The following is a 72,089-nucleotide window of genomic DNA, read 5'->3' on the forward strand; positions in this document are numbered from 1 at the left end:
GCTCTCACATCAAACTGCAACTCTTTTTGGGTTGACGCCTTCTTCACAACAACCCCATTTTCATCACATAAATCTTTATCCATTACCTTCCCAGCAAACTGCTTCATCAAGAAATCCATCCTAACTTTGGAAGTGAACTTATTGGATTTCATCTCCGCATCTATCTTGTCTATGGGTATGCCAAGACCTTTGTGGAGGAGTATTTTTGTCTGTTCCAAGGTTAAATCAGTGTCCCCAGTCACTGCTTTGCTTCTGATCGGAACTCCTAAGAGTTGGGAAACATCGTCCAACGTGATTGTCATCTCGCCCCACGGCATATGAAACGTGTTGGTCTCTGGATGCCACCTCTCCACAAACGCAGAGACCAACACAGGATCCTGATGCTTGTATACACCTAAGACCAGAGCACATAAGCAGGTCCTCTGAAGCTCCACGTGAAAATTAGAACAGTATGAACACTCTCCGACGATATTCCATTGTACCAACTTGTTTAGGTGCCCATGGCACTTCAACACCCCTCGCTCCGCCTAAAACAACAAAAACTCAGTATTAATGTATGCACAAGGTTTCGTAATACAAAATTTAAATACTAATATACACTATATGATAATATTACCTGCCCCTCCCAAACATCGCGAGCCACGTGCACCGCATAGTCATACAACATATGTGGCACACGAGGGCCACCTCCATAAACACCTCTCTGGAACTCCAAGTCATTGTTGGACTTTCTCACAATATTCACTGGAGGTACAGGTACAGGGACTTCCTCGTCATCCTCCTCCTCCTCATCCTCCGCCTCCTCCTCCTCCTCCTCGTCATTCTCCTCTTCTGCATCATCAACACCCTCTTCGTCATCTTCTTCACTATCAGCATAACTTACAACTACACTCTTCCCACGATCCATATTTATGTCATCTACATCTACATCTAAATCGACATCTACATCTACATCTACATAACTCAGAACTGTCTCATTTCTTCTCTTTTGATTTCCTAACTCTACACCACTTATAATATTACTGGGATCATTCGCTTTCCGATCCCCTCTACGAACTGATGCCGAGGTGGTTGTTCCCCTTCCTCTCTTTTTCTCAGGCGGGTCACCGCGACCCGAACTACTACTCCCCCCACCTAACAACTTCTTAGCACCCGTGAAAACACTTTTTGCAACATTCTTCACATTCATTGTTCGAGGCATTGCTACAAAATAAATAGGAGTTAAAAATAAGACATTCAAGTAATTCAAATTGTTTATTAACAAGCAAATGCACAACTTCTAATACTAACAAGCAAATGACAATTTATAATACTAAGACATTCAACTTGTAAGTGTTTATTAACTTTGGAGTTCACTAACTAAAATCTAAAACATGCATATCCATAACACATTCAACTAATTCAAATTGAAAACAATTAGAACATATAGTAAGCTCAGGGACCTTAGAAAAAGTTGAGACGTCCAACTATAAAGCTTTCGAGAAAAAATATGGGCCCTTACAAAGGTGTTTTCAGTATGTATTCGCTGGAAGTTAACACTTAACAATTAACATAACTTGTTGAGTTCTATCCTAGTGTTCAACACCAATTCTTACTTCTATTGGCTTGATAAATGGAAATAAGTCCAGCAGACATTGAAATTCCCATGTCAAACACTACTATGATGAGATCCGACAATCATCTTCAATACCAGCTAGAATTTTGTGGATCCAATGATCCTTACTGTGATATGTAATAATGGAGAGAAATCCTAACAACTACATTGTTAACAACTTGTAGAACAAGAAAGGAGAATAGAACTTTACAAATAATATTAACCCTAACACGACATTATATAGGCTACAATAGTGAAACCTGATAGCAAAATGTCTATATTGCCCATGTGCCAATTCATACTATTTATCTACTCTATTTGTATACGAGAATGTACGAAGATAGGTAAGATATCACACTATAAAATTGGTATCAATCGCTTCGTAGCTGTACTATCAACATAATCAATAGAGCAAAGTTATTAGTAAGAGTTTATGAGAGTCCTTTAATCTCAATGTTTTAACTTTAACTTAATAACATTAAAGGAAATGAAGCTGAACTGGCAATTATGTCCAGATTTTTATTTATTATTATGTTACGACTTCAATGAAGCTTACCAACTATTCCACCTGTTTCAATACTCTAACACTCATTTTCCTACTTTTCACATACCCAAGTTATGGACAACCCATACCAGATGAACATATAAATGCTCAAACACCTTCATCACCTCCAAAGATTCCTAAGTTTAAGTTTCAGTTGCAAAGAATTGTTATTGGAGTTTTACTTGGTTGTGTAACTGAACTACTTGTTGCTATTCTCTTCGCCTTTGTAATCTGATTCGTTATTCGTTATTCGTTACATGAACAGAACTCCAATTCTTAAAGGCCCAGTAATTTTCTCACCAAAAATTGCATCAACAACACTACAATTAGCCCTTTCTAATCAAACACAATTACTTGGTTCTTACTACTTATATCATATGGTCTTACGGGAGCATTTTTATCATAATATGAATATGGACAAGGATTTCTATATCAGATTAATGCTTTGTTCAAATAAATGAATTCAACAAATTATCTGCAATGAGGTGTAGAAAGCCCAAAAAAAAGAAAAATACATTACATGGATCCCAACTTTAAAACCAATAGCAGTAATATATTCTCAAGTTAGGTGCATCACGATCGATGGCTGTGGCTATCTTCATACAAACAAAAAAAGTAGACAAAAATATTACATCTACATGTTTGATTGTATCTTTATAAAGAAGATAACCAACAATACAACACCACTGATCTTGACATACATAATTTGACAAATAATACAAAAAAAATTATCTGCCTATAGCCCCATACTGCTACATGCATAGGGAAGTTTAGAAAACCTTAAAACACTTCAACTATAAACTTAATTTTTTCATCTCATAAATATAATGCTCCCTATGAAAGCCATTTGGATCTTCATCCGGACTCACAAACATTATAAACACTCAAATAATGAATGATGCATTGAATAAGTTAATCCCCTCTAATCTCAAACAACCCCTAAGTAGAACAAAAGTATATATATATATATACCTGTAAGTGAAGAGTGTAGGCAAATTATTTAATGAGAAATCAATTATAATATTTATTTAATTAGTGATTAGACCACAAGAAAAACTTCCACCTAATATATCATCAATTAATGATTAACCCGATACAAATATTAACTCGATTCAATTAACGCCCAACAATACCGTACAAAGATATTAATAGAAACACAATCTATAACGTCAAATTAGTCTAGCAAATTACAAACAACAATGTCGCACAAAGATCACAACACTTCATACAAACTTAATACAATTTACGTATACTTCATACAAACTTAACATTTTACAAACTACAATGCATAAAAAAATTCACTTTGAAAGGAAAAAACTCACTTTGAAATTGGTGTTGAAGCGTGTTTACGTGTGAGGAACCAAATAGAAGAGCTTGAGGTGGTTTCAGATACTCACCGAACTCACTAGTGGTGATAATAAGTGGACAGTAAAACACTGTTTAGTTGATTGATGAATTGGGATCGAGATCGAGCAGTAATTGGGTGGGTTTGATCGAGATCGAGATAAAGAATCGAGAATTTGATGGAAACAAAGAATTGAAACAAAGAATCGAGATCGATAGTTTGATTTTGTGGGTTTTTGGTCGAGCAAAAATCGCGAAATCGAGGGTTTGAAAGACAAATGGTGGTTGCCAGTTTTTCGGGTATTTAGTTGGAGGGTGTATGATTCGAAGTTGCACCCAACACAATGGACTGACCCTGGCCCAACTCGGGATCTGCACAACACAATATGGGACACAATATGGGGTCTGGCAGTAACAGGACTCTTTATGTAATCATTCAATAGCAAATGCTGATACATGCGAAAATATACTGAGTTCCACATTTGACTGTTCTAAGAAAACCAAAAAAAAACAAAAAAGACGGAATGGAATAAGCATGCATCTGTCATAAATTTTTACTATTAATTTGCAAATAAACATAAACCTTGTCGTGAATCTTTTAGTCTCAAAGTTTTACTATTAATTTGCCTGAACATTACAAATAAACCTTTAAAAGGGCACAAGTAGGAGCCTATTCATTTCATTAGTGGTGACATTTCATTTCACGGTATATTGTAGTTAAAAATAAAAAAGAGTCCGGATTCAAGCAAATTTGTGTGGGTGCACCTAATAACATTAGATTTGACTTGGGATTGCGATTAGATAACGCGTGATTGACACCGTTTACTCTTATGTTACAAAACATATAGGGCTAGCCAAAATATAGTAGTGTCATGAATTTCACATTTGATTATGGAAAGAGCTTCAAGAACCTGACCAGGCTTGAAAAAAGTGATTGTATAAACTCAGTCCCTTTGAAGGAAAGTGAGTGAAGATGAAGAACTTTGAGACTTTGAGACGAGGCAGACTCAGTAAATCATGACGATTGAATAATGGAAGGAGCATATATTCATAAGAGTCATAATTCTTCTGATCATCGAATTTTTTCCTTAAGTTGTTCAAATTTATCAAAGATGTAGATGTGAAAAGAGACAGACAAAGTCCAAGTAACGAGTTCTTGAACATTACGACGTACAACAGTATAGACTAATTTAATGTATTTACAGCCTTTAAGTGGGGTTTTGATTCGAGTGTATCTTCTAACTAATTACCACAATTGAGACGAAAAATCGAAATTTTAGAGGATTCACCAAGGATGAATACCACTTTTACAAAACTCAAACTCATTGATGTGATTCTGGTGATATTGGATGTCATGCGGACAATAGGAGCTGTAGTCGAAGCTAAGAAACAGAAAAGAATTTCAGATCAGTTTCCATCTCTTTGAGAAGGCTTAATTCAATCACTTGTCTCGTGTCTAGGAAAATAGGATATGATTAAAAACTGGTTCCAGGAAGTCACTAATCCTTTCTTGTTTCCAATGATCTTCAATTCTTCATTATATGACGATTTCATTACTAGTCATTTGTTTGGAACTTTGGCACAAATTTCACTAAAAAATTGGTTTACTTTAAGGTCCAACGAAAGTCCACTAAAAAAAAAAAATGGGCCTTTTTAGTAAACTTATCCAACACCGTCACCGACAAAATATATAAAATAAAAAATCTTTACCAACTTTTTCACTGTTTTGTTTTTATTCTTTACCCAAAACAAAAACTCTCTTTTCCGTTTCCTGGATCTCCATTTCATTTTCTAGGGTTTACTCATTATTAATTGCTATTAAAACAATCGCTATAGCTATCATGAAACTCACTGTCAAAACACTGAAAGGCAGTCATTTCGAAATCCGGGTTCACCCCAATGACACGGTGAGCCTCTGTTTTTTTTTTTTTATGAATTATTTATGCCGTCATTGTTCAATTAGTATGGTTTTTGAAATGCTAATTTAATTAATCATTGTAGAAATAAATAAATGAAGACATTATTACGAAACTGCCCCTCTATGATGATGATGTGTTGTTTTTATAGATGATGGCTGTAAAGAAGAATATTGAAGATGTGCAAGGGAAAGACAACTATCCTTGTGGACAACAACTACTGATTCATAATGGGAAAGTTTTGAAAGATGAAACTACATTGGAAGAGAATAGTGTCAGTGAAGACGGCTTTCTTGTTGTAATGCTTAGCAAGGTATAACTATTCTCAACTTTTAATCTTATTTGGTATTAATGGTTCTTGACTGATTATGTATTTATGTAGAGCAAAAGCGTTGTTGGGTCATCTGGGGCATCTTCTGCTCAGGTATTCTTTTCCTTGCAATGAGATAAGCTAGTGTGCAGTGATGATTAACTTTTATGTTTCTTATGTCATCTCATGACTTTAAACAGCCTACGCCAACTACACAAGCAGCTGCTCCACCTACCTCTGCACCCGTAGCTGTTCCTCTTCCGTGAGTTGCCATGTGGTTCTAACTTATTGTACACTTGGTTTGTTGATTTCAAGTACTATACTCTAAGCTTTCGTAATTGAATTTGCCTGTTGCAGGGCCCCAGTAAGCACTGGATCTGATTCTGCCACAGGAACGAGCGAGTAAGGATTTTTGTCTTTTAATAATTTGTCTCTAATTTTGATAAATTATTCTCTTTTTGTACTTTCATGTTAAACACAATCTTTCATGTGATACATGAAGTTTTTGGTTCACTGATGAATCAGACTTTATGATGTCAACTGACACTGAAATTACTACCGAGACAGTAAAATGTTGGTTGTTAAAACTTATATGTGATGGTCATTGGCTCTGACTATGCAAGTAAATGTTTTGATACTGATATGAAAAATGCATCTGCTTTGACTTGACCGTATATTGAGCAAGTATTGCACTGAATTATTATGGAAGTCTTCCTTTTGTAGGACAAGCTTTAGTTAGTCTGCTGATGTTGTGTAAAAATTTAGAAACCACAACCTCTACTTACTCATTAGTGAGTATTATCTAGATCTCTAAATTGTTGAATGAAAGGGAACTATTAATTGAGCTGACAACCCAGCTTGTACTCATACAATCCAATAAAAATGTCACCAATTGGATTAATATTATTTAAAGCCAGTAAAGTGTAATCATATCTGATGTATTACTACACCACAATTTAGGTTCAGGACTTTTTGTTCACTGAATGCTGACTGACTACTGTACATGTTTAACAAAAGCAAAAATCCTTATTTCAGTAAGCATTGAAATATCAAGAATTGGAAGTGCTGCAAGTGACTAGCAATTCAAAGAAAGAATAGCATTACCTCATGTATGCTTGCATGAGAAACAAGTATAGTACACTTCCTAAATTATATGCATTTGGATGATGGCGTACCAAATGAAACAGGGTCCAAATTACTTGTCGGAAACAATTCTTTCTCCCTCTCTGTTTTTTTTTGTTTCTTGTATTTGTAGGAGATCTCATCCTTGTGTAATAGTTTTTTCTTTATATTAATATAGATCCCGATTTGACCGATAAAAAAAAAATGCAGGGTGTGAAGATTGTGTTTGTGCTTGTGCTTGTGTTTGTGTCATAGTTCATAAATATTGTGGATCTGAAATGTCTATTGCAGGGCACCTGCTGATACCTATGGACAAGCTGCATCGAATCTGGTCGCTGGTAGTAATCTTGAGCCAATTATTCAGCAGTTAATGGATATGGGTGGTGGTAGTTGGGACAAGGAGACTGTCACTCGTGCACTTCGGGCAGCATACAACAACCCAGAACGGGCTGTGGACTACTTATATTCTGTATGTTATAAGCTCTATGGTACTCCCAACTCTCGGACTCTTGTTGATGTCGTAATTGATGTGTTTATACTCTCAGGGTATTCCAGAAGCAGCTGAAGTTGCTGTTCAGGTTCCCAGTTATCCTACAAGTCAACAGTCTGTTGGGCCAAACCTCACTGCAGAAACAGGACTAGCAGGGGCTGCACCTGCCTCTGGAGTACCAAATTCAGCTCCTCTGAACTTATTTCCACAGGTCAGTCATTACTTTCTTGGAGATGTTCTGCACATATTTCCTTATCGGTGCATCTCCATCATCATTGTGAGTTTGTCTTTTTCTAGGAGGCAGTCAATGCTGGAGCTGGTGCTGGAGATGGAGCCCTTGACTTTCTCAGAAACAACCATCAGGTGTTCTCCTCATTCTATTTGGGTCTTTCTTTGGTTGGAAACTTCTGTGTTTTTTTTTCCTTGATATTGTTCGACTCTTCGGATTTTTTTCCCCTGCACCAGTTTTACCTTCCGAGTCCTTGATGAGAATATGAGAACCTAAATGTTTTCTGTCCATGAATTCTTCTGCGGAGTAGTAAAAATGACAAGAATTTATGAAAGTATTATGTTTAGTATATGAACATATCTGAAGCTGTAAATAAATTTAATAAGGGACTTGTTGAAAGCAAGAAATAGTTTTAATTCTTTCTTTTTTGGGTCATAAACAAATTCAAGTAGAGACCATTATATGAGGATTTAGTGGGAACCATTTATATGATACTCTGAATAGTTAGGGGGCTTTATGGAAAAGTTGGTGAATACCAAAGACGTTGTTTGGATGAGACTTCATATCTAAATACTGCAAAAGAAATATATTCATCACTTTTTAGTTATAAGGACAATATTGGGCGAGTTGGTGTATATGATTGCTTCAAGCTTACCTTAAATGCGAGAGTTCACATACAACATAGTAAGTAGTTTACAAGTGTTGGAAATACCCCACTAAGAAAAACAAGTATAATTATATATGAACATGACTACCATACACATGCAATGTTTGATGGACTTGACTAAAAGGCCAGCATATCACCTTTAGACTGGTCCTATGAGGCTTCTGGATTTTAGATTTTCTAATTCTTTATTTACTTCAGACAGACATCTATAATGCGTTATGCTTTATCCCTCTCATATTTAGAATTTTCTTTATAAGAAATATAATGTAAGAATCGTCTCATTTCGTTAAAACCAGTTGACATATCATACAATTCCTAGGAAATTCTATCACATAATAAATTTCCCCGTTATTTTTTTTCATTTTGAGGTTTTCAAAGTTGATACCTATGTATCAAATTAGTTGAGTGGAATGAGCCTAAGAGTTGTATCTTTTGTGTGTGGCTGCATGCCACATTGTTAGTGTAACCGATTCAGAGACCGCACGTCTACACTAGTCTGTCTGCAACTGTGCGGTCGTGCGGAACGGGTTTTGCATAATGAACTAAATAAGTGCCTTTTAAATATCGTTTGTGAATTTGATAATTAGAATTTTTTGCTTGTTGGGGGTCACTGATCGCACAAAAAATTTAGGCATTTTGATGTGGCAATTTATGTAGTTTTGAAGAATTCATGGTTAACTTTCCCCCCTCTCATTGATCCAAACTTTTTGAGTAGACTCCTCGCCAAATCATTACCAAGTCCTTACTTTGACTAAGGAAATGATCACAATACACTGATCGACTCATTCCTAATTCCATTGTTCTGGTTGTTACTATACATACTTCTTAAATCCTCATTTCTGCTATACCAAGAGTATGAATGTGGTGCTTTTACCTCTTGCTGGCTCCCAAAGCTAGTTGCTATGCTTATAGTTACGAGGACATTATTGTTATTATTGTTTCTCATTTTTTATGACAGTGCTTACTAGCTATTTTGCAGATGTTTTCATGCATTTGTCTTCTACAAAGTTTTATTCTTTTTAGATTAGATCACAATGTAACTTTTGCCAAATTCAATATAATTGTAAGCGCTCTCACTTTAGTCAACTTTTGCCATTAAGAACTTCGTATAGAAACAAAATTTTGCATAACATTGTAACTTTATGTGTGTTGGATACTTGGTTAGATATGATGTTCATAAAACTTGGTTCTAGTGGTGATATGGCCAAATATCATTTGTCATTTGAAGCAAACTTAACTAAAGTTGATTATAGGTTGTCTGAAGGAAATAATAAGTAATGAGTATTTCTCATTACTGTTCAGCTCTACTGTTCTTTGTTGAACTTCGTTAATATGTTATAATTAATGATTGTATTTCTAGCAGAAACTTACATGCTGAGACAGTACTTTTCGTACTTTATATGAATTATCATAATATTTTAACAAGTACTAACTTTTGCACTTGCAACTGTTTTGGTGTCTTCTAGTTCCAAACTTTACGTACAATGGTGCAAGCAAATCCACAAATCTTACAGGTGTGTGGCTTTGTCATTTGGGGAAACTTTGTATCTTGTATTTACTACATCTGACTTAAAAAAATCTGTTCATTTCAGCCAATGCTTCAGGAGCTAAGCAAGCAAAATCCCTACCTTCTCAGATTAATTCAAGAACACCATGCAGAGTTTCTTCGATTAGTAAATGAGCCTGTTGACGGCGCTGAAGAGTGAGCACTTCCCAGACAACTTATTATTATCAACTGCTAAACACCCTCCTAATGGAGTCGTAGATGTATCTGCTAGAGTTTTATATTCAAATACATTTGATGTGATTGCTTTCATGTTTTCAAACGTTTACCTTCAGTGAATGTTATGCTTATCAATTAAATAAGAGAAGAAGAGAAAAGGGAAAAGGGAAAAAGGAGTGTTTATCTACTCCAATGGGATTTCATACTTTCAAGGATGACATACCTGTAGTAGTCGGTTTAGCATGTTTTACTGTAATAGTGTAATGTGACTTCTGGACCACCATTCTCTTTGACTGCTGAGTTGAGGTGGCACTTGGAAGGGTTAGGAACTTCTAGTATGGACGAGCTTTTGGTGGTAAATACTGTTGTGAGGGAATTCATGTTGCCCTGACTATGATATATCCTTGTTGTTTTAAAGACTTAACTCTTAGAGTATGTCGTCTAGCTGGGGAGAACAGAGCTTGTAGGTTACCTTTTTAGGAGATAATGTTTTAATCACCTAAAATCTTCTAAGTTTTTGGGTTTGTACTGAATTACGACACGTAAAAGTGATACAAACTAAGCAAATTTGAGAACAGTACAGTTTCCTTTGTTTTTGTTGAACTTCGATACTTGACATTACATTCGATGTCTTTTCTCAGGGATATGTTTGAGCAGCCTGAGCAAGATATGCCACATGCCATTAGTGTAACCCCAGCAGAGCAGGAGGCTATTGGACGAGTATGACCATTTCCCTCCTCCCTTCTATAGATTTATGAGATTATTAAGTTCTTTTTTCCTGTACTTAATGTTAACGGAATTAATTATTATATTTCAGCTCGAGGCGATGGGATTTGATAGAGATCTTGTCATTGAAGCTTTCTTAGCATGTGACCGTAACGAGGAGTTGGCAGCAAACTACTTATTGGAGAATGGTGGTGATTATGAGGATTGAATGGTGCTTATTTCTTCATACCTTCACTCATCTCCACAATAGCTCTCATATTTGGTTGGGGTTAGATATATGTTTCATCTTTCCGAAAGACATGGTAGTTTTCAGTGCTTAATGAGGATGGTGCGTGTGGTGATTAGTTTAATCTTACATTGCTTTTGTTGATAGCAATTTTCAAACTGTGAAGAAAAAAGCCTGACACATGTACTTAAAAAAATGTTTTGTTATAGTATTTCTTTTACGTACTGAAAGGAAGTTGGTTTATGGGTCAAGTTGTTGGCCATTTCAGCACAAATGCAAAATTTATTGACAACAATTTGAGTTGTTAGCCGTAATATGATTTATGATCGAAGTATACTAATTGTTGCTTACCATTTTCAGTTCACAAAATATGGTATTTGTTGTTGCGTGGGTTTATTTGGATGTCTTGTTGAAAATCTAGTTGAAATTTTAAATTGATGATTGGCAGATATGAGGGTTTTAGTTTAGGTTTACCAAAACTGGTTAGGATGTAATTTCATACGGTAATCTTATTTAGTTAAATGGATTGTTGCACTGGGCTTGATTTGTGACGATTTATTTTATTTTATTTTATTTTGCTAACCGGGTTTGGTTTTTCTGGGCCAAAAAAATGTTTATGCCCTCGACTAAAATTTCAAATTGGGGCTCTGGTTGGAAATTTCATACGACCCGGATTGTTGCTTGATTCATTTTATTTTATTTTATTTTTGCTATAGTAAGACCCTGAGACATTGGAGTGTTTACCTATACTAGCATGATTGTCCTAAATTTACTTGAATTTTTAAATTTGGATTTGTGTAATTTAATTAACAGAGCAAAGACAAAATTAAAATTGTATATAAAAAAAAGTTGAAGAATTACATATAAACAAATAATAAACTACTATTGCGGGACTGTAGCTCGGACCCAGCAATCTTTAAAGTAGTTTAAGATTACAGTAGCGTTTTATTAATAGACAGATGAATTCCATAGAATGGTCACTGGTCACATTTTCATTGTTGTTAATGGTAAAGTATGGTGAACTTGTTAACATATCGATGCAAAGACGGCAGATAGTCGGATAGATGTTTATTTGAAAAAAATCGAAAAAAAACTTTGCTTCCCGCAAAACAAAAAAACAAGTACATCCACATCTGGCTCAGTATATTCTCAAGCAAATTGTTTTGAACTTTAAAACTAAAGTTTATCACCCAAAGATACTTTTATGTTCTCCTGTAAGTGAATAAACTTGTTAACATATCGATGCAAAGACGGCAGATAGTCGGATAGATGTTTATTTGAATCTTTGCTTGCAAAAACAACAAGTACATACTCTGGCTCAGTATATTCTCAGCAAATTGTTACTTTATAAAGTACCAAAGTGAATAAACAACCTCGTGTCTTAACAAACATGTCTATGTTGGTTTACATTTAATTGTGGGTCAAATTATATCAGGGAAAATAATAAAAAAGCAAGAGAAAGTGTTCAGTTGAAAACTTGAAATGTCAAGGCAAAAAAGGTATGGGTATATGTTGCTAAATTTGTATCAGAAGGAATCAAACTACATGCATTTTTGTGTTAGGAGGAATTGTTAAATCCAATTTGTATTCCGTTTGGAGGCATCTGAGGGAATATCATTAGAGCAAGTCTAATGGAGAGCTGTTAAAAGGTGCCACATAGGTTATTTAGCTTTTCCAGTCAAATTTGACACCCCAAAATAAAAAAACCAATCTAATGGTGTTTTCTGTTTTGAAGTGCTAAATGATACGGACGGCATAGTTTTTGCCGTCCGTCTATTATTTTGTAACTTGAGTTAAATTTTTTTGGACAGGCAGCATAGTTTTTGCTATCCGTGGAAATTTAACACACGGACGGTAGAAACTATGTCGTGTCTCCCTAAAAGCAAAGGTCTTAACTTTGGTTAGATTTTTGAATCCTTCCAAATTTAAGACCCTTTTAACAGTCCCATTGGAATGATATTTTTGTGGTTGGAGTGATATATTTGTCTTTAGCAGCCCATATAGCCTCTTATTGGACTTGCTCTTATACCAAGGGATTGGAAAAAACTTAAAGATAGAAACAGATTCTAAGGCCACGGTTCAGGGTTTTGGAAGGAATGAAGTGTACTCCGAGTTCTCGAGACCAGATAGTCCATCATTCGGGCTGAACTTGAGCATTGTCTCATCTTCTCCACCTGGAGAGGTAAATTTTTCTATCAGATACCAGGGCCAATTATGGTGTTAATCTTAGGCTAAATCGTTGCATTACTTTTGTTGTTGGCTCCACTGTAATATAAATTGGGGGACCCTTACTGCTTAGTTTAGATTCATTTAGGAATTTGTTTGTGCTAAGAGCCTGAGAGGAGAACTACTCGTTCATAGTAGAGATGGACGCACGTGTATTAAATCCGTGGGCACCCTGTGTTCCTTTTCTCCTGAACCTTATGTATTCGTCCGAATCAAATACATATAAAAGTAAGAACAGAACTACTACTAAATACGTACCGCTACCCGAATTTCTAATAGGTTTTGAGTACGGATAACCAGTACGTGCGCCTATATATAAACAACATGCAAAGACGACATGTTGAAGAAGGATTAGGGGTGAGTCATGAAGGCAAAAACTGATAGTATGAGATTCATAGAAAACCTTCGAGTGGGTTACAGATTTAAACCAACTGATCAAGAACTTATCGAATATTACCTCTACAGGAAAGTCCATGGATTGGATATTGGTAATGACGTGATTGGCGAGGCCGATGTGTTTGATCTTCACCCTAACGAGCTTCGAAGTAAAGTTTGTTATTCCTCTTTTTTTTATTGTGGCGTGTTTGATGTTTCCCATGTTTTTCACATTGTTGTTCTTTCAAAATCTTCTATTTTTTTTATGTTTATTTTTATTTTTACTTTTTTATTTTATTTGTTTTAAAGAAATCACCCAAGAAGAGGGTGGGGTTTGGTAGAACCCTAGCCAGGGCAGATGCAGGATTCTCCACAAAAGGGGGCGACTGGCCTTAATTGCCAATACTATTTGAACTTTTTGGAGGGTATAATTCATAAATAGTGACCATTATTATTATTTTTTGGGGCAAAATTAGGGGCCTATAGCCCGGGCAGCCAACTCATAGATCCTCCCCTACTCCTACCACCTATCTGGTGGCTATATGTGTAGGTTCTCTATGTTGGAGTTATCCCTCACATGAGGAGAGAAAACAGAGCTGGAGAAAAACGGAGCGAATTCGGCATCGAAAATGTCGAGGCTGCCTTCATAAATAAAGGCGCGACCGCTCGACTTCTAGTACATTGGGCATGACCAGCGCCATAAAAGCGCCCAGCGCAGCGGCTTCCGATCGTTAGCGCGACCCGCTCAAAAGAAAGCAGCGCCGTGTCTAATTTCGTGGGCCTTTGCTACAAGATTCCCTTGAAAATTTGGTTTTTGGAGATAAAAACCAAAATCAAGGTTTTGGAAAACCTAACCTAAACAAGTCAGAAGGATTGGAATCCAGACTAAAACAAAGAGAGAAACCCAATCTTGAAAGCTATCAAGATTGAGATAACCTTTTACTTCTGAGATACAACCCCTCAAAAGAGATAAAGAGTGATCTAGTAAGGTGAGAAACCGAAAAAGAGATTGTAATCTTCCTTCCCACTTTATAAAGAACCGGCTCTTGTGGAAGTAGGCATCATTGGCGAACCACGGTAAATCTTTGTGTTGTGGTTTGCTTTTACCGCTTTTACATTATTATCCGTTGTTAATAGTTGTTTAGCGAGTTGGGCATGTTAGTATAGGTTGTAGTTGATATTTAGATTTTGTCCCGAGTTGAATTGTGTTCAAATACAACTTATCCGTGTAGTGGGGAATCGATTAGTATTGGTATAATCCCCAACAAGTGGTATCGAGCCTTGGTTAGAATAGCCTTAGGGTGTTATCCTAATCTTGGTCGGGCGTGTTTGGCCGAAATTCCCGAGAGAAAGATTTGAGGTTAAATAACTTGTAGAGATGGACCATTCCGTGAACACTTTCGTGATGATGAGTCCGAATAGGAAGAACTACACCATCCGGAAAGCCAAGATGGAAGACTTGCTATATCTTCGCAAGGACTTGGCACTTCCCATTGAGAATGAGGGAGTAAGACCGAAAAAGACCGATGAAATTTGAATGGAAAAAGCTTGACGAAAAAGCGATTGGATACATTCGACGATGGATTGACGACATTGTCTTTCACCATGTGTCCCCGAGAGACTACTACGCTTCATCACCGTGGAAAGAAACTTCGAAGACTGTATGAAAGGAAGTCGGGTGGAAACAAAGTGCTAGTCGTTAAGAAGTTTGCGCAACCACGGTACCAAGAAGGTTCTTCAATGTCCGAGTATCTTAATGAAGTACGAGAATATCATCAATCGGATGCATTTGATGAAGATCAATTTGGGAGACGAAGTTGAGGCTTTGTTTCTATTAGGCTCTCTAACCAAAGTTGGGAGACATTAGCGGTTTCCACATGGAGCGACCAAGGATGGAATTGTTACCATGGAAATGGCTACCATGTCTTTGTTGAATGAGGAGACTAGAAGGAGTGGAAGAAGCGGCTCCTCTCACCGGAGATCCTTTCACGAGAAACGGGGAGAGGTCGAAACAAAAACCATTTCGCTCTAGAGGTGATGACGTAAATCTAGGGGTGAAGCTAGAACTTCTAAGCGCGAGAAGCAATGTTACTATTGTGCCACCAAAGGCCACTTCGGATATGAGTCTGAAACAATCGAAGAAGATGAGAAGAATAACCGTGTACATGAAGATATGGTGCGAGGAATGAAAACACAGCGCAGATACTACCGCATCTAGTCGATGACCCAGTGGGAATTGTGTCGATCGGTGTGGTGGTGTCTTTGTCTTAGTACCTCATGTCGATACGAGAGTGAGTGATAGATACTGAGGAGCATCCTATCACGTCACACCGCATAGGGGATTCTTCACTACCTACAGCTGTGGTGAATATGGTGAAGTAAGGATGGGTAACTGTGGAGTCTCAAAGATTATAGGCATTGGAGATGTTCATATAGAAACCATGTCGGCTACACCTTGACACTCAAGGATGTAAGACATGTCCCCGACATACGGCTAAGCCTAATTTAATTTGGGAAATTAGATGACGATGGCTTTGTAAACTCGTTTGGTAACGGGTATGGAAACCGAAAGCAGGGTTCCATTGTAGCGACCGAGGAAAAAAACTTGCTCTCTTTACAAAACACGAGGCTAGTTTGTGTAAAGCGGAAGCGAATCGCGCGTAAGAAGAAGCTTCATCCGAACCGTGGCACAAGAGACGGTGGTCACATGGGCATAAAAGGGATGGAAGTTCTTGCTAAGCAAAAGGCCATGCCGGACATTAAAGGTACACATTTAGATACATGTACTCATCGTTTGGTAGGAAAGCAACACGGGTGTCTTTCCAAAGATTCCCGCCTCACGAAAAGGACAATCGTCCTCAACTAGTGCAATACACGGACTTATGTGGTCCTATGAGAGTGAAGTCCCACCGGGGAGCTTCGTACTTCTTGACATTCATTGATGATCGTCAAGAAAGATATGGGCCTATAGTCCGAAGACCAAGGATGAAGTACTTGGCGTGTTTGAGAAATTCCACAAAGATGGTGGAAAGAGAGACTGGAATTTGTTGAAGTGTATTCGCCGGATAATGGGGGTGAGTACATTAGGCAATTTGAAGAGTATTGCGAGTCATGGGATTCGTCATGAGCGCACCGTTCCCAAGACACCGCAACGAGAATGGAATAGCGAGAGAATGAACCGTACCATTGTAGAGAGGATGAGATGCATGCTATCTCACTCTAAGCTACCTAGAAGCTCTTGGGTAGAAGCAATGCGTCATACCGTGCATGTGATCAACCCGTCGCCGCAAAAGCCTCCGAATAGTGATTATCCGAGAGAGTATGGTCAGGCGAGATGTTGATTATGGATACTTGAGGGTATTTTGGGTGCGGGGCATTTGTGTATATTCCGAAGGATGAGAGATCCAAGCTTGATGACAAAGCCAAGCAAAGGGCATTTTTCCGGGTTATGGAGATGAAAAGTTTGGTTACAAACTCTATGATCCGATTAACAAGAAGGTAATCCGGTCGAGATGTTGTGTTCTTAGAAGACCAAACCATAGCGGAGACTTTGAGGAGGGTGAGAAGCTACATGCCTTCACCAATGATCTTGTTGATTCGAACCGAAAGTTCCTACCGTGGAACGTCGCGCGTAAGGCATTGAGAATGCAGAAACCATGAGTTTGAAGCTCATGATGAGAATCCTATTGCTCATGATGGGATAGAACCTATTGGTATAGAAGATGCAGATGAGATGCATGAACCACCACCGAGCAAGCGAAGTGCATCCTCCCGAGGCACCACCGCCAGATGGGAAAGGAGGTCCGACAGGGGAGACTAGCTTCAACCAGTATCCACCACATAATGCGACGTCTTCTACTCCGGATGGTGGAGAACCTATGTACTATCAAGAGGCACTTGAAGGTACGCACAAAGAAAAGTGGTTGAAGGCCATGCATGACGAGATGGATTCTTTGCATAAGAATCACACTTATGAATTAGTTGAGAAACCCACGTAGGGAGAAAAGTTCTCAAGAATAAGTGGATGTACAAAGTCAAGCATGAGAGAACAATCCTCACCCAAGGCATAAAGCTCGCCTTTGTTGTGAAGGGATTCGGTCAAAGGAAAGGGATTGACTTTGATAAGATTTTCTCTCTCAGTAGTGAAGATGACTTCTATTCGGTGGTATTGGGTATGGCCGCAAAGTATGAACCTAGAGGTTGAGCAAACTAGATGTTAAGACAACTTTTCTTCATGGAGACCTTGAAGAAGATGTCCGCATGGACCACCCGAGGGGGGTTTGAGGTCAAAGGCAAGGAGCACCTAGTATGCAAGCCGATAAAGAGCTTGTATGGGTTGAAAGCAAGCACCGAGAGATTGGTACATAAAGTTTGACTCCTTTATGGCTGAAGTAAGGATACAAGAAGTCCGCTTCCGATCATTGTGCGTTTGTTCGAGAGATTTCGGATGGGGATTTCATAGTGCTATTGATGTATGTGGATGATGATATGTTGATAGTTGGCCCAAACATCAACAAGATATCCAAGTGAAGAAAGACTTGAGTAAGTCCTTTGAGATGAAGGATTTGGGTCAAACAAAGCGATACTTGGGATCACGGATCACTTTCGTGATGAAAAAAGAGTGGGAAGTTGTGGCTTTCAAGAAAGCTACATTGAAAGGTGTTGAAGAGATTCAACATGGATCAAGCCGGTCGGTTTGTCCGCTTGGTGGCGGCCCGCATGACCAAAGAGATGTGTCCTAAGGGTGAGCATGAGCAGAGTCAGATGGAAAAGATTCCTTATGCATCCGCAGTGGGCAGTTTGATGTATGCCATGGTGTGTACTAGACCGGATATTGCTTTCGTCGTTGGGGTCGTAAGCAGATTTCTGTCAAATCCGGGTAAAGAACATTGAGAAGGTGTTAAGTGGATATTGAGATATCTTAAGGGCACTTCCAAATCGTGTTTGTGCTTTGGTGGAAGTAAGCCCTTACTTGAAGGCTACACTGATGTAGACATGGCAGGTGATGTTGACTCGATGAAGTCCACCTCCGGTTATCTGGTCACTTTTGTAGGGGGAGCAGTTTCTTGGCAATCTAAGTTGCAAAAGTGTGTTGCCCTCTCCACTACAGAAGCCAAAGAGATAGTATATTGCGACCATCGAAGTGTTGCAAAGAGATGCTATGGATGAAGAGGTTCTTCGACGAACTAGGGCTAAAAGCGAAAAATTTTTTGAATTGGTTTGTAGTTTTATGTGATAGTCGGCGCCATCCACTTGAGCAAGAATCCGAAGTTTTCATTCTAGATCCAAGCACATACACGCGCGTTATCATTGGATTAGAGAAGTACTTTCGAGGACAAGCATTTGTGTATCGAGAAGATCCATACCGACAAGAACGGGTCGGATATGATGACCAAAGTCTTACCGAAAGGTAAGTTTGATGTTTGTTGTGCTATTGCGGAATGGCGATTACACCTCCTCCCGCTGATTTGGAAATTGCATGGAGGAAGCCCCCACCGCTCGAGAGAGGAGATTGTTGGAGTTATCCCTCACATGAGGAGAGAAAACAGAGCCGAGAGAAACAGAAGCGATTAATTCTTCGAAAATGTCGAGAAGGCCAGCATAAGTGGGGTGCACCAGCCGGCTTCGATAGATTGGTCAGCGACCAAGACTCCAAGACTTCGATCGTTAATTTGGCGACCACCAGCGCAGTCTAATTTCGTCTAATTTAATTAGTGGGCTTTGCTACAAGATCTACGAAATTTGGTTTTTGGAGATAAAAACCAAAATCAAGGTTTTGGAAAATCTAACCTAAACAAGTCAGAAGGATTGGAATCCAGACTAAAACAAAGAGAGAAACCCAATCTTGAAAGCTATCAAGATTGAGAGATAACCTTTACAGAGATACAACCCTGTAAAGAGATAAGAGTGATCTAGTAAGGTGAGAGACTGAAAATGAGAGATTGTAATCTTCCTTCCCACTTTATAAAGAACTAGCTCTTGTGGAAGTAGGCATCATTGGCCGAACCACGGTAAATCTTTGTGTTGTGGTTTGCTTTTACTGCTTTACATTATTATCCGTTGTTAATAGTTGTTTAGCGAGTTGGGCATGTTAGTATAGGTTGTAGTTGATATTTAGATTTTTTCCGGAGTTGAATTGTGTTCAAATACAAGTTATCTGTGTAGTGGGGAATCGATTGGTATTGGTATAATCCCCAACACTCTAATCCACAATTATCCAACAATAATAAAGATCTGATGTTCCTTGGCACCTCACTCAATGCTCCAGACCTTTGGTTCATACTAGCTAATTTTCCTTGAGCATGAGCTACTTCATGTAGTGAGTAATAACTCACTTCATGCAAATTGTGAGACTTCATGTAGTCATGAGTAATAACTTGGCGGAGTGTCTAGCTTTGATTGTCACTTCATGTCTAATTTCCAAGATACTCTTATACATATTTACTCTTGTATATTACTCAGTTCATGCAAATTTTGATACTTTCAATCAAAGCTACAGACATTCCGCCAAGTTATTACTCACTACACCAAAGTGTTTATAGAAAGCCAAACATAAAACACCATTCTCATCTCTAATAACACGGTTACCACCACCACCTCCAGGCTAAAGGCGGAGCTAGGAGAGGGCTAGGAGAGGGCTAATGCCCGGGGTCAATATATTTTAAGAAATGCACGAAGTAGTTTTATTAGCTACTACTCTTCATTTGTCAAAAAAGGTAGAAGGTGTAGGTCTGACACTTTGACTACCTTGTTAGAACACTTTGACTTATTTGATAGGAATTCTACGTGCCATATGAGGTTGGTCCAGCAAGCAAAACTATAGTATTCTTAAAGTTGTCCATATAGATTAAAAATGAGTTGGAGTAATAGAGGTCAATGAAAAAAGGATTTCCCAAGTTTGGACTTTGGAGATGTAGTAATAGTTAGTAAATGTTTTTTCTATAACTATATAAAAACTTTGAAACACTGAAATTAACCATCTAATAACTCGACTAAATGAAACTAGAACGTAATTTTCTCTTGTGCACAACTTTAGAATTATTTGATTTTGAATGGAATTTTCTTGACGAGGATTTGGATATTTGCTGGAGAGAAATTTTTTTGTTCGTTAACTTTGACTAATCTCAGCCCAGGGTAACATAAATTCCTTGCTCCGCCCCTTTTCTCCAGGCCCGGGGAATTATTAAGAGAAGGCCTGTCAATACGTACTAAGTTTTATAAAACCAGGTATAGGTTTATACCACTTCACCAAAAGGACTCTCACTGTCTCACTGTCTAACTAACCTTAATCTTTATTTGCTTAGCATGTAACTTAGTCTTTGAGATGCATCTTTCAATTTGTTTTATTTGTTTTTGTATTTCTTCATTGTGCATGATTCGTTAATATTAAAGATACATATTGGTTTTGTATGTAGCTCTAGCAAACTATGATCCTGGCGATGGAAACCTATACTTCTTCGCTCCAAGATCTCAAAGATATAGTACAGGCTCACACGGCCTCGTCGACAGAGTGAGAGTGGAACACATACATGGAAACAGGGACAACAGGCAGTCGAAGTTAAAGACAAATATGGTCGGATCATAGGCAGTAATACATATCTAAAATACGAAATTGGAAAAGAAAAGAAAGATTGGATGATGCACGAGTACAAGCTTCCAGAAAACACACCCATGCCACGTTCCCTCAACAGCGGAAAAGGCAAAGAGGTACTCATGCATATAGTTAGTTTAACATCTAATTTTTCAAATTAAAATTTTACGCTTACTGTTTGTGAATTACGATGAAGTGGTGATAATCTTTTTCGTTCTCTCTTTTTACATGCAGAAATTTATGGACCTTGTATTATGTCGCGTATATCCCAAGAAAAAATCTCCTCCAAAGAACGCGGAAAAGAAAACGAAATCAAAGGATGTTGGAGTGCGATTTCGTAACGATGGTGCCAGCAGTTCTGGGACACAGCAGCAACTCCAACCTCAACCTCAACCTCAACCATTAAACTGCTACAATCCTTGCAGTAATACTAGCAACTTTGTGTCAGATCAAAGTGTCCGCTTACAAGGCTCGTATCCAAAAGCAAACTTCTACAATCCTAGCAGTATTACTAGTAGCATTGCTTCAGATCGAAGTGTCCGCTTACAAGGCACATATACAAGAGAAAACTGCTACAATCCTAGCAGTAGTACTAGCAACATTGCTTCAGATCAAAGTGTCTGCTTACAAGGCACATATCCAAGAGCTAGCTTCCTCACTTATGATTATTTCCCAAATGCTTCCTCAGGTACTGAGTCAGATGAAGAAATATATGGGAAATTGGAAGATATTATATAAGTAAAGCTTACTCTAGAGTCTGATTTTGCATACATTAGTCGGTTGAAGTGAACTTGGCATGGATTGGAGGCTTAGTTGTGACTTAATTATTTAGGAGTTAACCGAATATTACCCCACTAGATGAGCCAATTAGGATTTTCCTTTTACTAAATGGGAAATTAGAATTTTCCTCCCAAATAATACTAGTTAACCCATTATTTAGTCAAGAGATCAACCATGGAACTTATTAGAACAGTTCTTGCTCTGTCTTTACCAGTTGCGGAATTTTATTTGTAAAACTATTAAATTTATTCGATCGTTTATGTTTGGCAACTGTTTATATTATTCTAATTCCTTGCAAATTGCCTCCTAAAAGCCGTCAGCAAGCATGGAGTCAGTTGAACCAGAATTGCATTCTTCTGATTTATTGTACAAATTACCAAGACTATTATAGTAATATTATTAGACTACCAACATACAATAGAATCGATCTGTATCCTACAAAAACGTAGTGGAGAAGCAAAAACACTTTATGGACTTGGCCACACAAATGTCTTTGTACCCTAAAGGCACATGCTTATGCTAGAGAAAGTCTTTAAATACTTACAAAATTAGTGGTGGCTTACCAATGTGGGACTATCAAGAAAGCACAAAAGTGAAGAGAACACACAATGTTCTTCTCCTCCATTTTGCACACACATAAGTAGCTTGAAATAACTAAAGAGATTCCAACATGTTGGGCGGACGCAGATACTGACGTGGACGCGGTGACTCGGTTATATCTTTAAAAAGTAGGATGCGGACGTAGCAAAGGACGCCAAAATTAATTAATATTTATAATTTTATTTTATATAAATAGAATATTAAAAACTAAATTAAATATATTAACATTCATAAATTCAAAACTATTCAAGATAAATAGCCACAAGATTAAGTTTCATATGTCTTATCAAAATAAAAACCAAAAAAATTGAGTTTTTTAATATTATTTTGATTTATTTTATATTTTTTTAAGCCAAAATCTACGTTCTGACCATGTTGACCTATGTTCGATTTAATTGACCGTGCTTTAGAGATGTCCACAATATAAATTCCAGGGATTTTCATGATATATTTTGTGATTTGAAATTTTAATCTGTTGATATTTGGTTATATCCCATCTTACCGAGCAAAAAAAAAATTATATCATGAGGTTTTTAGCAATCCATAATACTATGAACTGTTGATGTACAGATGTACTTGCTTGGTCAGTGGTCACAGCCGCGTACGATGGACGCTCGACTCCATTAGTAAAACGCAATCGATAATACTATGAACTGTTGATGTACAGATGTACTTGCTTGGTCAGTGGTCACACCCGCGTACGATGGACGCTTGACTCCATTAGTAAAAAAATTGGGTTCCCTCTTTCGAGTTCTAAATGACTACTTAGAACTTCCAAGTAGTCAGCTGTATGGTTGAAGGTGGAATCATATATGTACATGGATAATGTCTAGGTCAAGCAACAACTTAAGATAAATAGGGAATTTGAAGGTATTAATATTACATCTTTTCTTTTTCAGGATGGATAATTGTGATGTATCAAAATCTGAACTCCTTTCCATTTATATTTTTCTCATCCCCTAACAAATGATCCCTTAAATTCTTACACCCAGGCTTCTTAATACATTGAGATATGATAACATGTATCACAGGGTAGCTCCATAATCTCCTTTGAGAAACCTCCTGCAAATCTTCTCCCAAGACTTTCTATCTGGTTCAGCCATCTCCAACTTCGATCTCGCATCTTCAGCCGAGTCTCTCTGAAAAGTATTGAAATATTATATATGAATAGTGAACAAGGTCGTTAGCCAATTCCTTTTTTCCAGCGCAACTAACATAAATGAAATATATAGAACCATAAATTCATCACCTTATCCTAATATTTGAGAAATTGAATGAACATATTTTTATCCAACTATCATAAAATTTTATTACCTCTATTAAATTGGCGTCAAGAAGACGATCGATAAGATTATACAATATGTCTTTGGTGTATTCAGGATGGCCTTGAATTCCTAGAATATGGTCTCCAATTGCAAACATCTCTACGCCAGTTTTATCCGAAAAGGCAATCACCTCAGCTCCAAGGGGCACTTCCCATACCTGTACCATAAATTCAAGTTAGTGGGTTTACAGTTTACACGCACTACTAGTAGCCCATTACTAAAGAGAGGCAATGCACAACACATGTATGCAGGAGATCAACTACTTCTCATTTGAGAAAAAAAGAAGAAGAAAGAAAACCAAGTACCTCATCTTGGTGGCATTCAATGATGGAAAGGCAAGGAGGGATTTCTTCCAAATCCTCAAGGAACCTACATGGGGGCAAATCATCCACCATCCTTACCTTCCTTAATCCAATATCCCAACCATCGTAAGCTCTCCCTACTTTCCCTCCCAATGCTCTGCACAACAACTGAGAAAAGAAAATGAAATTAATGACTAATTTATAAAACATTGTATATAATTGAATGCAACTAGACAGAATTCCACAATATAACATACCTGGTGGCCAAAGCAAATTCCAAGCACTTTCTTTTCCATAGCATCCAAAGTTTGCAACAAAAAACCAAGTTTCAAAATCCACAAATCATTTCCAAAAGCATCAAATGGACTACCACTGATCACAAAGCCATGGTACTTGTGGAGCTCTTCCCAGTCTGGGAACTCTCCTTCAACAACTCTAAACAAGTCCCATGTCTCTCCTTCTTCACCAAATGTCTCAACAAACACATTAAAGTATCCACCATACACTTTGTTTACATAATCAGAGTCCCTTGCAGCTAGAAGAAGTGCAAATCGTTTTTCTCCTCCGTTTATCTTCATTAATCAAGTAATAGATTAAAATGGTGAATACTGGAGGATAACAAGAACGAATTCAAAATATGTTTGGAAGATTGCAGAGGACAAACGGACCTTTTATAGATTGGAATTAGACCACTTGTGTTTAGAATCTACGACAAAAAAGAACAAGGGAGTGTAGATGATTCTTGTAAAACGTTAGTATAGATGCATTAATATAGTTTAAGAATCAAGACATGCTTCCTATCCTTTGAGTCCATGTTTATGTTCTTAGTCCACTTTGAGGCTGGATTCATTACTAAATACATTTTCTTTATTTTTTTCTTTTTACTCTATGTAAGTTGTAACCGAGCCGTTTCAATTTTAATAATATGGTTGGCACTTGGCACTTGGCAGACCAATTGTTTCTGCCAAGTCAAATTCTATTTGCTAGGTCTCCGACGTAGACCAAAAGTCGCCACGCGTATGAAGAAAAACTTTTGTGGAGAAGAGAATTGAACCAATAAACATACACCGACCTACACATTTGACCTATTTAACTGAACTATTAATAGTAACTATTGATTTACATAGAGATACTTGTCCGTGTGTATTGTAATTATGCAAACTGAACATATTAATTAAGCTCAAATTAATATATTGTTTAGGACTATTTTTTATCTAATGACTACTTACTCCACAAACAACAGTAATACCACTTTTGTATAACATTTTTAAACCAACCTCAAATGAAAAAATATAACTGACCAGAAAACATTACTGGATAATCAATATGACACTATATTTTAGAAACATTTTATTTCCATCATAACCACCAAGTTTATAACTATTTAGTACCGTGATTTATTATTATTATTATTTTTTGCCTTCTAAAAATAGTACCCGTATTTTTTTTTTTTTTGTATTAGTACCACGTGTTCTAAATTTGCTTCAATTTAGTACCACAGTTTGTTTGTCGTCTCAATCTGTCTAATTTTCATAATGACGAGTAGAGTTTTTAACTATTTAGTATTACGAATTTTTTTTCTTGCCTATCAATACCATGAACTTTTAATTATTTACGATTTGATACATTTAGATATTTATCTGACCAAAATGTCCCTCCTTATTTTATTTTTCTAATATACAACTAAGTGTATCTTCTTCATCAACCCCCGCCACCACCTCCACTCCCGGCTTCCGCCGCCACTAAGCAAAACATTTTTTTTTATCTAAAAGATCGAAAGTTGGGTGGTGGATGAAAAAGATATATAATCACCATCAGATTCACTCTATTGGGACGTGTTAGATGACTTAATAACTTAAGTGAGAGAGTGTCAATTTTGAAATTAAAGACAAGGATATTTTGGTCATAGAAATGTATTAAGGTACCAAATCGTAAGCAAATTAAGAGTACGTGGTAATAATATGAGAAAAAACAAATTGTGTACCATTTAGGAAAAAATGAGAAAATTTATAGTACTAAATAGTTAAAAACTCTTAATCACGTGATGAGCTCGCCGTAATGGAAATCAAACGGATTGAGACGGCAAACATACCGAGGTACTAAATTGAGAGTATGTGGTACTAATAGGTGGGGGAAAAAAATGAAAGTTCATGATACTAAATAGTTATAAACTCTAACCGACACTAGTATACATGAATTGTATAATTCTCCAAACATATAGCATCTAGATAATAGATATTACATTTCTACCTACAATTTTTTTACTAGAGGACTATATGCACATTTCTTAGGAAGTTGCCAGAAAGCAAGCGGATCAAAACTATAAGTTTAGAAGAAAAATCAAACTACTCATATTCCAAATTCGTTGCGATAGATAACGTTGCTTGATAAAGTGTTGCTCAACTCATATATTGGTATATTAATTATGTCTCAACATGTGTTGTTCGAGCTACAGGGTGAGACATATGCACGCCCTAACGAAACCTAAGAGCATCATCAACGCGCTGCTATTTTCGATTACTAATGTGACAGGTAGCAATTTATCTAGCAATTTCGTTCACCAACGCGCTGCTAAACTGTTGTTTCTATCTCAGCGTTAAATTCTCGACCAAAATATTCACAATTTTAGCAGTGACTCACACGTGACAAGTTTTCCTGTTCAGATGTTGGATGGGTCAAGTTTTGATATTTTTTTTAATAAAAAATTAAAACGGCCAGATTTCCAAACCGAATAAAAAAAATTAATAAAAATACATTGGCACGGGACAAGTTTTGATGACCATAAGTTTTGGTATTTCTTTTTATTAAATAATTAAAACGGTTGGATTTCCCTTTCGAATAAAAAAATAATAAAAAAAATTGAAAAAATTACATTGGCATGGACAAGTTTTGCCGCCTGAAATAGAAACCGAAAATTTTGACAAAATGCGTAGGTACATAACGTGCTTTTTGCAATTTTGACCGATATAAAATGCTGATATGTCGCAATTTTTTTTAGCAGTGTGTTGATGATGCTCTGAGTACTTAGGAAATTATGCAAAACAACTAACCTAAATAGAAATGGAATATATTATAATAGTTTTAATAATGTCTTTTCCCTCATGGAGGCTTGGTTGGAATACATATGACAAGAGGATAACTATCTTACCAAACAAGAACCAAGATCACGAAAGGTTGATTAATGTGTCGCATATATTCCTACATTATACAAACAAATGGTGATGTGTGTTTATATATATTCCCTATATGGCGACAAAACTAATAAGGACGAAATTCTTAAATAATAAACCCAAGAAACCACTCTCATTTCAGAAACACTCTAAAGGACAATAGTTGACTCTTGTCTGAAAAAGACAACAGTATCCCGGTATGCACAATTGTCGATGCATACTATCTTAAGTATGCACAGCTGTCTGTGTATACTATGCATTATAAGAAAATGGTATGCACAAGTGTTGGTGCGTACCAAACATAAAATTGGAAAGAGTGAAAGAAAAAAAAAAATCAAGTTTGTTCTTATTAATAATTAAAACATAAAATATGGTTTTTTTAGTAGTTATAGGGTGATCTTGGACACACCCATAAAACTACTCCCATACTCCATAACTAACTAAAGTTTTTGCCATGCCCCAATAACCGCCTCAATCTAATAGTATCTCCCAAATTTATTTGGGGTATTTCCAATAGAGGCAAAAAAAAAAAACAAAAAACAACAACAACAACAACAAACAACAACAACAACAACAACATGGTCTTCTAATCTTGCACTTCATAATTCAAAATCATTAGTTGTTGATTGAGACTTAGGCTGGACAAAAAACGTGGGGTATTTGTACTTGTCCATTGTAGTAATCCAAAGTATAATAATTTTATGAGTTCTCTCATTTGTCAAAATTTGATTTTTTTTTTCTTCAATTTTGATTTTTTTGTTTCTTCATCCTCATTACTTTGGTATAGTTGATTCATGCTCATGTTTATTGATGAGAGAAATTTTGCTAGAAAGCGAAATAAATTATTGGAGAAGAATTCAAGAATATTTAAAAAAAAAAAAAAAGAAAAATAAATAAATGACTTGTTTTGTCTTGGGTACGCCTAATAAAAAAATTGAGTAATTTAGAAACCTAAATGTGTTTACAATAATTTTAATTATTTATTTTAAATTTGGAGTATGGGAGTGTTTTTATGAGTGTGTCCAAAATCACCCTAGTTATAAACCAAAAAATATTCTTATCAATGATTTTAAAACCCAGTTGTCATGAACTATGATGAAAATTGGAAAATGACCCTTTTGGCTTATTTCTTAATCTAGCATTGCCATAAATCAAGCGGATCAAAAGTATAAGTTTAGAATAAAAATCAAACTTTCAGATTCTAAATTCGTTGCAATAGATAACGTATAAAGTGTTGCTCATATATACTGATACATTGATTGTGTCTCAACATGTGTTGTTCGAGGCTTCGAGCTACAGGTTGAGACATATGCACGGCCTAACGAAACCTAAGTACTTGGGAAATTATGCAAAGCAACTAACCTCATGGGAATGGAATATATTATGACAGCTTTGATAAGACCTTTTCCCTCATGGAGGCTTGGTTGCAATATATATGACAAGAGGATAACTATCCTACGAAACAAGAACCAAGATCGATCGCGAAAGGTTGATTACTCTGTGTTGCATATATTCCTACATTATACACACAAGTAGCCGAAAAACAAATAGTAGTGTTTCTATATATATATTCCCTATCTAGCTATCTAGCATTGTGCTAAGCATCAGTTCGCCAAGTTGTTTCTCTCACTAAGAAAAGAGAAACAATTTTTTAAAAATGGAAAAGATATACAATTCCTATACATAAATTTTAGCTTTTAAATTAAGAAGACTATCCTAAAATTATTGAAGAAAGAGGTGGTTCAATTTTAATTGAGATTAGAGAGCCAATTGTAATTAATAAATGTGAGAGATGTAATTTAAATAAACGTAGGGAGGTGGCTCTAAAATCTTAAAATAGAGAGATTAGAAATATACTGTTCGGTTGAGAAGTGTGGCTCCTACAAACCCGGCTATCATATAGTGTAGAGATTAGTCATATATATCATGCTTCATAAAATATTTATATCTTCTAGCTTGAAACACAAAGACAGCGCATAACTATATAGAGATACATTTCTTTGGCCAGAAGTGAGCAAAAAAAAAAAAAAAAAAAAAATCACTGCCAGGAAAAGTTTATTTCTTTTTGCCAAAAAATGGTTGCAGTTGGTTATATTATTAGCCTATTTTGATGTGTATTACATCCATGTATTATTAATCGCATTCGGGTATGTGCATTTGTGCTAGTAATATTACAAAAATTTCTCACTTTGTGCTTCCAATTACAAAGGGATTTGCATCAGAAAGATGAATCTAAGCTAATTTCAAACATCAAGTACCAGCTACAAAGCATCTTCAACATTGCAATTGCTCCCAAGCTTTGGTAGAGTGAGGCGGAAAATAAATAAATAAATAAATAAATATATATATATATATATATATATATATATATATATATATATATATATATATATATATATATATATATATATATATTTATACAACACTTTATACAACGTTTTATACAATACCCCCCACCGGACCCTTCAAGATGTTTTAAGGGCTAATATTTTGTAGATAAGATGTTCTCACCATGGATATGATCTCCACAAAAAATTGGGTCCTTTGAACATTTCTAAATTTGCCAAAAAAAAGTTACAAAATCAATATTTCTGGACCGTTGATAAAAATTCATAGGTTGAGAACAATATTTCTCATGATTAGGAATTTCCAAATGAGCTGAATTTTTGTGGAGATGATCTCCATAGTGTGGAGATCATATCTACAAGGAATCAAGGCTTAATTCATATTTTTAAGGGGTATTGTATAAAACGTTGTATAAAAAGTGTTGTAAACGGAACCTATCCATATATATATATATAGGGTGGGGATATAGCCACAGGTACTGTAGCCACATTGTGGACACAGCCGATCCACACCTTTCATCTCGTGCATCAACAGAACTGATCCTACGGACATAGTCCATTCTTCTCCAAAAAACGAAATTCCAGAAAAACCAAAATTTCATGAATTTTGAAAACAAAAAACACGAAATAGGATTCAAATAAAAAATCGAATGTTTACCTTCTTCTCCAAAAAAATCAGTGTTTACGAATCAATCTCCTCCAATTTCACCGATCTCTCTCCAAAATCTATAAAGGAGAAAGCGAAAACAAATTTTTTTGTGTTCAATCCATAAAAGAGATTCATTTGAAGAAGAAATTAGGTATAACTATTCTCTCAACTTAATCTTATTTGGTATTAATGGTTCTTGACTGATTATGTATTTATGTGTAGTGATGATTAACCTTTATGTATTCTCCACAAATTCGTATTAATGGTTATTGATATTGAGTTCACAAATTAAGTATTAATCTTATTTGGTATTAATGGTTCTTGATCGACGAGTTCACAAATTTCTTCTTCACGAATTTATGTGTGATTATGATTATGTATTCTTTTCCTTGCAATGAGATAAGCTAGTGTGTAGTGATGATTAACCTTTATGTTTCTTATGTCATCTCATGGAACATTCTTCATGACTTTAAACACCTACTACCCTAACTATTAAAACTCCACCTACCTCTACACTTGCACCCAACAAAGACCGTAGGTATGCTCCGTATTTTAAAATACGTATTTTTCTATTTAATTAATTAATTATTTATTTATTTTCAAAATTCGTCGGACTGGACTCGAGATATGTGGGCCTGGTTTTTGGGCCCGAGTCGGTGTTGGGCTTGGGTTTCGGACCCAAGTATATAAACACTTTTTTTCTAGAAAATAGGGTTCAGAGAAATAATAGAATATTAAAAATGGAGGCAGAGCTTAAAGCTGGATTTCTGGAGGGTGGAGCGCGATGGCTCAGACTCGGAGAAATTCGTAGGAGCTGTTCATACAGGTGAGTAGCTATTTTGCTATTTCACCTGAATACCGAAACCGTTTTATTGTCCTATGATTTCACTAATTTTACTGTTCATTATACTGTTGTGTTGAACTTGAACTTCGTGTCTTTTTGTTTTATTAAACCTTGTTATAGTTCGGATTGTAATTAAACTGTTGGAAGCTTTGAACAATGTGTTAATGGCAGCCCCTGTCCGTATGCGTGTTACTGTGATACTGCGAGGGCGTTTTTATTTCATTTTGAATTGGTAGTTTGTGTTATTACTGTTGGTTGATGTGGGGGATTAAATATTTGATGTCGGTTTGGTGGGTTGAGTGCTGTTGGGGGGCGGTTTGAAGCTCGGAAAATTCATCAATGGCGGCGGCCAGTAACACCCAGTTTTCCTTTAAAACTTGTTATTGTTTAGTTGGTTTTTGAATGGAGTTTGGTTGTTGGGGTTTGGGTGCGTGAGGGCTGTCGAGAGAAGCTTGAAACAAGCCATTAATGGCGGCATGAAAATTCTAGATCCAGTTTTGGTTGAGTTTTCGCAGTATGAAGGAATCGGTTTTTGTGGGTATGGGAAGATGGGGTTTTTATGGGGGTTCAAAACCGAACCGTTTTGGGGTTAGATTGAGTGTCTTAGAGTGGTAGGTAGCGGTGGACGCCGAAATGGTATTTGAATGAGAGAGAAGGGGAAGAAGACGATCTTTCTCTTGGGCTTGGGCCTAATTGGTTGGGCCAAAATGTTATTTGTATGTTGGGCGGATTCTATTTTAGTTAGGTTGGGCCATTTTTCTTTTAAGTCTTTTTGGGCCATTTCATTTTAAAGTGTGTTGGGCCCATTTCCTTTTAAGTTGTTTTGGGCGGTTTCAATTAATTTTTAGGGCCGAACCCATTTGTGTTTGGGCGATTCGGTTGAAGTTTTGGGCCTAAACACTAGTTAGTTATTGGGCGGGATTAATCCTTTGTTTCTACCGGTTTAGTTTAAGTTATGGACCGGTTTTAGTTTAAGTGTTGGGCGGTTTGATTAAATTCTCGATTTTGAATCCTTTGGTGTTTTGAGCCAGTTTCTAATTTTGGTTTTTGGGCTGGTCATATAACTTAAGATATATCTAATTGGGTCTTTAAATGTTCAGACTTTCGGGTTTTAAGGTTTGGGCTTGGCCAGTTGGGTCCGAACCATTACCTTAGCCATGACATGAACTTTGACGTTGACTTTGACGATGACAGTTTGACTTTGACCGTTTGACTTTGACTAGGACAGTTTGACTTTGACCATCGACCGTTGACTTTGATGGTTGACTTTGACCTTTGACCATGGACGGTTGACTTTCACCTTTGACTTTGACGATGACAGTTTGGCTTTGACCATGACATGTTGAGTTTGACCTTGACCATGAGGTGTTGACCTTTGGCCGTTGACAGTTGACTTTGACCGTTGACTTTGACCGTTGACTGTGAATGTTGACTTTTCCAGTTTTTCACATATTTGTTTATATGGACAAATATAGTAATAATGTATTGTCGGATATTGTATAACTTGGTTGGTCATGATCTAATTTAGCTTTGACGTGAGTAGTGTGTAAAATATATATATTGGGCTTTGATTGTGGATTTGTGAATTTTATTTGTGCTTCGTTTATGTGTATATTATATGGACACATATAGTAATAAAATGCTTTGTGGAAGCTAGTATATATTTGGTGGTCATTATCTAAGAAAGATTTGACCTTGATGTTGTGTATTTTGACACGTGATGATATTGAGATGTTAGAAAACATTATATTCCTAATCGTTATAATAAATATGTATCACGATCACGTTGAAGCATTGTGACATGATATAATATCTTTGGGATATTTATATTAATGCAATATCTTGGAGAAATTTATGTATATACACTCCATTATTTTATATGTGAGATGCTAATATAGTATTGGTGAATATTTGCCCGGGGAGTGTGTGGTGTAGTGCAATAATATATTGGCACGTGAAAGAGCGAAAGTGACTATGAGATATAATTGAGATGTTTCTAGATATTATGGCTTAGTGCAATAAGGTAATTGACCCGCGCGCGTGATATAGTAGAAATGTTTATGAGTCATTAATGTATGACACCAATAAATTACCTAACGAAAATCCTAGAACCCGACTACCACAACTCATGTGATTGGCCATCCGCGTTTGATTAAAGTTTGAATGGCCTTCGGCGGCCCTCCCGGGCGTAGCGAATAGTGGCTTGATTATTCCGTTAATGAAAATAGAGCGATGATCGCTAATATTTTATGCGAATAGTGGCGGTGCTTACATAGATTTGGCTTCCGTGTGAGGATTTACGGTGTCGCGGCATCCCGCCAGGGTGGTTACGCACGGAGTGGCTCATTATGTAAGGGAGGCATGTGGATGTACATGTTCGTTGGGTTCGCGATTGTGGTAGCCGGGAAACTAGGTAAGACATAGATCGACGTGCTTATAGGGACACGCAAAGAAAACCTTAATTAATATAATTATGGTAATATATTTGTTAATGATGTATCCAGATAGATGATTATATATAGTTTTGCGAAGGGTGGGTCAAATTAATTACTTGGCGAGACGACCCACTCTGTGATTGAGCAGGAAATGAGGTACGTGTATAATACGTTTGTTTGGTTATTTGTCTAGTTGAACCTAAGGTGCCTCGATGGAGGAACTACATGCCTTATTTATGATGCGTATAGTATGTTGTGTGGTTAGTGGGAAGTTAAGGCGCCTCAGTGGAGGAACTACCTGCCTTAATTATTGTACTTGAGTATGTTATATTAGTCGTTGAAAGTTAAAGCGCCTCGGTGGAGGAACTAACTGCCGTATAGATTATGTATATATTTGTATAACTATATGTTGTTTTTAGAGCTACTCACACCAGCATTTTTATAATGCTGACCCAATTTGCATGTTTGCTTATCGGGTGTGTTCATTCAATGAACATAGTTGATAAGTCTTGACAGGTTTAGTGATGAAGAAGATTGGTTCTTTGCTTATGGTTTTATGTTAGCATTGCATCTCGAGGTTGTGTTTTGTTTTCCCTTGAGGTGATATAGATTTTCAGTTGAGATAATATTATTTGCCTTTTCATTTGTAAATTGTTTTATAATGAAGATGACTGTTGGTTAAGTTAAAATTTTTATTGGCTTTTAATTATCCGCATATTTTAAAACTGTTTATGGGCTTTTGGGAGTGGAGAGTGCGTCACACCTCGGAGATCGAAGGGTCGGGGACAAATAATGTTTTTCCGAATTCTGTCGAAATTCGGGGTGTGACAGTAGCTGTTCCTCTTCCGTGAGTTGCCATGTGGTTCTAACTTATTATTGTACACTTAGTTTGTTGATTTCAAGTACTATAAAAAATTGAATGTTTACCTTCTTCTCCAAAAATCCCCATCTTGGCTACACTCTCCAGAAAACAATTAAGGTTTGTGTTTACCTTCTCTTTTTAATCTTATCTCCAAAAATCGGTGTTTCACTCGAAAACAATGTGCTAATTAACCATTGTTGTGTTGAATTAAGGTGTTCATTGACGAATCAATCTTCGTTTCAAGCTTGGTTTAAGTCGGAGCAACCTTTATTTTCACAGGTTTGTTTCTTCCATTCAAACAAGATTTTGTTGTTCATAAATTGGGATTTTGCTTCTTTTTTATGGAACTAATTGGCGTTGCTATGGGTTTGTTTGATATTTGTTTGCTTTATAAACATTTAAGTGGGATTGAATTATTAATTGAAGATATTTTGTTTGTTTACTTGATTGGATTTATAAGAGATGAATGATTCAAAATAAATAAATCATTAAATCAAGCAATGAAGTTATGAACGGTGAACTCTATCAGAGTTTTGAACTCTTTCAGAGTTCAGAGTTTTGAACTCTGTCAGAGTTCGGTGAACTCTTTCAGAGTTTAGAGTTTTGAACTCTTTCAGAGTTTTGAACTCTTTCAGAGTTTTGAACTCTTTCAGAGTTCAGAGTTTTGAACTCTGTCAGAGTTCGGTGAACTCTGTCAGAGTTCACAGTTTTGAACTCTTTCAGAGTTCGGTGAACTCTGTCGAGTTTTGAACTCTTTTCGAGTTCAGAGTTTTGAACTTCTGTCGAGTTAGGTGAACTCTGTCGAGTTTAGAGTTTTGAACTCTGTCGAGTTCGGGTGAACTCGCCGAGTTCACGATTTTTGAACTCTTTCGAGTTCCGGTGAACTCTGGCGTATTTTGCATGGAGATTGTAAATTTCTCCCACATAATGCATTACACCCTTTGGGTTTATGGACTACTGACGACAACAATAAAAGTAACCTGAACACAACACGTCAACCACGGTTTATGCAGATTACCATATTCATATATTGCAGTCCATTACCTGTTGTGGGATGGGGGGTGTTATACGAACCACATCACGAAGATAACTAACAAAACCATCTTTCAGTAGATACTCCATGCCCATTAGCTCTTCTACTTTCTTGCTTCCTCCAAGCTCCACTTCCTTGATTCTTTCTTCTGCCTCATAGCATCCCTCCAAGTGTCATGACAACTTCATTTCTAAGCCCATGCTTCTTTAAGCTATCATACATTCTTAAGGCTAGATATTTAGTTGTTTTACGGTGAAGAGTTTTCAATTTTGTATCTAACTTCGGTGATGAACAGCTAGATACTCCTTGCACCTTTTCATTAAACGGTACCGCAACAAATCCATCACTAATTGTCGAGTAACGATCATTGCTGAAAGAAACAACTGGTGTTGTGTTTACGAATGCAGGGTTATTTTCAATATTCCACTTCACCTCTAAAACCGAATCATCAGAACATATCGACATGTTTGTTACATAAGTTTGGGTAAGTTGAACGTTGAAGAGGAGGAGAGCTGGAGAGGAGCAGCTTCATTTAAACACTAGAGAATATAGGATGTGCGCTGCTTTTATATGATAGAAATAAGATGTTAGTGATTTATTGCCTAGTGCCTTTAAAAACCGATAAACATCGCAACATTTTGGGCAGGATATTGGTGTTAGTGATTTATTGCCTAGTGCCTTTAAAAACCGATAAACATCACAACATTTTGGGCAGGATTGATGTAGAACATAGAGCCTATGTTTATTGTCTAATTGTTTTTAGTAAATCCAATTATACTAAAAACAAGTTATTTTCATTTTTATTCTTTAAGCCTAATTTAGAAGTGTCTAGAAGTCTAGTTTGTGAGTTCTAGTAGCCTTAGAAGGTTACTATCATGATATAGATAGTAACCTTATGAACTTATGAACTCTGTCAGAGTTTTGAACTTATGAACTCTATCAGAGTTTTGAACTCTTTCAGAGTTCGGTGAACTCTATCAGAGTTCGGTGAACTCTGTCAGAGTTCGGTAAACTCTATCAGAGTTTTGAACTCTGTCAGAGTTCGGTGAACTCTATCAGAGTTTTGAACTCTTTCAGAGTTCGGTGAACTCTATCACAGTTTTGAACTCTGTCAGAGTTCGGTGAACTCTTTCAGAGTTCGGTGAACTCTATCAGAGTTCAGAGTTTTGAACTTGTCAGAGTTTTGATGTTTAAGTTATTTACACTGTTTATGTACATTGGGATTTTTGACTGTTTAAGTTATTTATATTTTTAATTTTTTCGATTTATAGAAATGGAGACAGAGACATCAATGTTATGTTTATCCAAGTTCAAAATAAATAAATCATTAAATCAAGCAATGAACTTATGAACTTATTGTCTCTCCTGTTGATATCACTAGATTTTTATTTGAGGCCATATCGACTAGAGTACTGCTTGCTTGATTCAAAATAAATATATAGCTCTTTTTTTCCGTAATCGCTCTATCTTTCTATTTTTTTTTTTTTTTATAATGTTATGTTTGATTCAATTCTTTTGAATTTTAGACACCCATTTTGTACATGCAAATCATAGTAGGAGTGTGACGCTTAACTAAACTAATTAAGGTCCCGACTACCTACCGTCCTACCCTAGTACTCTTGTGCATGGTCGTAAGGCTTCTTTCCAGCTAAGAATTTGCCATGAAGATCATGCAAGTACAAAAGATTAAAAGTTTTTGACATTTTAGTTTATGTTGGACGTCCCAAACTAGCAAGAGAGACGCCAAAATTCATTAATGTGTATCGCCGACACTGTACTTGCCTCAAACTCAAGACCACGTGGCTGCATTTAACTTGCATCTATGCCATATGCTCGAATCCAACTTAATAACTGATAGCAATTTTTCTATAATGCCTCCTGCTATATATATATATGTGCAAAGTAGATGCATTTGACTCTACAGTTTTATCTGACTTCTTCATTTTGATGTGCTATGTATACAACTGTGACTTTAATAGCTTCTACACTCAGTTCATATTCATTAGTTTTTTAGTTAGAGACTTAAGATCGAGTATCGACAGTTGTTCCCCTTTGACGTTGGTCTTTCTTCGTTCCTTCACTCGTGAGATTATGGCCCTTTCATTTTCCCCATCGAGCTTCAACTCTTATATTGTCTTTCTCTTATGCTGCGTCGACTATTTTCATTTTACAAATGTGCTTCTTTTTTCGATGTTCATTATCTCCATGGCGGCTTTAAAGTTTTACATGAGTCGTTCTCGCAAAGTTTTCCTAGTCGATTTCGCATGCTTGAATTTAGATTGGGTTTTTTTTATTAGTGTGTGGAGGGGGGATTTAATAGAGGAGTATAGTTTGCCTAGATAGCATGCACACCTTAGATATAGATTGGCATGCACACCGCCTTATTTCGTTTTTTGTATTTTCACGTTGGTATTGCAACAATTTGAATTAGTTGAAGGGGGAATGTCTTATTTTTAACTCCAATTTATTTTGTAGCAATGCCTCGAACAAAGAATGTGAATGTGAAGAATGCAGCAAAAAGTGTTTTCACGGGTGCTAAGAAGTTGTTAGGTGGGGGCAGTAGTAGTTCGGGTCGCGATGAGGAGCCTGAGAAAAAGAGAGGAAGGAGAACAACCACTTCGGCATCAGTTCGTAGAGGGGATCGGAAAGCAGATGATCCCAGTAATGTTGTAAGTGGTGTAGAGTTAGGAAATCAAAAGAGAAGAAATGGGACAATTCTTAGTGATGTAGATGTAGATGTAGATGTAGATGTAGATGTAGATTTAGATTTAGATTTAGATGTAGATGACGATGACGATGACGATGACGATGACGATGATGATGACGTAAATATGGATCGTGGGAAGAGTGTAGTTCTAAGTCATGCTGATAGTGAAGAAGAGGGTGTTGATGATGCAGAAGAGGAGACTGACGAGGAGGAAGAGGACGCGAAGGAGGAGGAGGAGGATGACGAGGAAGTCCATGTACCTGTACCTCCAGTGAATATTGTGAGAAAGTCTAACAATGACTTGGAGTTCAAGAGAGGTGTTTATGGAGGTGGCCCTTGTGTGTCACATCCGTTGTATGACTATGCGCAGCACGTGGCTCGCGATGTTTGGGAGGGGCAGGTAATATTATCATTTAGTGTCTATTAGTATTTAAATTTTGTATTACGAAACTTGTGCATACATTAATACTAAGTTTTTGTTGTTTTAGGCGGAGCGAGGGGTGTTGAAGTGCCATGGGCACGTAAACAAGTTGGTACAATGGGATATCCTCGGAGAGTGTTCAAACTGTTCTACTTTTCACGTGGAGCTTCAAAGAACCGGCTTATGTGCTCGTCTTAGGTGTATACAGGCATCGATCCCGTTGGTCTCTCGTTTGTGGAGAGGTGGCATCCGAGAGACCAACATGTTTCATATGCCGTGGGGCGAGATGACAATCACGTTGACGATGTTTCCCAACTCTTAGGAGTTCGGATCGGAGGCAAAGCAGTTGGATCGGGACACCGATTTGACCTTGAAATGTACAAAAAAGACTCCTCCACAAAGATCTTGGCATACCCATGGATAAGATAGATCGGAGATGAAATCCAATAAGTTCACTTCCAAAGTTAGGATGGATTTCTTGATGAAGCAGTTTCTTTGGGAAGGTAAATGTATGAAGATTTACGTGATGAAAATGGGGTTGTTGTGAAGAAGGCGCCAACCCAAAAAGAGGTGCAGCTTTCTTTGTGAGAGCTTATCCGCTATTTTTCTTTGGATGTACCGCCTTCACCGACACGCCCGAACTGCGGTTCCGCTTGTTATCCGAGAGACCGCTTCGAAATTTGCCGAGATCGAGAGACTACGCGTGGGGTGCACCTTTACCGGGCTTATTTGTACAGGTCTTGGGACTGCCACAAGTGCCAAGGTGAAGGGTGTTTCGTGCTATTTCACTCTCCTACGTATTAGTTTTTGTTTTTCTTTTCAATGTCAATTTTATCTATCTATTACAATATTAAATGGGTGTCTATATTAATGTAGGCATGGATTTATGAGTACTTCCTTGTTCGTGCCATACCCAAATGAGGACTATCACTTGAGCATGTGCCGTGCTCATAGGTACTCGCCATTTCGATCTTTTATGCTAGCACAACAAATGCATTGAAGCACATACCCGAGCCACCATTGATAATATGACTTGTACCGATGTAAGCATTTTGTATGTAAATAGTTTTATTTATTAATTGATATTATTAGTATGTGGTTAATGATTAATTTCCTCGATCATATGCTATTTGACAAAGTTGAATGGTATCCCTATGCAAGTCCGAGCTACACGGCGGGTGGATGAAATAGCATTTTTCGAGGGATTTATATGCTTTCTTGATAATGTCGAAAGCGGTATAATGTTTCGAGGGTTGTCGTCGGTTAGGTCATATGCGGTTTGTACCCTCAGATCCCCCAAGACCAAAGACCTCGACGCGAACTACTTCCGGACGCGGGTATGATGTGAAATTTAATATTGCATCTTCCTACTGGAGTAAATGGCAGAATCACTTGATTCAACTTGAACAACGAGGACCCATTCCGTCTTATCCATGGGAGTGTGTTAGTAGATACATGAGTTGGTAATGAAAACAATAGTCATATGAGAATGATAAACCCTGATCATCTTAGTCACTACTCCCTACAGAGTCTTCCATATCATAATCTGGTGAGTTAATATCTTACAACGTTAATTTTTGTTTTGTTTTGTTTTGGTATTTTATAAATGTAAATGTATATACTAATGTAGTTTTTCGTTTTAATTTTGACAAAGACTCGTGCCGTCGATGAAATTTCTCGCTTGCTCAATCAAGGCCTGCAATTGGGTGGGATCATGATTCCAAGACGATGCACGAAACGAGTTCATGGAGGCATACAATTTGACCCGGTGCAAGTTCATTGGCGGACGATATCGTGAATGAGCATAGGATTTAGGTATGTTGAGTTTGGTTAGTTTAGGGTTTAGTGGTTAGCATAGGATTTAGGTATGTTGAGTTTGGTTAGTTTACCTCCTTTTATCTTGTGTTGGGACGAGTGTTGGAAATGGAAATGGTGAACATGAGGAAGCAAGTGGAGAGGTTAGTTTTGCAGGAATAAAGCACACACACATGTTAATTGACTTTGAAACCGAAAGCTTTAAGGATTGTGCTAGTGTATAACAGATTAGGAGTAAAACAAACTCGCGATTTGTAGTCTGCTATGTTGTTTGTAGAGTTTTTGAACCTTGAGGATTTGATCTGTTGTGTTAGAGTACATTGAATGAGGAATTAGTGCACATGGACTTGTAGTTGATAGGTATTTACTATAGTTCCTAAGCTTGAGTAACTTAATTGCTGCTCTAGGGTACACTCTATTTGACTATTCCTTTAGCTGATTAATGTCCGCTAGATATATGAAGACAATGATGTTTCGCAAATTTAAAATCCATGATAACTATTCCTTTACGAGTTTCATGATTGTGAGATCAAGCTGGTTTGGAGCTGGATTTAGAAAGCCATTCTTATGAATACCAAAATCTTTTTGTTGTGTTTAGATACATTCTCATAAAAGAATGTATTATCTTCACAAGGGCTATCATCACCACTCACCAAGGACATTTGTCCAATTTGCCTTGATCATTACGAACTTATCTTATAGGCTGTTAATAGAAGCTTGTTTGCTCTTCTTGGATCGTTCTGAACTGAATAATTGGATCGAGACCTTAATAGAATTGATATTACGCTTAATGATTGCAAAAGGTCTATTGCATAGTTAATTATATTTGGCTTTATCCAAACATTTGTAATACGTTGTTGCTTACAATGTTCATCCTTATAAGACTTGTAGTGTTCCTCTTGGTGCAGGTTCATGATAATGGTTTTGCAAAGAATGTTGAAGAAGTTGAAGTTAAGAAAGTGAGGAAATGGGTTCGAGACTTCGAGTGCCCTCTCTTTAGGCATAAAGCAGTGGTCTATTATATATCCGCTTATTTGCTTTGAAAGTTATGTCCACTTTACCGGAGAGATTGCGGACTTTTAAATACCGGAGAATCAGTAGTGTCATTTGTTGGGATGTCAAAGTATTTGAGCATGTGTAACAAACATGTTAACCCCTGAAATTCTGTTCTGAAACATGTTACTACAGTTCCTAAAGCTTGAGTAACTTATCCGTTCACATTTTAGATTTTGATAACATAGATTTTTGAAAACTTATTAGTACTTTCGAGGGGTGTCCGGTTATTATTCAGGTGGTCGATTGATTACACAAACAAGCACCGTTTGCCCTGCCCGACTTTGACTACACTTTTATTTTTTGTTTGTGTTCTCGTGCAAAATGTTGTGTTGTGTATTATTGCCTCTATGAGTCTATGGATTCATCATAGCACGAAAGTATATGGACTTGCAAAGGGGCCCTCAAACTTGACCCGAGCCCGATCTAATAATTTTTTTCGTTTCATTTTGTTGGTCTCCTCAGATAAACGCGCATTGCTTCATTTGAATTTATTGCTTAGCCCACGACAATATCCTGCTTCATTGCGTTTGCTAGAAAAGTGGCCAGACTATAACCCCATGGTTTTCACAAAATGTCTACCATTATCCAATCAATAACAATTTACACACAAATCTAATGCAGAACGCAATGTTTTTGCCAAAACACAAAACATCTGTTTTTTTGCCTCTTGAACGGTGTGGCCATGCCGTTTGGGACTAAGGCCAAACGGTGTGGCCACACCGTTCAAGAGTCAAAAAAACAGACAACACCATTTTTAACCCAGTTCAAATCCCAAACGGTGTGGCCACACCGTTTGGGACTAAGGACAAACGGTGTGGCCACACCGTTCAAGACTCAAATAAAACAGACAACACCATTTTTAACCCAGTTCAAATCCCAAACGGTGTGGCCACACCGTTTGGGACTAAGGACAAACGGTGTGGCCACACCGTTTTGTACTAAGGCCAAACGCTATGGCCACACCGTTTGGGACTAAGGACAAACGGTGTGGCCATGCCGTTTAGGACTAAGTCCAAACGGTGTGGTCACACCATTCAAGAGGCAAAAACAGACACCACCATTTTATCCAGTTCAAATCCCAAAACGGCATGGCCACACCGCTTGGGACCTAGTCCAAATGGTGTGGCCACACCGTTTGGTGTGCAATACGGAACTACCTAGCCGGTCGTTTTAGCCTCGAATTTTGTCTCTCCCAAATCGGTCAATCATCGCTTACACATCAATAATTACTACATGCATAATTACGTTTAAATCAATCATTATACTAAAACTCAAGTTCATATAATTTACACAAACTTCTGACATGTAAAACTTCTGAAAGGTAATCAAGTTCTGACATATAATCAAGTTCATATAATTTACTAAACTTCTGATTGGTTCCAAAATGAATAAATAGTTTACTAAAACTATGATAACTAAAACTCTGACAATTCACCCAAATAACTAAAACTCTGACAATTCACCCAAATAACTAAAACCCAAATAAAACTCAAATCACTAAAACTATGATAACTAAAACTCTGACAATTCACCCAAATAACTAAAACTCTGACAATTCACCCAAATAACTAAAACCCAAATAAAACTCAAATCACTAAAACTTCTTCACAATTCCAGAACTCTGACAGCCCCACCAAAGAAAGTTGGTGACATGAATGGCGCAGATATTCGTGTCCTCAAACAGCCCCACCACCGCTCCTTGCTAGGTTCCATACGAAAGGATAATAAACCGGATAAAGGGAAATGTTATCATTTGTGCCCTCGTCTTAGTTCTCCTCCCCATCCTCGTCTTCGTTCTCCTCATCGTCGTCTGCTCGTCCCTCTAACTCTACATCCAATCAGTAAATAAAAAGAATGGAAAACGTTAAGTTTTAAAGGCAATTGTGTAAGATAGGATACTACGAATTAAGCTTAAGGAAACAATATTATACTTACTTGGGCCCTTCTTTTTGTTTGGATTTTCAGGACAATTTCGTCTGTCATGGTTAACACCAACTTTGTTACAACATGTACATCTCCTCTCTGTCTTTGCTTTGGCTTTTGCGCATGCTTGTTCAAGACCCCCTTTTATTCTACCACTGTCCTTAGTTTTCTTATAAATCTTCACGACTTTTTTTCTTCCTTTTGTTTGAGAGATGTTAGGATTCAAAAGTAAAACTTGGGATAGGTCGTCAAGTGGCGGTGCTGAACTATCAGCAATAGTGCATGAATTAACAACTGAAACACCAGGGTCAACTTCCTTCTGTTTCTTGAGCTCCACTGACAGTTCTTGCAGTCTTTGTAGCATTAATTGGTAAGCTGAATCAGTTTCCGCAGCTTCATAAACCAACTGATTAGCAACCATTTGAAGTCGAGTAATTCTCAGTACCTCAGAGTTCTCATGGCCACTTACCAGTCCACGGTCATACTCAGCTCTATACTTATTTGCCCCTTTCATTCACCTCTTAAGAATAAAGAGCTCGGGAATCTCAATATCACGACTCTGAAATACCTTTATGAGGTGTCCACAAGGTATCCCTAGAAATTCAAAAGTTTTGCATTCACAATTACCTTCTTTTGTCGCTGGGTTGAACTTCACCTTCCATTCACGCTCGTCACCTGTAACTCGCGACTTATAAGTGTAGGTTCTGTTGCCGTCAGTACCTTTTTCATCATCATGCAAGACATACTCGTTTCAGCTAACTTCGAATTCTTGCTTGAATCTATCATCTGCGCATTCCTTGTGTATACACTTGTCGTGACTCTTCAAGAGAAATGAATTCGCCTATAATCCGATTCGAAAGTGTTCAAGAAATATAATCCTCTTTTTTTTTTCTCTTTCAACAATCCTCATCAAACACTTATCATTCTTCACTACAAACTCTCTAAGAGTTGTCGTAGATGTGAAAAAGTTCTTGTAAAATGAATTCATGCTTTCGAATGCCCTAAAGTAGAAGTCTTGGGCATAAAAAGTATCCAAGTGATAAACTGGAGCCCATTTGTGTCGAATCTTGTACATCTCTTGAAGCCATTCATTCTCCTCCAACTTAAAACTAGACATCAATTCTGCCCACCTCCTTTCAAACACATCAGGAATAAATATTTGCTGAATACAATGTTTGAATTCTTTTTTGAATTTTGACTTCCGATAATAATAATTTGGAAGTTTTTCAGGGAACTTCTTCATAATATGCCATAGGCAGAATCTGTGTCGAGTATTAGGGAATACCGTACCAATAGCTAGAGTCATAGCTCTATCTTGATCTGTGATAATTGCAGATGGGGCACGTCCGCCCATAGCTCCAAGCCAAGTCTCAAAAACCCACTGAAAAGAATCTTCTGTTTCATCCAAAAGTAGTGCACAACCAAATTGGATTGATTGCATATGGTGGTTAACTCCAAAGAATGGGGCTAATGGCATTTCATATACATTCTTCACGATATGTGGTATCAAAGAAAACCACGCCACCAAAATATTGAAACCGTGGTAATGCGACCGACCATCTACCCGAAAAAATTAATGGCCCTTGCTTCATGATCCATCCATTATTGCATAAAAGAAATTAGGATCCTCTATACTTTTTTTTGAAAAATGAAGCACCGCGTAGCATCACCTCTCACCGGTTTCTTGTATTCTTTTCGAGGGGCCCAAATGGTTCCAACAATCCCTATCATCAAAACCAATTTGTACTCCGTCAAGTATATCAACAACTTTATTCACAGGTACACCACCATCACGAAATGAGTCAATCAACACCTTAGCTGCAGCAGGCATATTTCTATTAACAGGCATAATGATTCTTTTTGCGGACTAACCAGGTTGTGATTGTGCTCGCTACTAAATTTCATCACTTTCCAGATTCCACTATTTTGCTTTGTCACCCTCATTGAAGCAAGGCACCCACATTTAATCAGATTTGTGTTTCTTTTTCTCACTTCTTTCTGTTCCATCCACATTCTTATTTTTGCCTCCTCGATCTCTATAAACCCCAAATCGCGAGCAAGTCATTTGACAACTACTAACTTCATCCTAACGAAAACTGATTTTTCAGAGAGTTTCAATTCTTGGACTAAATCCAAATGATTTTCCGTAATCTATATAGAATTGTTTTGCAGCCTCAAGAGTTTCAAAACACATTCCCAAACATGGTGGCTTCACAATTTCCACTTCCACTTCAAACTCGAGGTTGAACAGGAAGAAAAAATGCCACGTATGGTGCCGCAAAAGACTTCGGTAATGCAAATAAATGTGTCCACGCCAAAAAAAACAAATAAACTAACATGGTACAATAATATAGTATTGAATTAGTTGGTAGAAATCGAAAATAAAATTGAAACATTAGCTCACCCGAACCGTATTCTTCCTTCTCTCCGACTTCATCAATCAATATTGAGTCGCCCATCTGATAACAAAAAATGTCAAAATTGTGGAAACAAGGGCATTGTGAACAAAGTATAGTAGCAACTACAACTCAAACAAATTGTTGTCCATTTAAGCAAGTGACAAGTGTAAATGTATAATAAGGCTAGTCGAGAAAATGCATAAGGAAATTCAAAATAGAGAAATTAATGAGAAATAGAGAAATTACCTTTTGTGAAAGAAGCACACAGCCCCCAAGAGAGAACCCACTCGTGAATTATGGAGAGAAGAGGGTAGAAAATTTTTGGAGAAGAATTCTCGATGTAATTTTTGGAGAAGACTGATGTTTTGTTTATTTAGGTGTTTTTGCTTTGCAAAATTTTGTTTTTCTGAAATTTCGTTTGGGATTTGAGCGTGGATATGTTTTTTTTCTCTCTTGAACGGTGCAGCCACACCGTTTTCACTAGGTCCAAAACGGTGTGGCCATGCCGTTTGGGATTTGAGCTTGATAAAAATGGTGGTCTGTTTTTTTCCCTCTTGAACGGTGTGATCATACCGTTTGGATTTAGTCCCAAACGGTGTGGCCACACCGTTTGATTAGGTCCAAGCGGCATGGCCACACCGTTTAGGGACCTAGTCCAAACAAGCAGTGTGGCCATGTCGTTTGGGATTTGAGCTTGGATAAAAATGGTGTTGTTGTCTGTTTTTGCCTCTTGAACGGTGTGGCCACACCGCTCAAAAAGTGTTTAGGGTTTAGGCCACACCGCTCAAGATGCAAAAAACAAATTTTTTTTGGCAAAAACATTACGCTCTGCAATGACAAACTAAAATGCCAGTTGTCCGAGTGTAAAACTAGTATAGACTTGCGTTATGTTATGTTAGCTTGTGCTTTTTTCAGTCGGTGTTCTCATTGTCTTTTTTCTATTCTACTTGCGGTTTTTTTTGTATGTTTCTCTGAAATACCAATACTCTAACAGCTTGTACTTGTTCTCTGACAACTTGTAGGAACTGCTTATGTTTCGACCAATGTTTCGACCAAAACTTGTTCTCTTTTGTAGAAACTTGTTTATCTTTATGTTTATGATGACAAAGAAAACTATTTAAGTTGTAGGAACTGTGACAGCTTTTATTTAGCTTTTATTTTCTGACAGAAACTATTAGAACAAACTACCAATCAAACTTATTCATTGTTATTAGAACAAACTACCAATCAAATTTATTCATTGTTACATCAACACAAGATTCTGTAGCAAATAAAACTAGCACAGAATCCAGGATCCAATAGACAACAAACCAAACAGACAACATAGTGCGACCATCTTCAAGTTGCTTCCCACCAAAGATCAGCCTCTACTGATCAGGCGGAATCCCTTCCTTGTCTTGAATCTTAGCCTTCACATTGTCAATGGTGTCCGAGCTCTCAACCTCTAGAGTGATCATCTTTCCAGTCAAGGTATTAACAAAAATCTGCATGCCACCACGTAGACAAAGGACAAGATGTAAAGTGGACTCCTACTGGATGTTGTAATCTGCCAAGGTACGACCATCCTCAAGCCGCTACCAAATAAAATGAAATCTGCTGGTCCGGTGGAATTCCCTCATTGTCCTGAATTTTCGCTTTAACATTGTCGATTGTGTGTAAACTCTCAACCTCCAAATTCAACCTTACGATATTCACTTAACCTCGCAAATAAATCCCGAGTCATAGTTACAAGATAAGCACAAGTTCACCACAAGTTCATAACCGTGAGTCATAGTTACATCGAGTCATAACCACAAGTTCACCACAAGTTGTTACCAAGATAAGCAAAATGGATTAACCAAAGAGTTCACAAAATGAATTAACCAAGATAATTACATTCACCACAAGTTCACAAAAACGCAATACAAAGAACTTGAAATCAACCACGACTCATCTAATTTTACAATGAAACTCAAATTCTTTTCGACAAACCATCTGGCGTCAATTTCAAGTGTAATTTTGACTTTTTTATCTTTTTTTGAAGACGAGGAAAGAGGTGACTCGTGGAAGAGCTTGAACTCGCTGCCAACTCAATGTTGCTCCTTAACCAAGCTAACAACGATCCACCATTCAAAATCCTTCCCACACTCGGTGCAATTCAAGAATTTTCTGCCTTCATTTTCCGTTTTCTTCATTGTTGTGGTTAACCTTTCAACCCCCGCCAATTCAATTCAACCTGCCTCATGATCTTAGATTCTCTAGAGGTACTAATGACGATGCTCTCGCGTCTTCCAACCATTGGAAGTCTCCGCCAGAAGCCGACAGTCAAAAAAAAAAAAATTTCCCAAGAGATTGGATTTGGCTTGACTGTTTCAGGATCCTACTTCCACGACATTTTTGAATGCAACAAGGCGTATGATATTAGCTTTTTACGACCACTTAGAGTTTAGAACTCTCTAAATTGAAGCAAAAGAAATCAAGGTTCCTTACTCACGATCTTCGTTGAGTAGAGTTAGAATAAGGATTCGAACTACCTAAAGTATAGAACAACTACAAATTGGGTGTTACAATAAGGGAACTAAGGAGTAAGGTTATAATACTAGGTTTCTTCCTAACAAACATTAAAGCAAAACATTTAAGTTGAAATCATGCACTTAAACAAAATACAAATTACTAAAAAGAAAGGTGGAGAGTTAATCCTCCTCATGTGAAACTATCATTAGTTGTTTATTTGAAAAAGGTTTTGATTCTTCCTAGACTCATAGACAAGTCCCTAATGAAAAAATAGAATTGATCCCTAGCATGCATGGCTCACTTAAGAGCTCATACATGCTAGCAAGTGAAACCAAACAATGACTTATCTCTAAGCTCATTGTTTGATTTCTAACTAGACACTACACCAACTATCATTTTGGGATAGGATGTAGTGTTAGTTGTTCATCCTAAAAACCTACCAAACTCACAACCAATGTTTTTCCCTCACATGAGTTGGATTAACTCCCCAAAAGGGAAGTTAGCTCATGATCCTTGGGACAAGAACTTATGAACTAATAAAAACTCCAAAGAGAAAGAGAGAGAGAGAAGAATTAACAACAACCAAACTCACTTCTATTATATTACTAGAAGAACAAGTGTTCCTCCATTAAAACTATTACAACCTTTTTGCAAAATAAAAAACTAAAACTTACTTCTCATTTTCACTAAGGAACTAAAATAATGCCATGTGAGGAAAATAAGTCAAGGGAGTAAATGGAGTATCCCCCACCTTTGTCTAATTTCTTCTCCATTTGAGAGAAATCTCATTTCCTCCCACGAATTATCAAACCACATTGATTCATTTTATCTACCACATTAAAACAAAGTGACACCTTGCCTTTTTCTCACTATTAACACCTAATCTAATTTATTACATGCAAGGTGTCAACTTTGCACCAATAATTTGTTATCTTTGTCTTGACATGCTCCATGATTGATGACTCATCAATCTTGTGGCCCCACATAGTGGGTCCATGTGCGATCCAATGGCCCCGGTATTTTGGGCAGCTTTTACAACTTCCCTTTATGCGTAGAGTTCATCGCCTGATTGTCCGAAAGCTCTCTTTGTCGCGATTCGAGTCCCGGGTTCGAGAGGTAGGAGCTTTGGAAGTATGATGCTTCTACGTGGATTTGAGAAAATTCATATATCGCCGTTCCTCGTGCTTTATTGCGAGGTTTAACCAATATTTCCATGTTTACTTGCAAATACCGCAAAAGTGTGAAAACATATTTATTTCATGATTATTAAACACATAATGAACCAAATTTATATGTCTCAATGGGGTTTCATAATACACTTTTGGGTGCTTATCACACTACCCCCAAAGACTTTGCTTGTCCTCAAGCAAAGAAGAGACACTAAAATAGATAAGTGGCCAAAATGTGTAGTCCTAACTAATTCTCGTTTAGCGAGAGCGCGATTGCATTGACCATATGCAACAAGGCCTTAAAACCACTAGGAATTCCCTAGTGGACGAGTTATAGCCTCGTGAGAGTTTTCCAAAAAGATACTCACAAACTTCATTTATACTACAACGACTCGAAATGATGAAACTTGTTTCCTAAATTAATCTCGGATATCCATACATCTCCTTAGCGGGGAACGAAGATTTATTTCTTTGAAACTCAAGTTAATATGTATTCAATAATTAAAACATCTACATATGATTATTCATGCGAAGGAACTTTTCATTGAAATATACTAGCGGGGTTGTTTCTCGGATCCTTGGAGAGCATACCTAAATGGGTTCTCGCGGTATGTGTTGAAACACATATTCACTCAAAATTTTTCCACTCGTGTTTTGTTAACTCCAATTAATGCGTAGGGCACACGTTTCCTTACAACTCAATGACAGTCGAGGAGGGCCGATGTCGATCAATCACGTCTACTACTTATTATCACACCACCCTACTCCTAATTGAGCTAGAGGTCTTTATTAGGTATTGTGGGGCTTAGGTGATAGTGTACAAGAAAATGGAAATGGATAATCAAAATTTACGAGTATGAGAGAATAGGGTCTTCATATATTTATACTAGAGAGATCCTTTTTTCCTTTCCTTCTTCTAACCGAAGTTTTTCCAACCTTGTTCTTAAGCCTCCTCGGATACTTTTTTTTTTTTTTTAATTTTTTTTTTTTTATAAGGCTTAAGAACATGATTCTATTTTCCTTTTCTGAAGCAAGTAACCGACTTATATTTGGGACAAGTCTTTCTCTTTATTCTTTCCACATTTCATCATATTTCTCATACTCATCACTTACGTAGGTTCTTTTATTTGGTTTAATATATGGGTAAGGAATTTTTGTGGTGAAAGTGAAAGGTTTGATGAAAGGTTCAATGGAGTGACTAGCGGTAATATTTGTAACAGGTAAGAATTTTTAGCTATGTCGATCCAAAGAAGGCCTAAATTCTCTTTAGGGTTCTGTGGTGATCAAGTAAGTAGATGCATAATTTCCTCTAATCGGAAAAAACTACTCCTCTGGTCATCACACACAAATCACTCATATCAAGGCTTTTGGTTAGATTCTCACAGAGATTTATAGTTTAAGTAACTAACCGTTGTTTCCGAGAAACTTCTTGCTATGTACAATCAATGATACTCGATACATGAATATTCATGAAAAGATGTATAAACTATTAAGGTGCGATTATCTAAAGTTTCTTAAAACAAATCCTAATTCGGATACTAATGTGAGATTTCTAGACAATTTTCATCATTGACAAGGAAACAAGACTTTGTCACTAAGTACAATTATTAATATGAAAATAAAACTATATATAGGCTACAAGATGCCTAATTCTTGCTATAGGTTTAAAGCACCCCAAACCGAATGATGCTTAGTCCTCGAAGGATCAATAATTAAAGAGAGAAAGTACACGAGAACCTTGAGCAAAATTAGGGCTAGATTCTTTGGAACGGAGAGGTTGGAGATCATAATATATTATTCGAAAAGAACAAGAAAATGTTCAATAGCACACTAAACATAGCACACGATATAATAAACCCACAAAGCATATGAAACATGAAAAACAATAGCACACCAAACAAAAGGTTTAGCTAGATATATGTACAATGGCAAACTTAAGTTTACCATCCAAAGAGGCGAGGGTCAAGGCCCTCTTTAAGGAAATGCATTTCCTTAGCATCACGCATGATAGATAATAGTCGCCAAATTTCTGCCCATTCTTTGTCTCCGGATTCCCTCAAATTGGTCTTCATCTTTTAGCCCTTTGGGTAACATCGAACATGCCTCAGTGTATCGAAATGACGCTTCCATTGATGAAAACCTTAATGAGCCGAATGATTACGTTTCTTTGGGCACATGGAATCCACCTTGACCGATCATGAAAAGTAGCCGCAAACCGTGGGAAATGTGTCTTCATGATTAAATAGCGGTGGATCGGTAAAAGTATATACTTATCCTGAAAAGTCGCGAGCTCGTTTCAGGCTGGAGACAAATACAACCTAAAATGTTAAATAATGCATGACCCCGAGCTAGTGCATCGAATACAACGCAAGCTCCTCTTGGCGGTAGAAAAATGCCAATCTCCCATAATGTTTAGGAGTTACAAATAACATGGCAAAAATCCCATGTTCATGGTCATGCTTGCTAATGGAATGGTGATGTTGCGCCATGGCACATGGCCATCTCCTTCCCGTTTGATCACAAGACCATCACCATAAGAGTCGCCAAACGCGAGCTTGCCGAAAGGAACGGTAAGAATTATGAAAGATGTACTTTGCCAAGATAAGATGGTTGGTTCGTGATATGGGAGGTCCAAAGATAGAGCAAGTTGTTGTTCGGAAAAAGATATGAGGTGTGTCATCAACTTCGGATTGTGAACCCGTCTAAAGTAGAAACCATGCGCATGGTTGAATCTTGCCGGTGTCATCATCCATATTAGCATAAAAGTATGCAGCCCAAACTAGGAGAATAAGTTTGGTCGGGTTGAAGAATTAGGGAAGACCACCCAATGTTTGTGATGTAATCATGGAAAAAGATGGCCATAGGCATTGGAATCCATCATAGACTGAAAGGATTGCTCAGGAATGATTTTGGGAGGGACCATGGATGATGAAGATGCTGTGTTTGATGAAGATGCCATGGTGGATGAAGTAATAAACTAGGTAACGGCAAACCGGATGGAAAAATGAGTATGTAAGAAAATAGACCCTCCTGTAGCACATGTTAAAATTATATTAGTCACAATGGAAATGATGACAATCCTACTAAGCATTTCATACAAAATAAAACAAAAGGATAAGATAAAATACATAGTACGACGGAAAAAAACGTAATAACATATATGATTATATACTTATTGACTTAGTAATATCATGGATTCTGATATTGATCTAGGAGATGCATATTTTGCACCAGACTGTTTAGGTCTTCTATTTGTTGGCCGAGCTGCATCTGAATGTCCCCTTGGTGAGAAAGAGTACGCTTTGATTTTCCATTAGAGCTGCGTGATTTTGCAAAGGATTGAGAATGAGTTTCCAAGATCTCTTCCCCGTTCAACATCATGAGTTGCTTGACGATCTTGGAAATCTGAAGAGTTGTGATGATGATATTACGAAGCGAAATGTGTAGTTCCCTCAAACCCCGATGAAGGAGTTTAATGCCGTCCATAGGATTAATAATATTCAAAGATGGCATTTTCATCAAATAAATGGTCAATTTGAGCTTGGGGTGTTCTCGCTCATCTATCGAGTATTAGGGGTCCAAAACCAACAGAGTAGTCCGCTTTGAAAGACCTTTATATATGCTCTTTGAAGGGGTGTCTCGGAGAAATTCTTGGATAACCCCAACGCATCATAATCTCTAAGTAACCAAAGTGGGTAGAGCTGACGACCTTCTTGTTTTCTTGGTGATTACGTTCGAGGGTGTTGGATCATACAAAAGTCATCTCTCCGAGTTTGCAAAATCCAAAGTAGGTGAAGCCGAGGCTTTGTGACTTCAGATTGGTGTGATGTACCTAACACATTATGTCCCAACGAAGGAGCACAACACGCTGATTCTGCTTCAAAAGAGCGTTGAAGAACAATGTGATGTGTATTTTCGACGTCGCCATGAGATACGGTAGCTCGCAGATAAAAGTTTTTTGGAATCAAATGATGACTCTTGAAAAAAGGACTCTGGTTATTTATTGGGATTTGAAGTATGTCTCTGAGATCATGTCCTTATTCAATTCCAAACGTTGTCCATAGGCATTGAAGTAGAATCTTCCATCTTCATAACCGCTAAATTGGTAGAACATCAAAACCAATTCGGAATAACTAGGCGATGAATGATATAGAAGAGGCGTCCCAGCCGCGACCCGATTTCAATATCAAAATAAGGAGAAAACCGCCCTCTTGAAAGATTTCAGGTAGTCTTTCTCTGCCGTTATTTTTTCTTGGTTGAGCCATTATTGAGGGAAGGATAGTGAAAATTGTATGAATAAGAATGGCTTAAAAAGAAGAGATTTATAGCTAATCTCCGAGTCAAAGTGTAGTTAATGACCCATGTGATTATGAACGACATCATAGGGGATCCACAAGAAAGTCTTTGTCATGTCGTCGATATCCGATATAATTAATGAGATTGTTGAATGTTTAGAAAATACGGGAGGAAAGTTTCACGGGGGTAGTTAAACTTACACGTAATTTCAGAATTGATGATCATAACTCAAGAATAGAATATGGATAGAATAATCGAAATGCATCTGTGACAAGTGTTATGTGTACCTTATAGCGTGCGTGATTTTCTCTGAACACCATGTGTATCCATTAATGATTTTGGTGAATTTTTGGATGGCCTTTCTTTGTTATGGTTTGCTTATTTATTTACTTATTATTATTATTATTATTATTATTATTATTATATATATATATATATATATATATATATATATATTTATTTATTTATTTATTTATTAGAGACGAAAAGACAACTAATAGACACAACTAATTAATACGGAACTTCTCCATTTAATACGTAACCCGTACAAATGTGTGAGAATTATTTAACACACCATACTAATATACAAAATGATAGCCCATTCGCGTTGCTCCTTTTCCCATCGCTCTAGTTTATTCATTATTGTTAAGAAATTGAAAATTTGTGAAGAAGAAGTTGTGAAGATTGAGAGAAGGGAATGAGTGAAAGAGGAAAGGAGAGTTGTATTTATAACTTGATTTCTGACCGTTGGGCATCTGACCGTTTGGATCGATCCGGTTGGAGTTCGACCGTTGGGCTTTGAGAGTAGGCCCAATGAATCAAGGAGCAAACTCATATTTTTGAAAGTACTATATTAAGCATAACATAAATAATTTCTCATTTAAACTGTCTGGAGATACAAAATTATGAGAAATCAACCGATATATAATAATTTAGCACTAAAAATAAAATGCAATGCATTAGGGGAAATAAATGACATAGTCATTTCTAAACCAAAGAAAATAAACATCTATCGAATCCTCGGGTTAGTAGAAGAAGAACCTTCGGTTTCTACGCCTTCGCCACGGCGAACTTCAGCCGTGATTTGATTGACAGAATGTGGCCTATAGATCAGAAAGTAACCGATCTTGGAATTGCTTGCCGATTAGCCATCATCATTCTCTGGAATTGGCCTTGGCGATTTCTCATTTCTTCTTTGGAATTCATTCAGGAAGTAATCATCTCTTCTGGCGAAGAAACATCCTACGATACTAGAATTCATGTTCCTCAAGGCATCCATAGGAGTATTGATTAGCGATGGTATCTTCATTAAAAAAAATGCGGTGGTGAAAGAGGAGGAGGAGGCGTTATCATGCTCAATGTCATCTCTAGCTACCGGGTCCCATGGTCCAAAACACAAGTCTCAAAAATTCCAAAATTCTCGAAAGCCCTTGTTTCAATGAAAGGCGAGCGATCGAACCCTAAATTAAGCATAAGCCGAAAGTAACAAGTACACAGAAGAGGAGTCGACCTATTTGACGCTGCGTAAGAATATGGCCCGGAAGTGGACCATACAGAAAGTGTGCTTCCTCTCCCCAGTAGGATCCACAGCCAGGTGCAAGAAAGTCTTGTTCACGTCCGACGTCTTTGAAGTTCCAATGGCGTTGTCGCCAACCATTGAGTGGACGCTAATTGGTTACGCCCGGCGAATCTTGGTACACGCATTCGAGCCGTTGTTGTACTCCCCTCGAAAGCGTGTCAAACATCAAATCCCTCGTGGTCGGATACTCGACAATACTTGAGGTCGGGCTATCGAGTTAATCGAATCTGCCGGTATTCAAATCAACTCCAGCCGCTGAGTTCACGTTCCATCCCATCCGCGTAATCCAAAATTGCCACCCGGAAACCTCCATTATTATAAAATTTCAACACCAATTCTTCTGAATATTGAAATGGATTCGATGCAATAGATATTCCCACTCTCTACTTTCAATTTCCTCATCAAAAATGGGTGAAACATCCCGAATTATAGAGATTTGTGAAATTTCTCTCGACCATAATTCGCCTTCGTGCTGCCATAGCGCGGTTTAAATTGAATTTTGATAGGGCAAATAGTAAGAGGATGTGGAGGAGGTGCTGCTGGAGGAAGGGGGTTGAGGTTGGTGGAGTTTGGCCAGCGTCTTGTGGTCAATTCTCTCACGGGGTATGTATGCCTGAAGTGGATAGTGAGGGACCAAGATCCGTTTTTTGTGGAAGAAGAAGTGGGGTGGACGTGGGTGCCCTTGGCGTGGGCTTTACCCGGATCTTGAAGTTTTAGTTTTCAAAATTTTGGCCCAAGTACAAATGAATTACAGAAATTCCTCTTATGTCCCGAAAAGTTCTGAAATTTCAAACGTGGAAATTCGATTCGTTTCAACTCCGAATTTAACCGATGAGATATCGAAACGATCAGTATTAAAAATGCCATCCATTAGAATATGAAAAATCACATTCAATTTTTTTTTTTTTTTTTTAAACAACCTTAGGTTTTTATTTATTTATACTTTTATATACAAATGTACAAGTCGAGAAGAACGTGTCAACAACACCGGAAATCCAAATAAAACAACACATCACAAACAGCTTAACTCAGGCAACTTTCATGTCGGCTCAAAACCCAATCCAATCGGCCCGGATCGCTGCTTATCCTTTATGTTTTGGGGGCCTGGGTTTAGGGCGGTACCATCCTTGACCAATGTGCAATGGTCTAATAATAATATTACCCTTAGTACATATGGTATAGCCTCAAACCACCAAACAAAACATAGAAAACTGAGCGGGGTTGGCACTGGGGAATCCATTGCTGCGTCACTATGAAATGTCCGATGGTGCATATCCGCGACTCTTTTGGGCACCATCTTTGGGTGCTAATAAAACAAAACGCAGTATATACATGTTGAGTCTTTTAACGTCGAGATCCTCAAGACGAAAGTGAGTCTTTTAACGTCGATCCTCAAGGCGAAAAGTGAGTCTTTTAACGTCCGATCCTCAAGGCGAATGTGAGTCTTTTAACGCCGATCCTCAAGGCGAATCCCAACTTTAGGAGCAAGCGGACGCGACGGCGAAGTTTATCTTGTTGAGCTGGTGTCGGACAATAATATACCTTATACCGCTCATCTCCGGATAAAAGATCAAGACACGGACAAAAAGGAGTTTGATTGGTTCATACACCACCCCATCCTTTTCGCAAGCCGCCGAAAAGCAAAAGCAAAAGTACTACGACCATTACCAATTCAGATGGGTGAGATTTGGACCAAATGATGAGTTGGAGTTCGCGCGAGGAAGAGAATAGAAAAGGAAGAAAAGAAGGATTTGAAATTTTTGGTACCCATTGTTTTCCGGGAGGCACGTTTGCTCGATTATCGAGAAGACATTTATACTTTCGGTTCAAGTAGAGTTTTAGCGGACTAAGGTTCCTAGCTTGCAACCACACACTCTAAGGAATTTTAGAAAAGAAAATAGAAGGGGCCCGGCTACCCTAATGGCATACTTTTCCCCGTTAAATACATGGAAAGAAGTACACCAAATAATCTATTAGTCCGTAGATAAATTTGGATCATTGAGAAGAGTCTCTTCGACATCCGGAGGCGACTCATGATAATGTTTAAAAGGCCATTTACTTGGAATTAGCTACCATCATTTTTTCGTTTTTCACCGCGAGAGATAGCCCCATAAGGGTGACAGCAGAGAGAAACGATGAAAGGACCGGACCATCGAGTTTTTAATTTTCCGGAAAAATGTGTAATCTTGAGTTGAACATCAAAACTTTTGACCGACTTTGAACTCTTTTTCGCAATATGTGCTTGTCATGCACTCTTTTCATGTTGGCTTTATAGGATTTCGAGATCATAGGCATCACTCCTAATTTCCTCAAGCTCATTTAACTGCAATTTTTTCTTTTTCGCCGCCATGTTAGTGTTATTATAATTGAGGCTTTTGATGGCCCATAGAGCACGGTGCTCAAGTTCAACCGCAGATGACAAGGTTTTCCAAAAACGAGGCGATCACGGAGACATCCCTATTGGTGTCTTAAAAGCTGTGCAGGTATGCCCACAAGGCATCGATAATCGTAGACCCGATCTTTCCTAGATGGATTGGCCAGTTTTTCCAAAATGGATTTTATTTCTCGATTAGAGACTTCTACTTGACCATCGGTTTGAGGATGATACGAGTTGCCACTTTGTGCGTGACTCCATATTTCTTTACTAATGATTCAAAATTTTATTGCGAAATGTTTTCCCCATCACTAATTATAGCTTTTGGAACACCAAATCGAGAGAAAATATTTTCTTTTACAAACAAAACTACCGCTTTATGATCGTTAGCACGACATGCCAATGCCTCAATCCATTTTGACACATAGTCAACCTACTACAAGTATGTATAGGAAGCCATGAGAATTTGGAAATGGACCCATGAAGTCGATGCCCCATACATCAAAGATTTCCACAATTAGAATGGGATTTAAGGGCATCATATTGCGTTGAGTAATGCGACCTAACCGCTGGCAACGATTGCATGCTTTGCAATGCTCATGTGCATCTCTAAAACAGTGTTGGCCAATAAAAACCACATTGTAGAACCTTGGCGCAGTTTTCTTACCACTAAAATGACTACCACAAGATTGTTCATGGCGTATGGATAACACATCGTTGTGTTCCCGGTCGAATGCAACGGGCGATTAGTTGGTCCGAACAATACTTGAAGAGGTAAGGATCATCCCGTAAATAGAATTTCACAAAGGATAAAAACTTTTTCGGTCATTCACGAGACCAAGATAAAGGAACTTCCTCATAACTAAGTAATTTACTATGTCCGCGTATCAAGGGGACGAAAAAATAGAGTACAAGTGTTCATCTGGAAAGGAATCACAGATAGGATCGGTATCAGCATCAACATCACTTACAAGTCTTGATAAATGGTCTGCAACCACATTTTCGCTACCTTTTTTATCTCTAATTTCGAGAGTAAACTCTTGCAAAAGGAGAATCCATCGGATCAACCTTTGTTTTGCATCTTTTTTCGCTAATAGATAACGGCGTGCCGCGTAGTCGATTAATGAGCAATAGTTGGAGAACCCACTAGGTAAGGACGAACTTATCTAACGCGTATACAACAGCGAGAAACTCTTTCTCAGTGGTGGTATAGTTACGTTGAGCTTCATTAAGGGTTTTACTCGCATAGTAAATGACAACCGGCTTATCTTCTCGGCGTTGCCCTAGTACAGCTCCAATAGCATAGTCGCTTGCGTCACACATTAATTCAAAAGGTTTAGACCAATCAGGTGGTTGAATTATAGGAGCGGTAGTTAATGCGGTTTTTAATACCTCAAAGGCTTGTTTGCAACTGAAATTGAAATCAAAAGCGGCATCTTTAAGCAGGAGATTGGTTAAAGGTCTAGCAACCTTTGAGAAATCTTGAATAAATCTCCTATAGAAACCTGCATGTCCTAAGAATGCGCGAATGTCTCGAACAGTTTTGGTATAGGAAGTGAAGCAATTTTTTTTTATCTTAGCTTTGTCTACTCGATTCCGCCCTTTGAAACGATATGTCCTAAAACTATTCCTTTAGTAACCATGAAATGACATTTTTCCCAATTAAGAACAAGGTTTTTCTCTTCACAACGTGTAAAGACCTTTTTCAAGATTTGATAGACAAATTTATCGAAAGAATTCCATAAATTGAGAAATCGCCCATGAATACTTCCATAAACCGCTCAACCATATCATCACTGAAAATATGAAGCATGCGGCGTTGGAAAGTACCGGTGCATTGCAAAGGCCGAAAAGGCATTCGCCTATATGCAAATGTACCAAATGGGCGGTGAACGTTGTTTTTCTTGATCAGCGGGATCTATGACTATCCCAAAAATAACCCGATAATAACCATCAAGAAAAAAAAATAATGGCATGACCGGGCTAAACGCTCGAGCATCCGATCGATGAATGGAAGTGGAAAGTGATCCTTACGAGTGACGGCATTAAGTTTGCGATAGTCAATGCATATTCGCCATTTCCATCGATACGAAAGGAAATGCATTCATCTTTATCATTTCGCATCAACCGTAATGCCGATTTCTTTGAACTACGTATGCAAGGACTCACCCAAACACTATCGAGATAGGGTAAATAATACCGCATCTAGTAATTTTAACACTTTGATAGCTAAGTTTAAAGAACAACTTATTGAATGATTCTTTACCAACCTTAGTGCTACAACACAAACTTATTAGGATGAACAGCTGGTGTCCAATTCAACGTCTATATAGCAAAATCCACCAGTGGATTCATTTCCATCACCAGACACGCTACAAAAAGGCTGGTTCTTAAACAAAAGATAACCACATCTACCCAGTAGCTAAAACTCCCAAAAACAAAACGCCAATCTGGTTTCTCATACACCCCTCTGCGCCGTCAAAGATGATTTAGGCGTACCATGAAGTATCTACTGCTATGAAGAACACCCAAACCCTTTATTATATCAAATACCAATTCCTAAAATGGTCAGAGTTATAACAAAGATTTCGAGGGTTCCAAAACATCAACTGCGATATATGCTTTTCAGGACAACCACATTCTCTGAGAGTATTTATATTCTTTCCCATTACCCTTTTCCGGCTCATGGAGTACCCAACTCCAACGAATAACAAGTGCAATAAATTGATTTTGATTTGGAAGAAAACTCCTAAGGTAATTAACCGAAGGTATAATATGGTCCTCCAAACTTCTATTAAAACGCCTATATCATTGGAAACAAGTCTTCCAAGCTTAAGGTCCAGAAATGCCAATTCCTTGGAAATACTCAAGTCTGGGTCTAATAATTTCATCAGGATCATAAAAAGCACTGATGGGTATCTCCTTATAAGTAGTGAGATACTGGATTCCATAAAACCATGGGACTTAAACAGACATAGAACTTCATCTGGTGTAGCAGTGGAAAGTGATTACAATGTGTTTGGAAACTTTGTGAGCTTCTCTTGGGGATAACCCGCTTTTGAGTTCATAAGGTAAGATTGCGTACAAGTTGGTCTTCCCAGGACGAATTCTCGCCTTTTATATAATGGCTCTTGTGTAAAATTACAGAAATGAACTTTGTGGATGTTCTTGAATGTATAACAGATGTTAGTCTAGAAACTATATTTCTACCAAATAATTTATGGAACATTGTATTGTGTGTGAAAAATGATGAAAAAGGGTATTTTTGGAACTTACTGATTGAGCTCTGGGTCAGTAATCTTCGCTCCCCATTGTTCTACAGCCCTAACTGCTTAAAATGAAAATGTATCGGTATTTTATTTATATTCCAGTTCAATTTTGGAAATTCGGAATTTTATTGATATTTAGCTCAGGGAAAGCTTGATACCTCCTGGCTCCAGTGAAATATGACGGTCTGTCTGAGGGATTATACAGGTTGGCTGATATGCACATTAGAGGCACAAGGTAAATGCAAGTATGCAACTAGTACTTGACACAAGGTAAATGCTGTACGCATTGTTGAATATCTAATGGAAGTTCTCTAGTGTGAATTGAACACTAGACCAGCATTAAACTTTCTCCAATAAGAAAAAATTTGAGCTTAAATTGTTGAATAGGTGAAAAGATGTAGTAACATATTGCAGAACCAGAGTCTCCTAACTAAGTAATTTAAACTGAAAATTATTCTTGCACTGATCCTTGGATGCATCTTGAAAATATGTCAGTACTTACTTTACTGTAGTATGATTTCAATAGTTCAAATGTTTAATTACCTCATCTTGACACATGATAAAAATTATTTCCAAGACGACCTCTGCGGCTACTATTAATTATCGAACAATTACACAGAACTGAAAGAACTGAAGACCTTTCACAGTGCAACAGAACTGAAGAACTGAATTGTAGATTCTAAGTCACTGAAGTGAAGTGTTTGATCATACAATCACACATATCTAACTCTAGTGACAGCTAGACACTGCATCTAACTCTAATGCAAGCTACACAATACAGCTGGACAAATCAACTACTTCAGCAGTTACAACTTACAACTGAATTCTGTAATTTTTGTTACAAAGAGTCACACGTATCACATGTTTGATTCTAGTAGAAAAATGGGATTAGATACTAGGGAGATTGCACTTACATTATCACACCAGATTGGTGAAGGGGCTTCGAGGAAAACATGTAAACTCTTTTTTAACAGAATTATAATTTAGAGTGGTAGGAGAGTCCATACACTGGCAACCTTAATTTACAGCATCAGAGATCATCTGGATTTTTTCCATGTACAGTATTGCAATATACCAACACATAATGGTAAACTTAAAGGACGTACTTAGAGGTGATCAAATTCTTAAACTTTCAATTTAGACCATGACCCACATAGTGTAACAGCGAGGGTGTACTGTTAGGAAAAAGGGATATGAATACCTCTGACAAGTCGATGAGCCTCCCTTGGCAAAGCTAAGGAAATTGCAGTCTCAGAGAAACATTTAACTTACCCATGTGTTTATGTGACCAACCAATTACCATCGACCTGAAAAATTGCCTAGATTACATTCTACAATTCCACCTCCTTAGATCCATCTTTGGAAGAATACTTGAACCTTGAGTACCCAACTTAATTCTGTACTCAAAGAGTTTGGGCTCCTCGTGCAGAAACTTGATCACATACTTAGCCAAAACACATCTTCTGCTACTCTTAATGCCTGACCAATACCTTTATAACTTATTAGACCATTTGAGATAAGTATTTCAAGAACGTAACATCTTGGAAAGACTCTTTTCCAAGCTTAAATTAATAACAGTTATGTTCCTGACAAAATCATCCCTAGTCCAATTCAGGTTATTCATGAAGAAATCCAATGCTAAATTCATCTTCTTCACTGAAACGCCATTACGGAGGGATTTTTCTTGAACATGGAAATAACCTCATCTTCTGACCAGCCAAAACTCCTATAAACCTCCAATTTCAAGTCCCATATAGGCTTCTTCATCCCCAATAACGCACTTGTAATCCATTAACTAACACCATACTTGAAGGACTAAAACCCATATTCTTGAGTTCTAATACACTTTGTTTGTTAAGCTTGTCCGATTGAAGACATAGAACTCGAGGGTTCCTGATAATCAATTTTGAGATCAAAGATTTAGGCATACCATGATCTTGCAGGATGGCAACGTTTGAATATAGACTTCTACCTAAAAAAGCTTGAATATAGACACTAAAATTACAAAACTAAATCAGATAATCAAAGAAAAAAAGAATCTCGCCAGATTTGAGCCTTAAAGTTGCTATATCTGCACATGCGCACATGCACATAAGTGAATTACCTACAAAGGTGTATTCACCAAACCAATAAACAAATAGCTTCAGATGTAGCCTCTCCTTCTAGCTGCATAAGCATTAAGCTAATCGATTAAAGTGCATCTTAAATGTAAAATGTGCATCATCTTGCAAATACTCAAAGCAACCCATGCAGGAGAGTAAGAGAATTCATGAGAATAGTAACAAAAGAACCAAGACACATACATACGGGTAATCTACACAGACAAATGTTATCAAAAGAACCCCACTCTAACAGCACAATTGCTAGCAAACAAGAATGAATATAAGTTCCACTAATCAAGTAGAGCCATATGCTCACGGGGATCCTTAGCAACTAATAAACATCAACGACATGTAAAATTGTTTACTATTTGTTTTCCACCGTCAAATAGCTAAAACTAAGTAGTGGTTTTATTTCTAACTGAAGCTAGAAACCTAAAATTCCACAAGGCAAAAAATAATTCTTTTTTCTACATTTTTCAGTATACAAGGGAGTAAAGGAATGCACTGAATAACATTTGGAATTAGTGCCAAAGACATTATAAAGGAATAAAAGACAGTTAAAGCATCTCCCATTAATATAAACAAACACCATTCTTCATAAAACAAATAAATTAGCTTGGTAATATATAACAGCCACATATATCTTAATCAACACTTAAGAATACAAAATTCGCATATGAAAACTTCCCAATATTCAAAAGAGTATCAAACATCGAGCACCTCCTAGCATTATCTACCTTATATACACATTTATCTAGTTCAAATCCTATGTGGAAAGCCAGCCTACTCCTTGAGAATTATATTGTATGTTCTGTATTTCCAGTTAAACTTATACATAGTAAAACTAAAACCCATGTCAAGCTTATTTATGCAATAAAACGTATACATGAACAAGGCATTACATAAAGTATGCATTGAAAATATTTATATGGAAGGTGCATTGACCATACCCTGAGAAGAACTAGAACCATGGGAGAAGCGGTGCATTTGAACCTTGCCAGATTTCATCATTGCTACATTCTTTTGCATTTCTCCATAAAGCAACTTCAAATCCTGGGACCTCCCCCACAAGAGCTGATGTCATCTCCTTCTGCATTTTAAGTTGATTTGTTGCTAGAGCTGAAGCCTCAAGTCCTCTTCTACTAACTCCACTACCTAGGCCAAGAAAGAGAGTCTTGGTATAATGACCCAATAATTGTGCAACAGGATCATGATCCATATCCAACATAGTGCTTGAGGGATCACTGGCAGCAATTACCTTTATACGTACCTATATAACAAATAATTGGATTGGAGTTTCCTTTGTACATAATTGGATTGCAATTTCCTTTGTACATATAAAATCTCATGCAGTGCCTTTAATTGGAGTTGGTATGCATGTTAGGTCCTTATGAAGTGCATTGGATTGATAGGGCCTTGTGTACCAATGGTGCTAAAATGATGATAGTATAAAACTTATTGCAGGTCAAGCGATTCACTTAATAGTAAATGCATGTGCAAATAACATCTTTAGATGCTAATAGCCTAGATCTAAAATAAAACCAAATACTTAACACTGAAAGACATAAATGGTAAAATGCAACCTGGAAGGTAAAAGTGCAACAGTCGAATGATATTACCATCTCAAAAGCAATTCTAGCTGAACCTTTTCTACCGGATCTCTATCGTGCTTTCGCACATGCTCAGATTCAATGGCAATAATTAGAAACGAGCATGCAGATGAAAAGACTAAGTACCATACATAACATGCTCATATTCAGTAGCAATAATTAGAAACGAGCATGCATAAAAGACTAAGTACCATGCATACATAACATGCTCCGATTCAGAGGGATCGTCACAATCTAGCTAAAACCACATAACCAATTTTAACATTTCAACTTTCAATAAGTCATGTGACATTCATAAGAAGTTTAGCTTGTAACCTATATAACCCCAATAAAAAAAAATCAAATGGAATGCAAGCAATGAAATGTACCACTAAATTAACAAATGAAAGGGAAACATAAGAAGAAGAAATAAAGTATCATTTCTCCTTTATATTCAGCAAAGGAAAACAGATGTGATAAAGCGAGATTCCTTACAATTTTCTAACATCACTTCTATAACCCTTTTCGAGGAGGTAATGTGGCAAGTGGAGCCAGAAAAGCCACAAAAGAAGCACTTGGTTGTGAGCCTATAAAACACAGTTAACGTAAAATTTGTTAAATTTTTGAGAAATAGGAACATACACTTCCACAATCAGTTCTACATTATTAAACTAGTGTCAAATAGAAACAAACAAACACGTAACATTCTAGAAACAATAAAACCATGAATCTCTACGAGAAGTAACATGTTGTTCCTACAAATTAAATTATCCTCGCGATCTAAGGATTGACCCTTGAAAACCACTAGTCCACTGGACACCATATATATTGTCGAAATAATTATGCAGTGAGCCCATTATTGAGTCGAAAAGATGAATTAGAAAACTACAAGTATGATTTAAATACATGTAAATGGGGCCAGTTATAACAAAGAACTTCAAGCAATGATATGAGAATATTCTTGTGGCTAGCAGACGTGTGAAATGAGATGTGCCAACGTTACAAGGCATGAGAGGCACATCTAAGGGTCACACTCACAGACACGAGGCATGCCTACGTATAATAAAATTTGACATTCAAAATGGTTACAGGTATATTCTTGACTAAACATGTGTCTAATAAGACATACACGCCAAAATATGCTAAAAGCATGCATGAGAAGTGCAAGGGCATGCAATACAGTAAAATGTTTGGCTCAGAGGAGTACCAAGAGCAAATGCACTTATGTTTTTGGCTTTTTAGTCGACGCCTCGACCTCGGTGTAAGAATATTTGGCGCGAGTAAATATAACTTATTATGATCAGAAATGACATTTATAGGTTTAGACAACCAACCTATAAAAATAAAAATCATGAAACAAACAAAGGACTCTGAATGAAACCATCTCATATCCTACCAAAGATAAGACCTTTAAACTAAATGTACTGTCATATCCTGCCACAGTATTCAAACCATCATTTAAATGCTAGAACACTATATTGAAATAATTAGCCAATTACCAAAGATAAGACCTTTCACTAGGGTTAGGGTTAGTGAAAGAAAGAAAGAAATATTGAGCAGGGTAATCAATTATTAGTGAAATATTGGGCGGGCAAAAAACAAGGGCAATCACCTTCTCTCTGAAAATCATCGACGATGGTCACCAAAACTGGAAGAGCACAAAATGTCTCGTCTCTAATTTGGGACGAAAACTTGTGTCCTTTAAGTCAACCCAAGTCAACCTAAAACTCAACTACGATGGCGTTCAAACAATTTAAGACAATACCTATTGTTCCTAATTTGATAGTCCCAAGAGTGTGTCCTAATTCTTGAATTCTGGTGTAGTGCACATGTTTGATTCTAGTAGAAAAATGGGATTAGATACTAGGGAGATTGGTGAAGGGGGTTCGAGGAAAACATACCAACAAACTTAATTTAGAGTGGTAGGAGAGTCCATACACTGACAAACTTAATTTACAGCATCAGAGAGATCATCTGGATTTATTGCAATATACCAACAAGTTGATAGACAAAACACATAATGGTAAACTTAAAAGACATCAAATTCTTAAACTTTCTATTTAGACCAAGACCCACATAGTGTAACAGCGAGGGTGTAGTGTTAGAAAAAGAGATATGAATACCTCTGCAAGTCGCATTTAACTTACCCACGTGTTTATGTGACCAACCAATTACCATCGACCTGAAAAATTGCCTAGATTACATTCTACAATTCCACCTTCGGAAGAATACTTGAACCTTGAGTACCCAACTTAATTCTGTACTGCTCAAAGAGTTTGGGTTCTAATACACTTGCATTAAGCTTGTCCAATTGAAGACATAGAACTCGAGGGTTCCTGATAACCAATTTTGAGATCAAAGATTTAGGCATACCATGATCTTTCCCATTTTGTCCTGTAAATTAGTGGGACGATACAATTCTCTAAGCTTCTCACCAATAAATATGCGTCGTTAACCAAGATCGGGTCCGGAAATGCCAATGTTACTGAAAAAATTAGTTTTGAAGAACAAAATTAATGAGGAATTTGAGTTTGATATGAATCTAGTGAGTGGTAAAGGGTTTTGATCAAGAGTCAGTTGGGCTGTTGTTATCAGGGTGGGTCTTATATCTAAAACAACACTCGTAGCGTTAATTCTAAACGTTACAACATTTTAACAGAACTGATTAAATGTAAAGAGAACTTTGGTTTGTTTGCAAAAAGTGAAATGACACAGTCTTCGGTCATCTCTTTCACTCGATATATTTTCAGGATCTATTTACTTAATCCAATATTTCAAACAATGTTTCTGATATATACCAGCATAGTACAAAATATCCGGATATATTTAGAGATATATAAAACTACAAATATCAACGATATTTCAACAATACTTATGATATTTGCAATATTAAGTGATATTTTGTGTAGGTAACAATTTTATTTAATATTTTTACTATTATATTTCAAATAAATATAAATTATATATCATGATATATCAAAAAATAACTATAATATCCACGATATTTTAGGTATATCTACGATATTTCGTATAAACAATGTCAATAATTTGCATATGAAACAATGTCAAATATCCTCATAGAGAAGGATATATCCACGATACATATCTATAAATCGGGGATCGATATTTTGTCATATCGATATTTTTTGTACTATGTATACCAATATACCACGGAAAAACGACTAGACATTCGGCGTGAGCATCTCTACTAGTAGCATATCCTATAATGATCGTGGCCTCTTAAATTCATCCAGATCTTTTTCTTACGCATAATGCTCCTGAATAAATAATTAAATCAAAACACTCAAATACCATTTACAAGGATAACTTGGTCTTTTTCGTCTTTAGTGAATTTATAATGCCCATTTTCTCCTTAAATTGAAGTATTGCTTAACACCTTTGAATAGGAGTAATCAGTCATTTCATGCAAGGCCGAAAGTTTTGGGATTTGAATATATTTCAGACCCTCCCAAAACTGATACATATCGGAAAAATCGAAAAATCGGATTAATATATCATTTTTGCCTATTTTGGTGATAATATTCAAAAAAAAAAAAAATTGGGATATATCGCCGATATATAACGATATATATCGGTCAATAGTCAACAAAATCGGTCAAAAGTCAAACTGTCCAACCAAGTCAAATGATATATATCGAATATGTCGAAATATATCGCCGATATATATCTTTATATCGGTTTTACCGATATATATCGGTTTAAAATTAATTTAATTTTTGAAGCCGATATTTCAAATATTTCAAGTCGGTAAAATTTGAAAAAAACAATAAATATCGGCAAAAAATCAATTTTTCGACCGATATTTTCGGCCCTAATTTCATGTGGTAGTAAATTAAAAAACCAAATCCACGCCATCAAATCAAATTGTACGCCACCATAAATACAATTAATTAGCAATTTAATTAGGTTATTAAATAAGAAAATTAATGAGACGTTTAGAAAATGAAAAGACGAGAGAGAGAGTGCAAAGGAAGTAAACCATCTATTATTTTCTTCTCGCTAACCCAAAATCTACCCACTCTTCCAACTCCTTAATCTCTCCATTGCCGATTATTGGAAAAAAAAAACTTGATATTGATCTTTTTGTTAATTCCTATTTTGATGATCCATGAGATTGTTGTGAAAGTTGATCTCGCTCTTTTTCTTTCTAACTTATTAATGGAAGCAATTTGAAAACAAACAATCAAGCTCAGAGAACACATCCCCAAGGAGCGTTGGAATTTCATTTATCTCTCTCTCCATCACCTTTGGTTGTATATTATTTGTTTCAGGTAGGTTTGATTATTGGTAGGGGAGACCATAAAAAATTTGCAGACGAGATCAGGGGTACACATCCAGGTAGTTGATATCGTAAGACCTTTAATTATAATACAATTTCTTGTGAATTGATTTAAATGCTAAGTTAATTATACAATTTATCAAGTTTGAGAGCTTAAAGGATTCAAAGTAGAGTTTGATAGATTACAGAATAAAGTGAAAGGTACTTTCGCCAAGGTATTGCGCTTTTTGTTATGGTTACGCCTTTCTTCGTTTTGACTAAATTTTATAAGTTGGTTGCTTTCTTTCTTTTGTGCGGATATAGAACGCATTGTTGTTAATTCCTCTTACCTGTTTTCAGGGACCGAGAGAGTAAGCGACATATCGGACAATTGTGGTATGTAGAAGTCACGTCTCTATTGAGCCGAATTACAATGGACCTACAAAATTGTTAAATGTATGTTGTGCATGAAGGTTACTTTTTCTTTTTTAGTTCTTACCATGAAACTTGATACTAAAGACATTGTTCTGATCTCATCAACTACTTCATACAAATTCCAGATCAATTTTCCCTGGTAGCTGAAAATTTTACTTTCTTGGCTTAACTTCTCATGCCCTAAATTGTGTGCACTTTCTTTCTGTGTAGTTGGTCGCTACAAGGGCAAGAACGTTTCAGGACGATCACTACCAGCTATAACTGTGGAGCTCAAGGTATCGTTGTAAGCAGTTTTATCCTTGATATTGATAAGTTGCAACTACTTTTTGCTTGCATTCTTACCATAGTGAATTCTCATATGCCTGTGGTGTCTTGGGTGGGTTGTCATCTATAACCTAGCAAATGGTTAAATGAAATTGATCGCTACACAAGTTTAAAAATGTGGATAAGTTTTAAGTTAGAAACAAACCTGACCTTACAGCAAATACAATTGTGTCATATGAAATAGCCAAGGTAAATCTCACTCCTCTGCTTTATTTTGTGGGATAAACCAACATCATATTATTGAAGGAGGCTGGGGAGAGGGGGAGGGGGTGCGAGCGACACTGGCCTAAATATAAACAATTTTGATTGTTTATACTTTTACCATATTATCAAGGTAAAGGCTCTATGTTTGAATAGTTTTATTCCATTTTTATTTTCTCTCATTGATTGAAATTTGGGCCTGTTTTTTGGAAATTTTATACCTAACTTCATCAACTTTCATGGAACCATTGCATTGGCACTCTTTCTTGGTAAAGTAGGGAGTGGATAATCTAAAAAGTGCCAAAAATGAAAATGCGCTCTTTTTTAATTTTAGATGTTTCAGTTGACTTGGTTGTTGGTATCCTTTTCAAAGAAGTTGATTTGTGGATTTCATGATATTCTTTTTGAAATTGGGGATTGCTATGTACTCGAGGTTGTAAAATGTTTGCAGTGATCAAAGATAATCGATTATGCTATGAAACCAAATTTTTTAGCTTAATTTCATGGATGATTAGAGAACATTACTAATGCATAATACAATTATAAAGAAATTTGAACTTTGTGGTTTCACCCCACTCTATGAATGGCACCAAAAGAAACAGGAGGAGAAGAGAAAAATATGGTAATGGAAATAACTTAGTGTGATTCTTGAGTAGAAAGGATGTAATAAGAAGCTTAAAGTCACAATATGTAGCTAAAGCTTAACTCGAGAAGCCAAAAAAATTAGGATAAAAAGAATTTTTTTTTTTTTGGAGGAGCTATTGCAAGCATCCTGTTGGATTGAAAGCTTTTAAGGTTTTGATTTCTTTTTCTTTTTTCAATTGATGTATACTTTAAAACTGTGAAAAATCAAAATGAATGTAGTGCAATCCATCATAAATTTTTGGAATTGCATTTTTTAAGGTTGCGATTATTTAAAGCAGTTAGTATATCCATCCATCCCTGTTTTTCTTATTTGGAGTAGAAATTCAATTTCGGTTAGGCATTTTAGAATTTCTAAGGTAGAGCTTTTAACATAATTTGAAGGTTAGACTAGCAACATATGCTTAAATGAAAACAAACATGGATTGATGGATTATACATTTATGCAAGCATGCTTCTTTAAGACACGTTAGAAAAAGTTTTATTGTATCATCAAAAGACAATGTTATGAAAAAGAGTTTTCTACTTTTTTTTAGGGACAATGATATATTCATATTCGGTTCATCATCGTATGGATTGTGTAGGGTAATAGTTGTTATTCTGGATTGTTTTGATAACTAACTAAAGCGGAGATTGTAGTTATTCTTCTCTAGCTAGGAGGATATGAACACACGAGCAAGAAGAATGACTATTATATACACGCCAAATTAAGGTACCGATTATTCAGCGTTTTGATTCCATTTATTGGTTTTGGTTTAAATTAAAGAGGATTGTTATGTAGTTAGCAACATATATATTTGTAGGTGGTACAAAGTTAGACTATATGAGGAATTCTTTTTACAATGACTGGACTGTCAGAAAAAATGATGAAGGTTGTTCTAATTCAATGTGGTGGCGGAATGTCTATTAGATTTTGTTGTCGCACATAGCCTAATTCAATTTGCATAAACCAGCTTAACATCCCCTTTCATTTTCCTCTAACTACCAATATGGTGTTTCAGTATACTGTCTGGAAATTTAAAAATTTCTCTTTTGCCATGCAGAAACACTTTACAAGGTGGTACACAAACTTGGACCTAGAATGCGGGCTACAGTTGGTTTCTCATAGGGTGCTTGCCATAGAGAATGGGAGTTGACTTTATGTAAGCTATTATAATGAGGAGTTCATTAAGGTGTCTAGCGATTTCTATGGAAGCTATGGTGGTACACTCGAACAAAGATCTTCTTGGGATGAATGTTGTCTTATAAAACTTACATTGGTATCCTGCTTGATAAAGGGACAAGGTAAGTACTGCTTATACAGAGTTTCTTATTAGGTGTGATACCGTATATATCATCATTCGTTAGCTTCTACATGTTATGAACCTTTTCAAGTAATGATGCACTTAATGTATGTATCACCATTTTCCATATCCACTCCCCCAAAATTAGTCTCACGGGGACTTTCTTCTCATTGAGGGTTTGTCCTAATTAGCTTTGAAGCTAAATTGTGTAGTTAAATGTTTCTGAAATCTCTTTTATAATTTTTGAATGTCGAGCATTGCAGGGTGGTACCAATAGGACACGGAATTCAAGTAGATATTGATTG

At 36.9% G+C, this 72,089-nt stretch overlaps 2 protein-coding genes and 1 long non-coding RNA gene across 3 annotated transcripts; 2 read left to right on the forward strand and 1 right to left on the reverse strand.

Moving 5' to 3' along the window:
- Window positions 1-5,202: 5,202 nt before the first annotated feature.
- LOC147508466 (ubiquitin receptor RAD23b-like) lies at window positions 5,203-11,225 on the forward strand. The gene is made up of 12 exons (XM_086600987.1): window positions 5,203-5,389; window positions 5,550-5,711; window positions 5,781-5,822; window positions 5,909-5,970; window positions 6,066-6,110; window positions 7,122-7,299; window positions 7,376-7,531; window positions 7,618-7,683; window positions 9,683-9,730; window positions 9,809-9,918; window positions 10,581-10,659; window positions 10,757-11,225. Exons 1-12 carry the CDS (start codon window positions 5,324-5,326, stop codon window positions 10,871-10,873), a joined length of 1,131 nt encoding a protein of 376 aa, XP_086457113.1. The 5' UTR covers window positions 5,203-5,323; the 3' UTR covers window positions 10,874-11,225.
- Window positions 11,226-20,907: 9,682 nt separating this feature from the next.
- LOC147508467 (uncharacterized) lies at window positions 20,908-22,162 on the forward strand. The gene is made up of 2 exons (XR_015216368.1): window positions 20,908-21,199; window positions 21,318-22,162. It is a non-coding gene; the product is annotated as an uncharacterized LOC147508467 (long non-coding RNA).
- A 1,155-nt stretch (window positions 22,163-23,317) lies between these two features.
- On the reverse strand, window positions 23,318-24,896 carry LOC147508468 (gamma-glutamyl peptidase 5-like). The gene is made up of 4 exons (XM_086600988.1): window positions 24,348-24,896; window positions 24,094-24,258; window positions 23,778-23,945; window positions 23,318-23,602 (listed from the first exon to the last, which is right to left on the reverse strand). The coding sequence occupies exons 1-4, from the start codon at window positions 24,666-24,668 to the stop codon at window positions 23,489-23,491; spliced, it is 768 nt and encodes a 255-aa protein (XP_086457114.1). The 5' UTR covers window positions 24,669-24,896; the 3' UTR covers window positions 23,318-23,488.
- Window positions 24,897-72,089: the final 47,193 nt, after the last annotated feature.

Source organism: Coptis chinensis, chromosome 3 (genome assembly GCF_015680905.1).
Source record: "Coptis chinensis isolate HL-2020 chromosome 3, ASM1568090v1, whole genome shotgun sequence".
Taxonomy (NCBI): Eukaryota; Viridiplantae; Streptophyta; class Magnoliopsida; order Ranunculales; family Ranunculaceae; genus Coptis; species Coptis chinensis.

What these genes read in the sequence shown, in the direction of transcription:
- LOC147508466 (XM_086600987.1), top strand. Translation starts at nt 5,324, where the DNA reads ATGAAACTCACTGTCAAAACACTGAAAGGCAGTCATTTCGAAATCCGG. An exon ending in CTGTGGACTACTTATATTCT is followed by an intron (nt 7,300 to 7,375) that starts GTATGTTATAAG and finishes TTATACTCTCAG; the next exon opens with GGTATTCCAGAAGCAGCTGA. An exon ending in AGCAGGAGGCTATTGGACGA is followed by an intron (nt 10,660 to 10,756) that starts GTATGACCATTT and finishes ATTATATTTCAG; the next exon opens with CTCGAGGCGATGGGATTTGA.
- LOC147508468 (XM_086600988.1), bottom strand. Translation starts at nt 24,668, where the DNA reads ATGAAGATAAACGGAGGAGAAAAACGATTTGCACTTCTTCTAGCTGCA. An exon ending in TTGAATGCCACCAAGATGAG is followed by an intron (nt 23,946 to 24,093) that starts GTACTTGGTTTT and finishes TTTATGGTACAG; the next exon opens with GTATGGGAAGTGCCCCTTGG. An exon ending in TTGACGCCAATTTAATAGAG is followed by an intron (nt 23,603 to 23,777) that starts GTAATAAAATTT and finishes AATACTTTTCAG; the next exon opens with AGAGACTCGGCTGAAGATGC.